Genomic DNA, 69,507 nt, shown 5'->3' with positions numbered 1-69,507 from the left:
GCTGGCCGGTCAGCGCCGCCCCTGTCTCGGTCTGACCGACAGGTGGGGGCCGTTGACCGTGGGGGCCCGCTCGTCAGCGCCCTGGATCAGATCCGGGTGCACAGCACCGGGTGCACCCAGTATTTTTGTCGTCTGACTTTTAAAAGGGATTTCAAAAATGATTTTTTTAGAATTCTATTTAAATGCTTTGGAAAATGTTTGTGTACTCCTTTTAGCTCCAAATCTGTTGGAACAAATTTTGCTAGGTTCCTCATCATCAGATCTACTTGGGAAAATTATTGCATGTCATTTTTGGGATACTTTTCCGTAGGATTTTATTTAATCATGTATATTGCTGATAACTTGAAAAATGTGTAGAAAAATCTATAGGCTTCAGAAAAATATGATTTCAAGTTTGTTAATCTTCTTATGTCATTTACTTCCTAGGAAAAATATGTTTCATGCATGTACTGTGGGAAAAGTTTTAGGTGTAGTTCAAGTACCTTTAATGGCTGATTTTTGTTATTTTTGCTAGAGAGCAAACTTTGTATAAAACATGCATGTGATAATTTTTGGACAGTCATTATATGCTATGAAGAACCTAGGAAAAATATTAATTCTGTTGTTTGACACTTTTCATAGTACAAAGTAATTTCATGCTCATTTTTATGCTATAGCTTGTCATTTTTGTGTAGGATAGTTTACTTATCCAAATGCCATGAAATTTTTATGGTAGTTTGTTTAGGATAGTATTATGCTACTGTAATTTTGTCAGATTTTTAGGAGCATCAGAAATATATGTTGCTATTCAAACCTATTATTAATTAGGGTTTAAGCAAGTGTTGCTTTAAGTGTGATTAAGAAATTAGTAAAGCTTTGGTGTATCTTTGAAGCATTTCATAAGATATGTTAACTTACCATATTAGTAGTAGAAGAGAATGCAGTAGATGACATGTGCTTGTAGTATAGTTTCTTGGATGATGTTGACTACCTTGCATTTAAACATATCCATTGCATTTATCTCCTTCGATGCACCGTTTGCATAATCACTTACGCGCATTGCATCATACAGGATCACAAACCGAGAACCCAGTCGTCATACCCGAGGAGCCCGAGGAGCAGCTCGAGGTGCAGCCGCAGGAAGTGCCAGAAGCCGACGAGGAGGACATTGAGGAACTCCCGGAGTGCCCTGATCACCGTCCGAGCTCCTTCGAGAGAGGCAAGCCCCGGAGCATTTTCTCCTGGTTTGTAATCATTTAATTAAATGCTTTACTTTAATTGATGCATTACGTTCAGGAGTTGTTTGTAACCGTTGCTGCATTATACCTTGTTTACCTTTGTTATACTATATCCTTGTTACCCTGGTATCCGCAGTCGAGTCATTGCTTAGCTGGCTTAGACCGGTAGAAGTCAGGTGATTTCCTGTCACCTGCGAGCTATAGGTGGTTACCTAGGTCTGCTTGGATGACTATGAAGTCATGGTATAACTAAGTGTTAAATGAAATTGAGACCGGACGGAGACTTGCAGAGTTTCGGACTGTAGTATTTTCCGTCTGTGTCGATTAAGGACCGACCGTTGTTGGGCCTCGAGTCATGTTGAACGCATGCCTTACATTTAGCTGGCCGGATAAAGTACCTTCCGACCGCGAAGCTGGGAGATTTTTCGGGCCGAGTAGATTGCCCGCAACGCACTATGCCGGAGCAGGTGTGGTAGGACACGGGGGTGGGATGATAAGACCAAAGTGCAGTCGGTCGGCCCCCGGGTACATGTGGTTCCTGGCAAACTCGAGATACCTGGAAAGTTGACTCGGTGATCAATATCTCACTTTAGCGGGTGAGTGAGGTTTGTGTAAGGAATAAATCACCAGCTGGTTAGGAATCGATTCGAATCACCATCGCTCCTGGATAGTGAGCACTTGACTTGAGTTACTTCATCGTAGTAATTGTTTATGGAACACTTGGACAGTTATAATGAATATGACAGTATGGAAGTTATTTAATGATCGTTGGTTATCATTATCTGCTTAATCACATGTTTACTCTAGTATAGGTGCAAATCTAGTCGATAGGTTAATAATAATTAACTTGACAAAAATGCTTTTCTAAAGGTTCTCGAAATGCTAAAAATGCTTCTTTTTGCAAATGAGTCAGCTACCCTACTATAAAGCCCTTCATAATCCTTGGTGTCATTTATTTTTGGTTATGTCGGGTAAGTTTAGCTGAGTACCTTCTCGTACTCAGGGTTTTATTCCCACTTGTTGCAGATGGGCAGATGTATTACGGCTACTGTATCAACTGCCTTTATCCTGCGATGGGTGATGCTTAGGACCATGGGCATGGTTATTCCTTACGTCTTGTCTGATGCTTTTGTTGGAGATGATCATTCGCTGGCACTATATTTAAACTCTGCGTCAGTGTGTGTGGTTTGAACAAATGACTTCCGCTACTTTTATTCGAACTGGTTTTGTAATAACTATATTGAAACTCTGATGTATCTGAGATCGCGAACTTTTATGTAATTTGTGATGGTGACCGCTAAACTTATTACGATCTTGGCTGGAATGGAAGTTGGTTTGAAATCCTTCGTGATTTCACGGACTACCGGGTTATACGGGCTTAAGTTTGCTAAATCGTCTGCTCTGGCGGATGATTTTCTTACTTAATTTCATATAATTGGTCGGTTCTGTTACAGCTGGTATCAGAGCGTGGTTTAGCGTGTTACTGTTCACAAGTGTATTTAAAACAAAAAGGCATTTGAAAAACGTGATTTTAAAACTATAAAGTGTGCCAGTGATCATATCCGTTATGCCCAGTTAAGGACTTTAGGTGGCTTAATTAAATACTGACTGGGGTTCTTGCATCATATTTCTCTTTCGTCGCTCATACGGCATGCTATTGTATGAGTGCCACTTGTTTGAGTGGTAATGTATGGATCATTTGCCTCTACGCCTCGGTAAGTGTGAGTTGTGAGAGCATGATTGGATACACCACCGATCTAGGGTGAATGCTTATATGATGCTGGAGTAATTACATATTCTACGCATGTTTTACAAAGGTATCTCATGTATGGGTCTTCCGTCTGTTGAGACGATGCCGTCAATAGGACGATGGTTCGGGTAGTTACTACCGTTGTACACGTATCTGGGGATTCGTGTAGAGCGTGTAGATAAAACTTTACTGCTTTTATGCATTCATTGGAAATTTGGGCTAAAATGAATCTTCTGCAGGTACATAACAACGCTATCGTGTAGAACGTATTAGCTACGTATTGAGAGATCGTTGTATGCCACCGAATTCGTCGTTAGAAATTATTTATTTCCTAAGTTTGTGAGAACGTACGACACGTACATACATCATGTTACTTGTGCATCTCAATCATCTCATGCATTCCTCCCCTTATAAATTGATTATCTCATTTTGATAAAAGTTGTATCACCAAAAATATGTTTTCCCCGAGGTAATAAGAGAACTTTTGCTACAGATGGCCCGCATGAAGCAGACCGCCCGTAAGTCCACCGGAGGAAGAGCACCTCGACGTCCGTTGGCCCTGAGGGAGCACCGCACCATGGACACCTTCTTGAGCGAGTTTGGCATGCCGACCTTGCTTTGGAGAGTGCTCCATGATGTGGGGTACCCAGAGGGTCAAGAGCCGGTGTACTCATGGAATGAGAGCCAGTTAGCAGAGGATGGACTTGCAGTGGTGGAGATCACGGTTCCTACTCTCGGTGATGCTCCAGATTGGGATGGTTGGCATTTGGAGTTTGAGGGTCGCACTCCAGCTGAGGGTGCAGAGGGAGCAGCCTTCCGTGTCATCAGGGACATTATGAGCAGATTTCCCAGTGAGCTTGCAGCAGCTCTAGCTGGCACTTTTCCTAGGGATGATCCTCGTGATGCCATTTGGGTTCAGCCTCAGGGAAGCGCATTGGTCAGAGGTCCAGCTGAAGGATAGGCTAGCGACAACCAGGCAATGAGTGCTATGTTTGCCGCCATCAGAGCGTATGAGGGTCTCGAGAGTACCTACTGGACTTTGACTGGCTTGCGTAGTGAGGATAAGCTCAAAGGGAAGAAGTAGAAGAAGAGACAGGCATGAGCTATAGCTAGCTTGCAGGAGTAGTTGGCTGATATGAACTTATAGCGAGATCAAGCGGTTGAGAGAGGTGATAGAGCTATGCAGCGAGTGCATACGTTGACTCAAGCCAACAACAATACAGACCGCATGATTGGACAGCTGGTTCAGGAAAGGAATGAAGCCTGGAATGCAAGAAACCTTCTCCTGCAGAGGGTCGATGAGCTAGAGGAATACAACGGCTACTTGCACGAGGAGTTTCACGCGCTCTACAATGGGGTTGGCCCATATGCTCCACCAGTCGCCGCTGGCATGGACATTGACAACAACAACGAGGACGAGCCTGCAGTTTCACCTGGGGGCAATGGTGACGTCTCTGATCCTGATGAGGGCCCCGAGGAGTAGGCTAGTTGCCTTGCGCTAGTATCTAGGTCGCGTCGCGATGGCATTTCTTTTGTTGGCATGTAATCTATCGTATGTTGCTTCGAACGTATGAGACTTGGCATGTGGTTGGAACTTGATTTTCGAATGCGATATCTGAACGCATAAAAAGTCCAGTGTATGTATGCTGGCAATGTGATTGTATGGACACGATGTTTGCCGTTGAAGTAATTCGATTAAGTGCTGTTGTTTTAATTGGGATGCGATTGTTGTGCCTCTATTTTATTATATGAGTTTATTCTCTCCAGTAAATTCAGTACGGCATAAATTTTTCCTTCACTCGCAATTATTACAGCTTCACTCAATCGTTACTTGTTGCTGAAATATGCAGATGACAAACACTCACCGAACCACGTATGAGGCCGCTGAGCATGGTGCCAACGGTGCGGGGACTGGCGGTGGTGGTGGTGGTGGAAACCATGGCAACAACAATGAACCTCCCCATGAACCGCATTTACCACCTCCTCCCCCGTTTACCCCCGAGATGTTCCTCGCACAGCTGCTCGGGAGTCAGCGCAACGCGGAACAATCCTAGAAGAACATGGAGGATCTTCTTTGAACCATCGCCAACAACGTTCAACGTGGTAACAATCAAGGTGGTGGCATGGGAGTGAACCAATATAGTAGCTTCAAAGATTTCATGGACACCAGGCCACCAGTATTCAAGGAAGCAACAGAGCCACTCGATGCTGAGGAATAGATCAACACGATGGAAGATAAATTCTATGTGTTGAGGATGACTGAGGTTCTAAAAATGGAGTATGCTGCACTTCAATTGCAAGGACCGGTGGGAATGTGGTGGAAGCACCATCGTACTACCTTCCCTCCAAATGCTTAGATTTCTTGGAGAGAGTTTGCTGAGGCCTTCCGTGGAGCCTATATTCCACCAGGGCTGACCGAGATGAAGTTGGGAGAGTTTCTGGCATTGAACCAGGGCACCAAAACCGTGATGCAATACCTGCATGCCTTCAACAACTTGTGTCGCTATGCTCCCAACATGGTTGACACAGATGCTAAAAGGATAGCCAGTTTTAAGAGGGGTCTCAATCCAAAAATGATGAAGCATGTTGGTACCAACAACCGCGTTAGATTCAATGACTTCATCAGCGACTGTCTGAAGCAGGAGAAGAATAACAACGCCAGCACCACAGCCAAGACACGCAAGAGAGCCTTTGAAGGTGGGTCGTCTCAAGCTAGAGCCCCTATGGGAGGTCATCCCCCATATCGCCCATCGGCACCTGGCGCTAGGTTTCAGCCACCTCAGCCAAGAAGTCAGAATTTCCGTGGACCTCAAAAGCCGTACAAGATGGCAGTACAGCCCAACAAAGCAGCCGCAACTACGGTACAAGGCAGTTCCAAGGGAGCTGTGGGATCTGTTGGGACAGTGAGAGGACCCTGTTATAACTGTGATCAGCCCGGTCATTTCTCGAGGTTTTGTCCATACCCGCCCAAGAAGAAGCAGCAGACTTATAATGCTAGAGTGCATAGTACGACAGTGGATGAAATTCCAGAGGGAGAGCCCGTCACTGCTGGTAAGTTTCCTGTCAACGAAAACCCTACAGTTGTTCTATTTGATTCTGGATCATCGCATTCTTTTATGAGTCAAGCATTTGCACAGAAACATGGACAATGATGCACAGAATTAGGTTATGGGTACCGTATAAGCTCAGCAGGGGCTGATGTTTTGACCAACCAGATGGTTCGAGGGGCAACCCTTGAATTAGGTAGCAGGAAGTTCTGAGCGAACTTGATAATTATGCCTGGGTTAGTCTTGGATGTCATTATAGGGATGAATTGGATGAAGGATTGGGGAGCAGTCATAGATACTGGAAGTCAAGTACTTACCCTTAAGGATCCCCTGGGTGAGGGTACTTTCCAAGTACCATTGCCTCAGAGAACAGATCTGATAAGTGTTACATGTGCTACGGCAGTCATTCCTATTCATCAGATTCTGGTAGTGTGTGAATTTCTAGATGTATTCCCGGATGAGCTACCTGGTCTTCCGCCAGATAGGGAGATTGAGTTTGGAATTGAGTTAGTCCCCGGAACGGCTCCGATTTCAAGGAGGCCCTATCGGATGCCTCCAGATGAGTTAGCTGAGCTGAAGAAGCAATTAGAAGATTTATCAAAAAAGAGGTTTATTCGGCCAAGCAAGTCTGAATGGGGATGTTCCGCTTTGTTTGTGAAGAAGAAGAAAGAGGGCACATTGAGAATGTGTGTAGATTATAGGCCACTCAATGCTGTGACCATCAAGAATAAATATCCCTTGCCACATATTGATGTTCTGTTTGACCAATTATCCAAGGCCAAGGTGTTCTCAAAAATAGATTTGAGATCCGGTTATCATCAGATCAAGATTAGGCCACAGGATATACCAAAAACTGCATTTTCCACCAGATACGGGTTGTATGAGTATCTTGTCATGTCTTTTGGCTTGACAAATGCTCCTACATACTTTATGTTTTTGATGAATATAGTTTTCATGCCAGAATTGGATAAGTTTGTGGTAGTGTTCATCGATGACATTCTGGTGTACTCCGAGAATGAGAAAGATCACGAAGAGCATCTGAGAACTGTCTTGACTAGACTTAGAGACCATCAGTTGTATGCTAAGTTTAGCAAATGCGAATTCTGGTTGAAGGAAGTTCCTTTCCTTGGTCACATTCTGTCAGAGAATGGAGTTTTAGTCGATCCAAGTAAGGTGCAAGAAGTTATGAATTGGAAAGCACCGACCATAGTTCCTGAGATTAGAAGTTTCTTAGGACTAGCCAGTTATTACCATCGCTTTATACCAGATTTCTCGAAGCTCGCTAAACCGATGACAAGCCTCCTACAGAAGGATCACAAGTTTGTGTGGACAGAGGAGTGTGAAGCAGCTTTCCACACTTTGCGGAAACTATTGACCACTGCTCCTATTCTAGCACAACCAGATATCGAGAAACCATTTGATGTGTTTTGCGACGCATCGAAGACTGGATTGGGTTGTGTTCTTATGCAAGAAAGGAGAGTCATAGCTTATGCATCACGTCAATTGAGAAAGCACGAGGTCAACTATCCAACACATGATCTTGAATTTGCTGCAGTTGTGCACGCCCTAAAAATTTGGAGACATTATCTACTTGGTAATATGTGCAATATTTTCACGGATCACAAGAGTCTTAAGTATATCTTTACCCAACCAGAGCTAAACATGAGACAGCGCAGATGGTTGGAATTGATAAAGGATTACAACTTGAATGTGCAATATCATCCTGGTAAAGCCAATGTAGTGGCAGATGCTTTGAGCAGAAAGTCACATTATTTAAATGTGCAGCCATTACTTGAAGATGGGTTCGATCTAATGCATCCTGCTGTGTTACATAGTATTCAGATTAGTTGCTCTTTGGAGAGTAAGATAATAGAAGGCCAGAAAACTGACAAGGGAATATTCCATATCAAAGAGAAAATAAAAGAAAAGCCGTCTCAACACTTTAAAGTGGATGAACAGGGCGTGTTGTGGTTTGACAACCGTCTTGTGGTTCCCAAGGATCGAGAGCTTAGGAATAAACTCATGGATGAAGCTCACCTTTCTAAGCTATCTATCCATCCCGGAAGTAGTAAGATGTATCAAGAACTAAGATCTCGCTATTGGTGGACCAAAATGAAGAAAGAAATTACAGCATATGTTGTCAAATATGACACATGTTGTCGAGTGAAAGCAATTCACATGAAACCTGTCGGTATGTTGCAACCCTTGTCCGTTCCTAGTTGGAAGTGGGACGATATAAGTATGGATTTTATCATGGGTTTGCCCACTACTCAAAAAGGACATGATTCGATTTGGGTAATTGTGGATCGTCTTACCAAGACCGCTCATTTCTTGCCTGTCAAAACAGATTATCGACCACCTCAATATGCCAAGAAGTATATCGCAGAAATTGTGAGGTTGCATGGTATACCAAAGACCATAGTATCTGATAGAGGCTCACAGTTCATGGCCCACTTTTGGGAACATTTACACAAAGGCTTAGGAACTAGTTTGATTCGCAGTACCGCTTATCATCCTCAGACAGATGGTCAGACTGAACGAGTAAATGCTGTTTTGGAGGATATGTTAAGAGCCTGTGTATTGTCTTCCAAGGGATCATGGGAGTCATGGTTACCGTTAGCTGAGTTCTCTTATAATAATAGTTATCAAGAAAGCATCAAGATGGCCCCATTCGAAGCTTTATATGGCAGAAAATGTAGAACACCATTGAATTGGATCGAGCCTGGTGATAGAAGGTATTATGGCATTGACTTTGTAGAAGAAACCGAGAAGAAAGTTCATATTATTCAGCAGAATATGAAAGCGGCCCAATCACATCAGAAAAGCTATGCAGACAGAAGAAGGAGACCCCTTATGTTTGAAGTTGGTGACTATGTTTATCTGAAAGTCACGCCAATGAAGAAGAAAAGGTTTGGAATCCGAAGAAAGCTTGCCGCGAGATTCGTAGGACCATACAAGATCTTGGAACAAAGAGGTCCGGTAGCCTACAAGTTAGAGTTACCTGAAACAATGAGTACCGTTTTCCTAGTTTTCCATGTATCACATCTCAAGAAATGTTTGCGTGTTCCGGAGGAAAGAATAGGTATTTGACTCAAATCAGATTTGGTGTATCATGAACAACCAGTCCGAGTGTTAGACACGAAGGAACGTGCTACTCGGAATAGTGTGGTGAAAACATACAAGATACAGTGGGATCATCATGATGAGGGAGATGCAACTTGGGAAACAGGAGAGTATCTACAAAAAGCTTATAAAGAATTTTATAACAAATGGTTCGTAACCCAAATCTTGGGACGAGATTTTTATAAGGGGGGAGGGCTATAACACCCCGGTGTTAAGCCTACATTTAGGCACTGCAAATCATGCATAGCATGCATCATAAAGCATATTAATCATACAAGCCTAATCATGTAAATAACAACTGAAACACTGTTTTGAAACATATGAAACATGCTCGTGAAACATGAATGTTGCATATACTTGTTTAGAATTGTGTTTGCCCGAATTTCTTGCTAGATTAGTAAAACATGGTTGGCTACTATTGTAAATCATCTAGCAATGTTTAGTTCAATTTTTGGAGCAAGGTTTGTATTCAAATTAATTCAAAATTTGGCTTCAAAAATAAATTCCCAAAAATTAGGGTTTTGAGTTAAACATGGACTTTGATTTTTCAATTCAAAATCTAGAAAGAATTTGGCTTTGGTCATAAAAGCAAAGTTGTAGAAAATTAAATTCTAATCAACTTTCATTTTTGGTACATTTGCAAAAGATGTCATTTTCTTGCTCAAAATAATATTTGAAAGCTGGCATTTAAAAATTTCTTGAAAATATAAATGAAAAAGGGTTTTTCTCATTCGCGGGCCGCCGCCTCGCTTTCGGCCCAGCCGCACAGGCGGCCCGGCCTGCCTCCGCGCCGCGCCTTTGCTCCCGCAGCGCTTCGCCCTGGCCCAGCAGCCGCCTCGTCGGCCCAGGCCCACGCCGCGCCTCCCGCTCGCCCGCACTCGCGCGCCTGCGTCCTAACGCCGGCAGAAGCCGACCATCGCGTGGCGCCACCCGTCGCCGGGCTCCTGACCACGCGGCCACGCGCCGTGGCCGTCCTGGCACTGCTGGCCATGACTTGAATCCCCACGCGCCCACCGCATTCCAGCGCTCCTCACTTCTCCTCTCCTGCGCTGCCTCTCTGCCTCTCACCACGCGCCCGCAATAGCCACCGCGCGCCGTGCCTCGCCGGAGCTCGCTTGCCCAGCCGTCCTAGCTCGCCATTGAACCCTCCATCTCGCCCGTATCTCCGACTCATCATCGCGCACCTCGTGCTCGCCTCAGTAAGCCGTGAGAAGCTCCCTCTTCCTGGGAATCTCTCGCCGGAGTTGGGGCCGAGCTCACCGGAGCGCTCCGCTCCGTGGACCTCGCCCTCCGTCCTTTTTCTAGCTACCTTTTCGCGTGCACGACCACCGCACGAGCTCGGTGAAGCTCCCGCACCACCTTTCGCGCCCCTTCCTGGCCGGAGATGTCCGGCCGTCGGGAGCAGCGCCGCCGCTCCGCCATGCGCGCCATCGAGCCCTATCCCGAGCTCCTCCTGTGCCTTCTCTTGGTGCACCGTGTTCGCCTCGTCGCGGGTGAGCTACTGGTGGTGACCACACCGCCGGCTGGCTCGCCATCGGCAAGAGCTGGCCGGTCAGCGCCGCCCCTGTCTCGGTCTGACCGACAGGTGGGGGCCGTTGACCGTGGGGGGCCGCTCGTCAGCGCCCTGGATCGGATCCGGGTGCACAGCACCGGGTGCACCCAGTATTTTTGTCGTCTGACTTTTAAAAGGGATTTCAAAAATGATTTTTTCAGAATTCTATTTGAATGCTTTGGAAAATGTTTGTGTACTCCTTTTAGCTCCAAATCTGTTGGAACAAATTTTGCTAGGTTCTTCATCATCAGATCTACTTGGGAAAATTATTGCATGTCATTTTTGGGATACTTTTTCGTAGGATTTTATTTAATCATGTATATTGCTGATAACTTGAAAAATGTGTAGAAAAATCTATAGGCTTCAGAAAAATATGATTTCAAGTTTGTTAATCTTCTTATGTCATTTACTTCCTAGGAAAAATATGTTTCATGCATGTACTGTGGGAAATGTTTTAGGTGTAGTTCAAGTACCTTTAATGGCTGATTTTTGTTATTTTTGCTAGAGAGCAAACTTTGTATAAAACATGTATGTGATAATTTTTGGATAGTCATTATATGCTATGAAGAACCTAGGAAAAATATTAATTCTGTTGTTTGACACTTTTCATAGTACAAAGTAATTTCATGCTCATTTTTATGCTATAGCTTGTCATTTTTGTGTAGGATAGTTTACTTATCCAAATGCCATGAAATTTTTATGGTAGTTTGTTTAGGATAGTATTATGCTACTGTAATTTTCTCAGATTTTTAGGAGCATCAAAATATATGTTTCTATTCAAACCTATTATTAATTAGGGTTTAAGCAAGTGTTGCTTTAAGTGTGATTAAGAAATTAGTAAAGCTTTGGTGTATCTTTGAAGCATTTCATAAGATATGTTGACTTAACATATTAGTAGTAGAAGAGAATGCAGTAGATGACATGTGCTTGTAGTATAGTTTCTTGGATGATGTTGACTACCTTGCATTTAAACATATCCATTGCATTCATCTCCTTCGATGCACCGTTTGCATAATCACTTACACGCATTGCATCATACAGGATCGCAAACCGAGAACCCAGTCGTCATACCCGAGGAGCCTGAGGAGCAGCTCGAGGTGCAGCCGCAGGAAGTGCCAGAAGCCGACGAGGAGGACGTTGAGGAACTCCCGGAGTGCCCCGATCACCGTCCGAGCTCCTTCGAGAGAGGCAAGCCCCGGAGCATTTTCTCCCGGTTTGCAATCATTTAATTAAATGCTTTACTTTAATTGATGCATTACGTTCAGGAGTTGTTTGCAACCGTTGCTGCATTATACCTTGTTTACCTTTGTTATACTATATCCTTGTTACCCTGGTATCCGCAGTCGAGTCATTGCTTAGCTGGCTTAGACCGGTAGAAGTCAGGTGATTTCCTGTCACCTGCGAGCTATAGGTGGTTACCTAGGTCTGCTTAGATGACTATGAAGTCATGGTATAACTAAGTGTTAAATGAAATTGAGACCAGACGGAGACTTGCAGAGTTTCGGACTGTAGTGTTTTCCGTCTGTGTCGATTAAGGACCGACCGTTGTTGGGCCTCGAGTCATGTTGAACGCATGCCTTACATTTAGCTGGCCGGATAAAGTACCTTCCGACCGCGAAGCTGGGAGATTTTTTAGGCCGAGTAGATTGCCCGCAACGCACTATGCCGGAGCAGGTGTGGTAGGACACGGGGGGCGGGATGATAAGACCAAAGTGCAGTCGGTCGGCCCCCGGGTACATGTGGTTCCTAGCAAACTCAAGATACCTGGAAAGTTGACTCGGTGATCAATATCTCACTTTAGCGGGTGAGTGAGGTTTGTGTAAGAAATAAATCACCAGCTGGTTAGGAATCGATTCGAATCGCCATCGCTCCTGGATAGTGAGCACTTGACTTGAGTTACTTCATCCTAGTAATTGTTTATGGAACACTTGGACAGTTATAATGAATATGACAGTATGGAAGTTATTTAATGATCGTTGGTTATCATTATCTGCTTAATCACATGTTTACTCTAGTATAGGTGCAAATCTAGTCGACAGGTTAATAATAATTAACTTGACAAAAATGCTTTTCTAAAGGTTCTTGAAATGCTAAAAATGCTTCTTTTTGCAAATGAGTCAGCTACCCTACTATAAAGCCCTTCATAATCTTTGGTGTCATTTATTTTTGGTTATGTCGGGTAAGTCTAGCTGAGTACCTTCTCGTACTCAGGGTTTTATTCCCACTTGTTGCAGATGGGCAGATGTATTACGGCTACTGTATCAACTGCCTTTATCCTGCGATGGGTGATGCTTAGGACCATGGGCATGGTCATTCCTTACGTCTCGTCTGATGCTTTTGTTGGAGATGATCATTCGCTGGCACTATATTTAAACTCCGCATGAGTGTGTGTGGTTTGAACAAATGACTTCCGCTACTTTTATTCGAACTGGTTTTGTAATAACTATGTTGAAACTCTGATGTATCTGAGATCGTGAACTTTTATGTAATTTGTGATGGTGACCGCTAAACTTATTACGATCTTGGCTGGAATGGAAGTTGGTTTGAAATCCTTCGTGATTTCACGGACTACCGGGTTATACGGGCTTAAGTTTGCTAAATCGTCTGCTCTGGCGGATGATTTTCTTACTTAATTTCGTATAATTGGTCCGTTCTGTTACAAAGACCATGGAAACTAACACCATCTGTGCATCCTCGGGCTGTCCAAAAAATGTGGACAATTCGAAACAGATACGGTTATTGATATGCAAAGATCTGCATATTTCTAACCGTATCTCTTTCGAACGGGAGACACCTAACTGGGTTACGTGGAGATACATGACCAGGACAAAGAAAGAGTGGTTATACCTTAGGTGGCGGTGAAGTCAGGCTAGCGGGGCCATGGTGGGTCGGTGCAGTGGCGAGGCGACGCGGTGCGGGCAGACCTGGGGACACCGGGGTACTCCGACTCGGCTCCTGCAAAAAGAAAGAAAGAAGCAAAATAACATCAACTCAAAAATTTGGCAGCATCTCCCCTGAACGGTGAGGTTTCCAAACCTGAAAGAAAACCACGGCACGATGGCCGACAACCACATATATATCAAGGAACCACATGCAGCTTAATTATCAACTACTACTACTCTAACTACTACAACTACTACTACCACTACTAATACCACTACTACAACTACTAATACCACTACTAATACCACTACTACAACTACTAACTACTACTAACACTAGTACAACTACTACTCTAACTAATGCAACTACTACTACACTAACTACCACTACCACTACTACAACTACTAACTACTACTACCACTACTACTACCACTACTACAACTACTAACTAGTACTACAACTACTAACTACTGACTACTACTACTACCACTAGTACTACTTAGACTACTACTACAACTACTAACTACTACTACCACTAATACTACTTAGTATACCTTGTTCCTCTCCGCGGTGAGGCCGAGGCCGAGGGCGAGGACAAGGCCGAGGGCGAGGCTGACGGTGAGGACGAGGGCGAGTCGAGGCGCGCGCGAGGGCGAGTCAGGGCGCGGGCGAGGACGAGCCCACGGGCGAGGACGAGGGCGAGTCAGGGCGCGGGCGAGGACGAGCCCGAGGGCGAGGACGAGGAGGGGCGCGGCCGGCGCTGGGGCGTGGCGTGGCTGGGGCTGGGCGGGCTTGGATGGGCTGGCCGGCCGTGGAGGGCACGACCAGCGGGCGCGGCCACCGCGGTGCGCGCGGCCGTGCGTGGCGGGGCTGGGGCGGGCCGGCGACCGCCACCGACGTGCGTGGGCAGACGTGGCGGGATGGGGCGGGTTGGCCGGGCTGCGGCGGCGGCAGCGCGCGCAGCCGGGCGTGGCGGGCTGGGGTGAGCCAGAGCGGGCTTGTGGGGTTGCGGCGGCGAGGGGGCTCGAGCAACGGCGAGGCTCGCGGTGGCGGCACACCGAGCTGGGCGGCGCTCCTCGCGGCGGCGGACGGCGTGAGTGTGTGCGTGAAGAGTGAGAGAGATAAGGCGCCGAAACGGTTAAGTGTCTGAAGCCACTTTGCCGAGAGCCAGATCTGGGAGGCTCTCGGCAAACCTTCCCCTTTGCCGAGAGCCCCCAGATCCGGCTCTCGGTAAAGTTATTTTTTTTATCAAATTTTGTTCGAATTTTTTAACTAGCTAACTGCACAAAAAAATATTAAAAAAATAAAATTTATTATTTGCCGAGAGTAGCTCTCGGCAAACTGAACAAAAAAAATGATATTTCTAAAAAAAATTAAATCTTTCCCGAGAGCAGCTCTCGGCAAACCTCTTCGCCGAGAGCTAGCTCTCGGCAAACCATTGATCTAGGCCAGGTAAAAAAACAAAATCTGCGCCGAGAGCGGGCCCAGTTGCTCTCGGCAAAGAGCCTTTGCCGAGAGCAATCCCCTGAAGTTCTCGGCAAATAATATCCAAAAAAAATTAATAAACAGCAAACGGCTCTGGAAAAATACGAAATTTTGCCGTGTTACAACTTATGCTCTCTAATGGCTATACAAAAAGTTTGGAACTCCAAAACTAATTCGACCGTGACATTGTTTGAAAATCCTAATGGATCCTTCTCAACTTTATGAAACTTATTCGGAGATGTCTCAGATTGTAAGAATCATACGCAACCACTTGTGCGAAACATTTTCAATTTTTTACCACAGCCTCCAAGTGTGATACCATGACTTCATTGCAAATATCACAATTTTCCGACTTCGTTTCCTTTTTTAAGAATTTTTAAATCGTTGGGCGACATATGTTCGTGGTCTTCGATTCGTAAAATAAAAGGTGAAAAAAACGTCAACAAGATGTTATTTGCCCTCAATAATGCATAAATAGCATGGATATCATTTTCTACTTAATTTTTTTCCAGTGTTTAAATCGATCGCTGTTCAAATTTAATCGATTAAAAAAACTCCTTGAAATGCAATTAATTAATTATATATAGCAAATAATTACAAAAATACACAAAATTTTAATATTGAGTACAACCTGTAGTATGTCTATAGAGAAAAAAGTTTGGAGCATATGAAAGAAAAAATAATTTAATTGGAAAGAGTTAGGAGAAGAGAAACACATGCACATGAAATATAGAAACCACATTTGCCGAGAGCCTGGGAGAGGCTCTCGGCAAATATTTGTCGAGAGCGGTGCTCGGCAAAGAGTTTTGCCGAGAGCAGTAACGGAGGGGCTCTCGGCAAAGCGGTGACGCCGTCAGGGCAGGTCACGGCTATGGGCCCGCGACAATGTTTTGCCGAGAGCCTGATTTTGCCGAGAACGCGACCTACGGCAAAGGACCGTTTTGCTGACGGGCATTTTTTGTCGAGCGCGGCTCTCGGCAAAACAGCCCACTTCGTCGAGAGCTGTTGCTTGCCGAGATGTAGGCCCATGGCAATCCTGTCACTTGCCGACGGCCGGTGTTTGCCGAGAGCCGCGCTCGGCAAACGTTTTCTTTGCCGAGAGCCCGCGTTTTTGCTCTCGGCAAAAATCTCGGATCTCGGCAAAGGACATTTTTCCGGTAGTGGCGAGCCCTAGGGTGGTCGCGCGGAACGACGGGATCGCGCCATGTAAGCTGTTGTTGCTCGCGTTGTTCGACATGTGGCTCGCCGTGTGGGCCCCGACACCGACGGGAACTGCCCCACCATGTTGTTGCTCGACACGTCGAGCGCCTGCAGCGGCAGCGCGCCCATGGGCGGCGGCATGTCCGGCAACGAAGACCTGGTGGTGCCTGGCACCTGTAGGGTGTTTTCTATAAAATTTTATCTGGTCAACAGTTACATGAAAGGGTTTGGACATAGGGTGCACGATTTAAAAAGTTCAGGGGTGCATATTTTAGATTTAAGAGTTTATCGACCTAAGTGGTATAGAACCATAAGTTTAAGGGCCGTCAGTGTATTTAACTCAAATCAAAATGGCATTTTTATCCAAAAAAAAAAGGTCACATACTTTTCACTTGCCAGTGGGTCCAGTAAAGGTAAAGAGGCGGTAAGAGACTAAAGCCCCCTTTGGCACGGCTCATCCAAAACGGCTTCACCGGTGAAGCTAGAAAAACTGGGTTTTTTCGACTTCTAGTTCATTTTAACCCCAACTTATAAAACGGCTTCACACTACAGTGCCTCGATTTACGTAAAATAGATAAAGCCGAAGCCGACATAAGCCGTGGCAAAGATGCCCCCGAAGAGGAGACCACACACCAGAAGCTAGTGCTTGACCATCTTCTCCATGTCTCACGCGCCCGTCCAAGAGAGCCCGGTTCACATGCGCTTGTTCGCTTCCGCCTCATCGCCCCGTCTCCTCTCTCCTCCTGTCTCCAATCTGGCCTCCATTGCGGCTGTCCCCTCTTCGATTATTCCGAGCTCGCCGAGCCCATGGCCGCAATGGCGAGCAGCAGCCCCATGGCGATGATGGCTCCGGCTGCCGTGCTCCTGGCGGCGCTGGTGCTGCTGATGCTCAGTGGCGCGGAGGCCAAGTTCCTGGCCAACAACATCACCGTCGTTGGCTCCGTGTACTGCGACGCCTGCTCCAACAATACCTTCTCCAAGCATAGCTTCTTCTTGAAAGGTGAGTGCAGATGCTATCAGTTATACAGTTTCTGTATTGCCATTAACGGCCTTGATCGTTGCCTCATCCTGCATTGTTTTTTTTCTCCCCAGTAATGGTGGTATTTTTTTAAACAAAAAGATGCTGCATTGCGGCAGAAGACTGCTTAGCTCTGAAATGTGCTAGAGACACTTTTTTCTTACATCAGGTTGTTCATTACATGCTGTTCTCTGCAGTAGATTTACAAGTTCTTACATTGGCACGTTTTAGGAGGATCAGTATCTTTTTCCTGCCGTCCTTTTTTTTTGTTCATTTTTACTTTTTTTTAATAAGCAACAAGAAACTGATACGCAAGTGTGCTGAGTTGCTCAGGTGTTACAGTGCTCTTTAGTTCTCAGCATTGCCACAAGAAGGTTTTAAAAATTTTTGTATGTGCTGAGGAGGTAATAAACATTTTGCATCCATCTGCTATGTGGCTAATCAGGACTAAACTCTTCTTCAGCTTATTGAAAAACATGCTAAGGCACGGTCGCGAAAAAAAAATGTGGCTAATCAGGACAAACTAGGTTTGACAAATATGGGCATATGACTTGTTCTTTGGTTTGGCTCATTTCTGCCTCCACTCCCATAAGGCCATAACCCGCAATTGTAGTTTATAGCTTTTGGGTTGTTGGCTCATCCGCTGTAACCAAAGTTCCCTCTAAGAGCAAGTATAATAGCAGGCTGTAAGCCGACTAAATGATGAGGTGGAGGAGAGAGAAAAGGAGAGAGAGGAGAAGCGGGCTGTAAGCTTACAGTCGGCTTGAGCACAAGAACCAAGAAAATCTGTAAGAGAGACAAGTGGGCCATGTATTAACTGTAAAGAGCCAACTACTATATGAGTGGGCTAAGAGAAGGCTGCAAAAAACCTTACCGCCAGCAAGCCAGCTGTATTATTAGCCTTGCTCTAAGGCCCACTTGAAGATTGGCATACGTGTCTCACACACAAATTGTCAGTTTCCCAAATGACTTCAGTATCCTCGAGGAGCTCATTTGCCATTGCGATGTACTACAAGTAGAACTTGAGATCGAATTCACTTTTTTTTCAGTGACAAGCTCCATCGTTCTTCATTGCTTAATTACTTCATCTATTCTGAACAGCATTTATTCCCCCAAATTCATTATGCACTGTAATTTATAGGTACTAATACACTAATATTGCCTCGAGCTGAAATGTGCCTCAGTGAGTAATTGGGTGTCATATCAGTCGGCATGAAGTAGAGACCTTCAGAATTCAGACATTCAGTACATTTGTGCATATGAATAGTCATCAAAGTATTGCATGCCTATGACCAGAAATTCTGCAATAGATTGCCAACGCCTCACCTCAGATTACAGAAGCCCAGCTGGTGCCATCTATGACTTTCATCTTTACATTGTACTAAGGGGGTGTTTGGTTGCTCTTCCTAATCTTTAGTCACGGTCCCATCGGATGTTTGGACACATGCATAGAGTATTAAATATAGACTAATTACGAAACTAATTGCATAGTTTGCGATCAATTTACGAGACGAATCTTTTAAACCTAATTAGTCCATGATTTGACACTGTGGTGCTACAGTAACCATGTGCTAATGACGGGTTAATTAGGCTTAATAAATTCGTCTCATAGAGTACTAACGGATTCTGTAATTTGTTTTTTTTTATTAGTATCCAAACACCCTATGCAACACCATCACGTGACACCTCCTAAATTTTAGTCACTGGATCCAAACACCCCTAAGGGCATGTAATCAAATTATTTACTGTTAGACTCTATATATAGCTTCATGGACAGTTTTGTGTCTGATATGAACACATTTTCTTAAATAATACATTAATACTTCTACAGCAACGTATTTTCCCCCAAATATTTACATATAAACTCTAATAAATCTTTTTTAAAAGGAAAACAGTAGAATCAGTAGTGAATTTTACATTTTGTGGCGTGTTCAAAACGACACTTTTTCAGTTTCTCTGCTCAGAGGGAGTGCCGAACTGCCGATATTCTACTGTTTCCATCCCTGACAAATGGTGCGTGCAGGAGCCAGGGTGCTGATCAAGTGCAGCTTCAAGGTGAACTCGACGTCTTCGGAACTCGGAAGAGCTGTCCCTGGAAGCGGAGCGCACCACCGACCAGCACGGCGTGTACAAGCTGGACGTGCCCGCCGTGGACGGCTTCGAGTGCCGCGAGGGCCACGAGGTCCGGTCGGCGTGCCGCGCCACGCTCGTCCGGAGCTCCTCCGCCGCCTGCAACGTCCCGGGCCTCGGGGGCTCCACGCAGCACATCGCGCTCCGCTCCCGGGCCACCAGCGCCTGCTTCCTCAACCTCAACGCGCTCAACTTCCGCCACGCCAAACGGGACGGCGCGCTCTGCCACGGCCACGGGGACGGGGACGGGGGCGACGCGTTCGGCTCCTCGCTTTTCTTCTGGCCGCCGTTCCGGGTCCCGGGCGGCGGCGCCGGCGGGACGTGTCGTTCCCGTGGTCGTTCCCGGTGCCGGAGTGGCTCGTGCCGTTCCTGCGGCCACCGTTCTTGCCATTCCCGCTCTACGAGCCGGCGCCGTCGCCACCGCCGCCGTTCTACCGCTTCCCGCCTTCCCAAGAAGCGGCCTCTCGGCCTTGAAATCCATGAGCTTAAGAAGCTTGTCAAGATATGGTATTTTAGCCTTTCTTGCCAAAACTGATGCCAGTACTGGTGCTGCTCTGTAGTTCAGTGTGCTCATGAACTGATGAACATGTGGTCTGATATTTTAGTGGCAAACTGGCAATGGTTACTTGTTACCAGTGACGAAGTCAGAAAAAATTTAGCAGGGGCTGAACAAAAAAAATAGAAATTTTTTTATCTTCTCTTTATCTTAGCCCCTTCTACCTAATACATATATGTATAAAATTTTAAGAGATGGTTTAGGGGGCTCCACATGCCCAGGATCGATGGGGTGGGGGGGGGGGGGGGGGGGGGGGGGGGGGCTAGAGCCCCCTAGCCCCACCGTTGGCTTCGTCACTGCTTGTTAGATCGTCTTCTGAAGGTTCAGCCAAAAATGCCATATGGTTTACCTTTCCGTGCAGTAAGATTAAATTTCCAATGAATTGATCCACGTATCTTCTATCTCAATATTACTAATTGCAAGCCACTTAGAGCATGTACAACAATTAGTTTATAGTCAAGCTAATTAATATTTTTGATGATGCGGAAGAGAGAAGGAAAGAGAGAGAAGAGAGCTTGGCTCTCATGCAAGTACGAAACTGAGCACAGATGTAAGACATTGCACTATATAATAATAAAAAACCCTTTTGTAGTATCTCAAAAAAATCCTTTTGTAATACGTTAGCTACAATCAGCGTTGGGCGGGCATGAGCAGATTTGAAAACCTTGCAAAGCCTGTCTTGTAATCAAAACAATTTCTATCATAATACACGCGCAAGTCTTTTGCGTGATCGAGAAAAAAATAGAAGATAATTGTTGTATAACTTGGCTCTAATAACTTGACTTATAGTCAAGCACTTGGCTCTATTATTGACCTTGCTCTAAGATGCCAGTCTCAGTGGAGAGTTTTATCACATAGTTACCAAGATTGTCACATTAGCTTTTCTATTGGTAACCGTGCAAATTTGTTGATGTGTCATTGTATTAAATGAGAATGAAACTCTTTAGAAAACCCCATGGTGACTGGCCTCCTTGTTAATTTCATGAGTCATGAACTCATGGTAGAACTCTAGAAGTTATCTCGAATCTCGAAAAGGTAAAACATGTCATTGTTTGTAGTAATAGCCATTATTATTAAATCTAATTTACTTCTAAATTTTCCACTTTTGCATTTGCAATCATGAAAAGTAACCTAAATTGACCCTCTAAACCTTCATAAAAATTACTCGCATTTGCCATGAAAATTATCCTAAATAAGCCCTAAAATTTGCTACATTTTTTGTCAGTTTTAATAATAACCTAAAGTAACCCCATATCTGAAGCAAAATTATCTCTTTGCCATTATGAAAAATAAATGAAGTAATTTAAATCCCTTATTTGACTCTAAGTTACTCATCTTTGCTATTTTCAATAGTAATATGAAATAACCCATAAATATGCATGTAACTTACTCTCCATATTCCATTGTTAACCCCCCCCCCCCCCTAAAATATCCATGTTAAATTTTACTAACATCTAATTGCGGAGATCTAAGTGTAGCTCTATTGGTTAGGTCTCTTATGTTGGGATCTGCCCATCTGGTTTGAGTCTTCAATTATAGGTCATCATAGTTACTCTAATTATTCTTTTGGTGATAGACAATGTATCCATTTACAACGAGGTATTGAGGTGCTTCGCTAATCTTATGACTTGCCAACACAATTTCTCATAGGCGTTCATATCATGTGGGCAGTGGGCGCGAGCGTGCATGTATCTATGGGGCCACTCCTCTATCATAGGAGTTGTACCGATGCATTAATAGAGGTGTGTGTGTTCTACTTACGTCTCAAAATAAATTAACTTCTAGAGTTGTGCTAAATCAAACTATTTTAAGTCTAATAACATTATAGAAAAAACACAAATATTTATAGCATCAAATTAGTATAACTATATATGATGGAATATATTGCCATAGTATATTTATTTGGTGTCATAGACGATGTTACTCTTTCCTAAAAAGTTTAATCAAACTTAAGATAGTTTGACTTTAGATGATTATAGGAATTGGTTTATTTTGGGATGGAGGTAGTATATGCATATGAACACTTGTGTTTGCACGTTTTTAAAAGAAATAGCCAACGACAGAAAATAACATGTAAGTTGATAGTATTTTGATAGAAACAGTGTACATATTTGAATTGATAATTTAGTTTGAAGCACTATATCTTTAAGAAAGATACATGGCTACTATCAAAGTTTATCATTCTTTTATAGAGGACTTTCATTATCTTAGGGGATGAAAATCGGATGTGGACAGTACATATTATCTAATTTCAAATAATTAAAAAAAATCAAATTCAGAATATCCATATCTGATTGAAAATGGAAACCAAGATATCTGGATTAGTTTTAAGGATTTTAAAACAAATATGACATCTAAGAATTAGAAATGTTAAGTTTGTATATTTGTATTCATTAAACCCAATATTTGATTATGATATTAGCTTTACAATTGGATAAAACATTGAATTCATATTTGTTTTATTCATTTACATAAATGCTAAAAAATATAATTCAAAAGTAGAAAAAGTAAAGTTATATATTTATTCATTGACATCTTGTTAAAATCTTAACACACTAATTGCTCCATATAATGATTTTAATGTTTTCATTGACATCAATTGTAAGATAACATTAAACAATGCTTGTTTAACAAATGGGTTTTGATATATATTCGCTCATAAATAAATAAAGACCGCTCTTTTTAGCTCTAGAAGTGGAAAAGAAACAAAATTTATCATGGAACGTTTAGGATATGTTTGAATTCTGATTCTGAGGAATTGAGCGAAGATCTCATTTGTATTAGTCTTTGAGGACATTTGAATTTGTTTTGCAACATATATTTAAATTTTTGAAAGTGCAAATCCAATTCATATAAGATCCATTTCCATTGTACGAGCTGAAACAGCCGTTCATACCATTATAGTCAGACTGCAAGAGACGGTATGAAATAAGAGGTAGTATAACAGATGGTTAAGTTTCAACTTAATAGATAGAAAAAACTTTGTTACAAATTGGGGTGACCAAAGTTTGAATTGATAAAGTAACAACAAATGAGATGTGATAAGAAATGGCATAGCTCAAGCAAAGGTACGAAACTGAGCACAGATGTAAGACATTGTACTATATAATAATAAAAAACCCTTTTGTAGTATCTCAAAAAAATCCTTTTGTAATACGTTAGCTACAATCAGCGTTGGGTGGGCATGAGCAGATTTGAAAACCTTGCAAAGCCTGTCTTGTAATCAAAACAATTTCTATCATAATACACGCGCAAGTCTTTTGCGTGATCGAGAAAAAATAGAAGATAATTGTTGTATAACTTGGCTCTAATAACTTGACTTATAGTCAAGCACTTGGCTCTATTATTGACCTTGCTCTAAGATGCCAGTCTCAGTGGAGAGTTTTATCACATAGTTACCAAGATTGTCACATTAGCTTTTCTGTTGGTAACCATGCAAATTTGTTGATGTGTCATTGTATTAAATGAGAATGAAACTCTTTAGAAAACCCCATGGAGACTGGCCTCCTTGTTAATTTCATGAGTCATGAACTCATGGTAGAACTCTAGAAGTTATCTCGAATCTCGAAAAGGTAAAACATGTCATTGTTTGTAGTAATAGCCATTATTATTAAATCTAATTTACTTCTAAATTTTCCACTTTTGCATTTGCAATCATGAAAAGTAACCTAAACTAACCCTCTAAACCTTCATAAAAATTACTCGCATTTGCCATGAAAATTATCCTAAATAAGCCCTAAATTTGCTACATTTTTTGTCAGTTTTAATAATAACCTAAAGTAACCCCATATCTGAAGCAAAATTATCTCTTTGCCATTATGAAAAATAAATGAAGTAATTTAAACCCCTTATTTGACTCTAAGTTACTCATCTTTGCTATTTTCAATAGTAATATGAAATAACCCATAAATATGCATGTAACTTACTCTCCATATTCCATTGTTAACCCCCCCCCCCCCCCTAAATATCCATGTTAAATTTTACTAACATCTAATTGCGGAGATCTAAGTGTAGCTCTATTGGTTAGGTCTCTTATGTTGGGATCTGCTCATCTGGTTTGAGTCTTCAATTATAGGTCATCATAGTTACTCTAATTATTCTTTTGGTGATAGACAATGTATCCATTTACAACGAGGTATTGAGGTGCTTCGCTAATCTTATGACTTGCCAACACAATTTCTCATAGGCGTTCATATCATGTGGGCAGTGGGCGCGAGCGTGCATGTATCTATGGGGCCACTCCTCATACGCTCGCGCCCACTGCCAACACAATTTTTGAAAGTGCAAATCCAATTCATATAAGATCCATTTCCATTGTACGAGCTGAAACAACCGTTCATACCATTATAGTCAGACTACAAGAGACGGTATGAAATAAGAGGTAGTATAACAGATGGTTAAGTTTCAACTTAATAGATAGAAAAAACTTTGTTACAAATTGGGGTGACCAAAGTTTGAATTGATAAAGTAACAACAAATGAGATGCGATAAGAAATGGCATAGCTCAAGCAAAGGTTTGAAGTAAGCATATACTGAGCAGGGGCGAAGGTAAGTAATGTGTAGGGGTTGCCAATGCACCACCCAAAAAAATGTAAAAGCAATGAGATTATTTAAAATTTCACCGTATATGCACCCCAAAAGACATGTGTATGCACTCACAATACAAGTGTACCACCCTCTAATTTGCTAGCTCTAGCTTCACCACTAATACTGAATGCACAGTTACACACGAAGGTGCAATGAAAAAGGGAAAACTATGAATAGGTCGGCAAACATATATGGAAAATTCAAAAGAAAGATCGATTATTTAATATTTATGCTTGACAATACTCAACATGAACAAGGTGTCAACCGTCAAAGGGCCATCCTATATGCTCACAACCTATATCTATCCTGTTTGGAGTTCATGCTGGAGGCGTGCGGCCGTTGGGTGTACACATAATAAAGTGGGGTATACGCCGTATGATTGGCGTGGATTCTGCAATGGAGTTATGGAACTACAAAAGTCTGGTTCATTGCCGTGCCAAAAGCAGGCGTTACCCAATGCGCATGTGACACGGAGTAGGTACAGGTGTCCGTTGTAACCGATTGCTGAACATGAAGTTCATCTCTTCTCTTTTCTCCCGGACTCGAACATGGTACGTACTTGTTATAAAAAAGGGTATGTACGGCACGAATATGATGCTGCGGTCAAAGTGCAGTCTTTCCTGTGGGAATGAGAGTGCATGACTGCCAAACAGACTGAAGGGGCTTCAAGAATCATGCTTGCATTTTGGTTCCAGGTGTTGAACGCTGTAGAGTGTGTTGTCACGAAGCCCGTGGACTGAATGAAACCAATAAAACAAATCTGCAAGAAGCTGACGTTTTTGGAGCGTTGTTGCATTGGTGAAGATCAGAGAAGACAGACGTTGCTAATTAAGCTAAACAACCCTTGTGGTTGGGGCGTTCGACACCTAACTAAGGTGTTTGGATCCCGTGTAGGAGGTGTCATGTGAGGGTGTCGCATAAAGTGTTTGGATACTAATAAAAAAATAAATTACAGAATTCGTTAGTACTCCACGAGACGAATTTATTAAGACTAATTAACTTATCATTAGCATATGGTTACTGTAGCACCATATTGTCAAATCATGGACTAATTAGGCTTAAAAGATTCATCTCGTAAATTAGTCGTAAACTGTGCAATTAGTTTCATAATTAGTCTATATTTAATACTACATACATGTGTCAAACATCCGATGCGACAGCGACTAAAGCTTAGCCGAGGAACCAAACACCCTCTAATTGCAATCATCCACACAGCGTCAGAGAGGGTCAACCTGCAGCTAAATCTACTGCATTATTGCGCTGACGGCATGAACTGGCCCCTCTCGAGAGTCGGCCATGCTTGATGTCATGACTCATGCGTGCATGGATGATGGATTATCTCCGGCCCCGGCTCCTGCTAGTGCACATGTTTACCCTTCGAAACTGCCAAACCGTACCCAAACAATTGTACTATATGCACGTACTCCTACGCGCTACAAGTTGAAGTGTGCAATTATTCTATATACGCAATTATTGTGTACTAAACAACTATAGAGCCTCTTGATCAAGACCTTTCTCTAGGTTCAATAAAAAAAACATCCTCTCTCTCTATATATATGTATATATATAGAGATCACACACCCCCACCCCTGCTCATTCTTGACCCTGAGCTTGATTTCACCTTTTGCTAGCCGTAGCAGCGTACCTTTGCTAAAGTAGCCAAGTGCCCGAGTCTTGTGCTTGACTTGACCTGCCCATGGCTGAGAAGAAGCTCACGGGCACGGCCATGGCGGAGAAAGGAAGGAAGCCGGCGGGGCTCATCATGAAGACGCTGGACCGGTGCCGCAGCAGCGCGCGGAGGAGCAAGCCGGCGCCGCCGCCGGAGGGGTGCTTCACGGTGTGCGTCGGCGCGGGGCGGCAGCGCTTCGTGGTCCGGACGGAGTGCGTGAACCACCCGCTGTTCCGGGCGCTGCTGGAGGAGGCCGAGGAGGCGTTCGGGTACGCGGCCGCTGGCCCGCTCGCGCTGCCGTGCGACGCCGACGCCTTCGTGCGGGTGATGGAGCAGATCGAGGAGGAGGAGGACGCTGCTGGCCAGGCGGCGGCCGTGGCGAGGTGCGGCCTTGTCAGGGGCCACTCCGCGTACCGGCTGCTCGTCCCCGCACGGCCTCTCCTCGTCGGCCGGTCATAGTAGCCTCCTGGGAGGTCAGGTGACGATGGTGCTCGATCTGTCACGCCGATCTGCACCGGAGATGAGTAGTCGTGTGTACTGAATACTGATATGAATCGTGTGCAAAATCATGTACGTAGATGCCAACCGCCACAGGTGGTTCGTGCGTCGTAGTAGTTGATGAGTTCTTGAGCTCTAGTTTTTGTTGAGGATATTCTTATTGTCAGACAGACAGATTGTCGTGTGCTTTAGTAATCTAGACGTGTTGATGGCAATTGGCATATTGGTGTATATATGATGTATGTTGCCCTCACATGATGTAATTGCAGTTTTCCCTTCTCTAGAATCAAGAATGTAGCTCTTATAAAGTTTTATTAATCAGCTAGTGACAAATTCATTTCGATGAAGAATTTATTCACCATGAGGATCGGAACATATTGAACATTCCAAGAGTCTAGAGTTTCTGTGGTTCACTTTTCTAATTTGCTACCAGATTTTACAAGTAGAAATGCTACGTCCTGTAGAGCAAGGCTACAGTACTGTTATCAATTTGTCAAATCAAAGGATTATGTCTCATCGTCTTAAAAGGAGTCAATATTAAACATTGCATTACCTTGAACGACTTTATTTATTTATTTACAGAGAGAATGAATTCAAGCTGTATACTACATTCTTGGTGTTTCCGCCGAGGAAAATTGGAATGATAAAAGGCCTCCCGGAATATATTCAAGACGTAGTTGGTTGGAAGCCCAGGGCCGGCGAGGCAGGTTTCCCAGACCGTTGATTTCAATGGCCTAGTGGCCAGGATTATTACCTGGTAGGTGACCTGCCTGCCAGGTAGCAAACTAAACATGTCCTTAGTGACACAGCGTTTTTATTGTTCACAGCACCTCCGGATGATTTGTAGAATACTTGTAAAGTTACAACTCCAGAGCTTGCTTGTTCCAAGCAGCTTCATTTGATTTTACCTGATTTGGTTACTTCATTCTGATAAGTCCTAGATGCCCCATTTCTTGTTTTCTTTGATTCTTGTTACATCCTTAATAACAGCAAAATATTAGAGCATCAGTTCATCATGTTTACAAAAAAAACTACAAATAAAAATGGCAATATGAGAGAAGAGAACCACAGAAGCTATACTCTCTTTACTCGCAAAAAAATGGGAATATGAACTGATTATTCTTCACAAAATTTACATCCATTCTGAGTATTATAACCTGTACCTAATCAGTTATACCGTACCATATTGACATAATTAGATAAAACATAGGTGGCACTCTTTGAACATCCAAAGACAAACATAGAATAGTCATTTTGGTAAATTGTCTTCATTGTCTTTAATACATGTAATACAACATAGTTTGTCAATTTTCTAGCTCAATTAATCTCACAGCATGGAAAAACTAGAGGCATTAAGTTTACAGATGTAAAAAAAAAGTATTATCTCTGCAATTGTAACTTGTAAGAGACAAGTTTTGACTACAAGACATGAGAATAATATTGCAGATATGGACCTTGATACAGTATTGCTTCATCATTGTCAAATCTAAATAAATTCTGTTTAAATTATTACCCATCAGCCTTTGGAACACTTGGACCGCCAATGAGATAGCATCAACTTAAAATCTGAGGAGATGCTCCCTTCCTCATTTTTAATATTGAATCCTCTGGAGTCAAAAGGTTGGATGCTTGGAGACACCTTGTTTTGTTAGCTATATAGCTCCATCAAAAAGCTGAAGGAAGACTATGTAAAAGAGCTTTTGGTACCAACATAGGGCATAATTCAGCCTGTGATTACCTCAGCAGCTTCACAACACAAAGGGCAAATCTTGCAAAACGTTTTCGGAAGAGAAAGCAATCAGAAACAGGGTAGTTTGAAAGATGAAACATGCAGAATGAAATAATGTTTTTTTTTTGCGAATACACAGAATGAAATAATATTGCTTCTAAGTTACAACTCTAATGGAGTAAAAATACATAAATGTCTATGAAGTTTTTTGGCGAACTACCTGTGAATGTAGTAATTGAACCACAAAGTCAACATACATAAGCCTGAAGGAGATTAAGGTTAACAGAGCCGTTTAGGCCACAAGTGCAGTTTTGCAGACAAGTAGACAACACTCGGTGAACTTTTGACAAACACAACTAGGACTAGAAGCTCCCTGCAATACAGAAATTTAATACATTCAATGGTGAAATATAAATAAATAAAGTTTTGCAGCTTCAAGCATTGGACAGGGGTGTTTGTAACTATTCAAAAAGCAAAAAGAGAGAGTAAAAAAGCCTTCAAGTGAATGTGGTAGGGCAACAGGTTTAAGAGCCTATTCTTGTTTTATATTGCCAACATGTTTACAGCCTCAATTCGCAGGCACAACTAATAATCTCCTAAAATGTCAATCACTTATACTCGAAAGAATATGTCGATTCTACCCAAGAAGTATGAGCAGATCGTGAGTTACAACCAAACCTCTAGGATTTCATTTAGCGCCATGTTCGCTTGAACTACTTATCAGCCATGCTAAAGTGTTTTTCTCTCACAATAAAACAGCATCAACCAGCTTATCAGCCGTAGAAACCGTCAGTCAAGAAGACGTGGGTCTCCCTCTCCAGTTTTCGAACCCTCACCAGAAAAATAGGGATGCAGTTCCAGATGGGAAAGAGGGAACATAGGGTAAACTTCACCTAAATGCAATTAAGCTTACTATACACGCCGGAGAGTCTCCCTCCTCTCTCCGAAATCCGGTCTCTGGGCTCGTCGAAAGGGAATTTGAAAAGTGCCAAGCAAATGGGCTCAAACAGAAACCACCGATATAACAAACGGCCCAGACCATGGAGGCCCACCTACCTTTCTCTCGTGGCGCGGCCCAAGTGGCATCGCCTAAACCCTAATCCCGGCACCGGACGGCCGAGACCGTCCCGCTTGCTTCTTCACCTCGCATCTGACGGCCAGGCTGCGTCCAGCTCGGCGCGAGTCATCCTTTATAGAACCACCTCTCAGCCACCAAGCGCCAGTCGCCGCCTCCTCCCCCTCCCTCGCGTCGCCGTCGTCTCCCGTTCGGAACGCCAAGCTCCCCTACGGCGAAATGGTGCGTGCGGTCTCGCCCCCGATCTCCCTCTTGCGCTTTTGGATTCCCACTGATCCACTCTCTTCTATTTGAAAAAAAAACTGGGATTTTCGGGATATTTTTGGTTATGTTTCAATCTTGTTTCGTGGATCTTGGGGGCACATGCTTATGATGCTTATGTTCTTGTAATTTTGGGATTGTAATTTTCTGATGTTAACTTGCTGAAAATCTGCGTATGATTCGTGTAATGTGCTAAGAGTTCGACTTACAAATCTGCAGGCCCCGAAGCGAGGTGGCAGGGCGCCGGTGCCGGCCAAGAAGAAGACGGTATGTATTGCGCTTTCCCGTGTTCTTGCACGAGATGTGTGCGGCGCCATGGTTGGAATGCGTGGTCTGACTGTGTTGGGTTTGGCTGGGTGCAGGATAAAGTTGTGAACCCTCTGTTCGAGAAGAGGCCGAAGCAGTTCGGCATCGGCGGCGCGTTGCCGCCCAAGAAGGACCTGCACCGGTTCGTCAAGTGGCCCAAGGTCGTGCGCATCCAGCGCCAGCGCCGCATCCTCAAGCAGCGCCTCAAGGTGCCACCGGCGCTCAACCAGTTCACCCGCACCCTCGACAAGAACCTCGGTATGAACACCACTCACCCCTCTTGTTTACTGAGTGCTAGGTTGCTAGCATCGGACATAGGAAGTTCAATGCAAGGAACAGTAGAAGTATAACCTTTTAAAGGAGTCTTGATTTGATGCGGAAAACTTGTTCTATGTCAGTTGCACAGTGGATTAATACCGAACTGTATTGATGTAGACAACTATGCATCTTAAGCTACTGTTGTCTTGCATATTTCGACCATATTGTGTTAGGGTTACCATTTATATGTTTGGCTACGTTAATTAGGGCAGGAGGCTTTCCATGAGTCTATTAGGATCTGGCCTCTAGTGTTGCATTGGGCCATAAGAATGTTCAGTCGCCAGTAGCCTGTCTAGTCATGCCTCTGGTATTCACCTGTAAACTTGTCGGAACATCTACTAAAATTAGTGGATACCATATCACCTATCAGGGAATCAGTAGACACTGAATGCTTCATGTGTTCTGGTTTAAGTTTACTGCCAGCTATGTTTGAACTATGCTGTTCCTGGAATTATGCCTTATCTCTTTAATTTCTATAATGGTATAAGCTATTATCCATTTGTCAGACTATATATTTTGGGGTTTGAAATTTATGATGTGAAATGTTTGCAGCTACCAACTTGTTTAAGATGCTTCTCAAGTACCGGCCTGAAGACAAGGCTGCCAAGAAGGAGAGGCTTCTGAAGAGGGCTCAGGCTGAGAGTGAAGGAAAAACTGTTGAGGCCAAGAAACCAATCGTTGTTAAGTATGGCCTTAACCATGTGACTTACCTCATTGAGCAGGTATGGACTTCGGCACTTCTTTATTTCACTTGTATTACTTGGTATAGTCAAGGTATCCAACAATTTCGTGGCAACAAACAATGTTATTGACTGAATGTATGAATTTCTGCAGAACAAGGCTCAGCTTGTTGTCATTGCTCATGATGTTGATCCGATTGAACTGGTTGTGTGGCTTCCAGCCCTGTGCAGGAAGATGGAGGTCCCTTACTGCATTGTTAAAGGAAAGGCTCGCCTTGGCTCGGTATGTTTTATGCCTGTGCTGTTTTGAACTTGCTAAATCTATCGAGGCATCTGAAATAATAAGGCTCACTCTATGGTATATACAGATTGTTCACAAGAAGACTGCATCAGTCTTGTGTCTGACCACTGTCAAGAACGAGGACAAGCTTGAGTTCAGCAAGATCTTGGAGGCTATTAAGGTGTGAAAATATGACATATATTGCAGTATATTCTTGATACCATGTAGTTATGCATCCCCTGATGAGCTGATTCTGAAAATGTACCCTGCAGGCCAACTTCAACGACAAATTCGATGAGGTGAGGAAGAAGTGGGGAGGTGGCATCATGGGCTCCAAGTCGCAGGCCAAGACCAAGGCCAGGGAAAAGCTGCTTGCCAAGGAGGCTGCGCAGCGGATGACCTAGATTATCCACCGGCCCTGTAGGTTGACTCGGAAGAACTGAGTAGCATTGTGCACTCGTATTGTGGTTTTCTGAATCAAGTTTCATATGTTTCTGTCCACCGGACTGTGTTTAGAAACTTTGTGCAAGACAGAGTTTACAGTGTTTATGCGATGTCTCACCAAGTATATCATTTGCGCCCCAGGCAGCCTTGCTTTTATTTGCCTAAGAACAACTCCAATAGTCTCCGTATATCTTTATATATTGATAGAGAGAGATTTTGGTGAAAAAATGGCCTATAACAGCTTCTTTAATTAGATTTTAAAATATTGCCATCTTTTTATGGCTGTTTGGAAGCAAATGACTTTTCAAATGAGGATTTAGAGTGAGTTTAATAAAGACATGCTCTAAGCATTGAAGTCTTTTCTTTTCTGATGTTGTGGCATCCCGCATTCGTGCTGTTATGCTGGTGATAGCGTTCTCAACTTCCCATGGTATTGCCTCTGCAAAATCTTTTGTCGACAAACGAGTTCTTTTTTCATTTTTAGCTTCTGTAATTGCATTGGAGGTAACATTGATCTTTATTCTTTATATAAACTGGTAATAATAACGAATGGTGAAAGAACCAGTAACTAGACAATGGACCTGGCCGTTTTGGATTGCTGGGCTGGTCTGTCTCCCGTTGCCCGATAGCCTCGATACCCATCACTCTCACTACTCTCACTTTTCGGAAAGGCCGTGTTCGTTTGAATTTATCAGCCGACTTATCAGCCGAGCTATAGTATTTTTCTTTTCCAGCAAAAACAGCTGCTTTGATACCGGCCAAACAGGCCGGTTCCGTGCGCTGTAAACCCGCAAAACCGCTTGATTCCAGTGAAGCTCCGCGGAGGAGACGGGCAAAGCTTGTGTTCTCCCGGACCGCGTCCAAGGCCAGCTCTCGACGCGCCTCCTCCCAGATCCGCCCATCCTCTTCAGCCGGACCTCTCGCGCTGCAGGCTTCGTCGTCTTCCTCTGTCCGTCCGGTAGGGAGAGTGGGAGTGTCTGTTCTGTTCTGCAGAATCTTTATCTTGCCAATTTAGTACACGGTCTCTTTACCTGCGGGTAGTTACAATTATAATTAGGCACGGTCTAATTTGATTGCATTGTGATTGTGCCAGTGAGACAATGGGGGCGACGAGCCTCGGATTGGATGCCTTCTTGCTAGTCATCTGCCTCGTGCCTTTCTTGCACAATGCCGCGGCTATCCGCTTCGTGATCGACAGGGAGGAGTGCTTCTCCCATAATGTCGACTACCAAGGGGATACGGTCCACGTATCCTTCGTTGTCATCAAGGCGAACACGCCGTGGCATTATACCCAGGACGGCGTCGATCTTGTGGTATGGCATCTCTTCCACCCTTCTCTCTCTACCGTACCCAGCAGCTTTAGAAACTGTGGTAAAAGTTTGCCTGCTTTCGGGCTTACAGTTATGTCAGTTGTTTGACAGTTAGTTAAAACATTCAGCATAATAAATCAGAAATAACAAGGTGGGCACAGAATGTATTTGAAATCCTATCATCCATTCGGTGTCACAACTCACAAGTTCAACTTACTAGCTCAACTCATTTGCTTCTTAGTTGTAACCAGATTTTACTTTTGCAGTGAGTAGTCAAGCTCTAGCATTAGATTTTATTACTCTTTTCAGGAAGCAACCTTCTATTTTTAAGGTTGGAATCAGTTAACCGGTTGGGATTGGTTGGTTACCAGTTATTGTACTCATCCTTTTTTCCTCAGAGTAGAGTAGTTAGGATTGATTTCCATCAAATTAGTAGTTTGTTTTGTATGTTAGCCGATGTATATCTAATTAGTTAAGCAGAATGGACAGAGATCTCATCTGATTGGTGTATGCTGAGGCGTCCCTGATTTAATATTATTAAGCACGAACGCATGATGCATTCAGATAAATTGTTTTGGTGTTTCATATGTGTTAATTCATTACCTTTTCATTCAGATTACTTTATACGGAGTAATACAGAAGCAATTCATTACCTTTTCTGTTAAGTAAGCAATTTATCATTATTGGCCACATCCACAACAAAGCTGATTCGATCTTGATTTATGGCAGGTTAAAAATCCTACAGGTGATCAAATCTATGATTCTCGTGACAAGACTAGTGATAAGTTTGAATTCATAGTTCAAAAGAGAGGCGTTCATCGCTTCTGCTTCACTAATAAGTCACCGTATCATGAAACTGTGGACTTCGATGTGCATGTTGGCCATTTTTCATATTTCGAACAGTATGCTAAAGATGGTATGGCTTGAGTTTCCGTATCCTTCTTTTAAGTTGTGTAGCAAGCAAAATGTTTGGTGATCCCAATCCTTGTGCAAAAAATGCAGAGCATTTTGGTCCTTTATTTGAACAAATCGCGAAGTTGGATGAAGCCCTCTATAACATTCAGTTCGAACAGCATTGGCTTGAGGACCAAACAGACCGCCAAGCAATATGTAAGCCACTCTTGTCACGCTCTCTTGTCGAAATACTAACGAGTTATAATATGTTATCCTTTCTATCGCCCTTTTCAAATACGTACATAGTCAATGCCTCATCAGAAAAGGATTTAGCGTCTGATTGGTTGACTACCAAAATTTGCCATGCCCAAGATTTGGCAAGAAAAAGTTACCAAAACTAGGGCAAAAATATTTGCCATGAATTTGGCATGCAAATTGTGAGGTATTGGCAAATTTTGGTACCAAACCAAATGACTGCCAAAATTTTGGCTTGCCTAAGTTTTGGCAACCAAATTTTGGCTACCAACCAATCAGGCTCTTAGTTCCTAAAAGGGACTCTTGATCGTTTACCCTGATCAACATGTTCAGCCTGCAATTCAAGCATAAGCAGTCCCCTGAGCATAAGGTTGCACATCCATGTTCAGCTAGAGTTGCTGCATATTAACAAATTGGGGAGGCATATCTAGTTTGCAATTTTGAGAACCCTAATGTATTCTTGTTCTCCACTAATAAGCTCCATGGGAACATGAGAATGCATGCCCAATCCTTTTGTGTAAACCTCACGTTTGGTCAGAGCTCTTCCGGTGCATAGTATTTGTTTCCATGACTTATGAGCTACCAGTTCCCAATTGGGCCTGTTCGCCTGGTATTAAAGCTGGCTGATAAGCCGGCTGAAGCTGATTTGTTGTGAGAGAAAAATACTGTAGATTCTAGCTGATAAGCCGGCTGATAAGTTCAAACCTAAACGTGCAATGTCTTCCTTCCATATCATGATGCAGTAAACGAGAACATGAGCAGGAGGACAGTTCACAAGGCACTCTTTGAATCAGCTGGCCTTGTTGCAGCCAGCGTTGTGCAGGTCTACCTCATGCGCCGCCTCTTCGAGCGTAAGCTGGGGAGTTCTAGGGTCTAATTCTGTGGTAGTAGCTCTCCTTTTCCTCGTTAACAAAACGGTTCTCTGAACTGCATTGTATAGTTGCGAGATTCAGTACATCCTGTATGCGTGTTGATAAATACTTTGTTCCAGAAATTTGTAATCCAATTGTTGACACAATATTATATCCTAGAAATGTTTTTATTGCACAATTCAACCTCGTGTGACAAGTAACAAACTACTATCATATCATCTCTAAATATGTTTGTACCTATGTATCGTGGTGGCTTTTTTTCCCCCTTCTGATTTCTGAATCTGAAAAATAGAAATGTGTGGACTGTCTGAAAGGAGCACTGCTCCTATCCAAAACTGCTAGCTTCTCTGGCGCAGCCTTCATCATTATATTTATTTGACTGCCTGTAGTTAGGAGAGCTCGGATGATACCAAATCCAAGGAGGTAATGCAACACTGGTTCTGGAGAAAGATTTCATATTTTTTTTTATACATATATGTACCATAAAGTAAACAGCAGCCGGAGGCTGGAGCTGGAGCTGATAAAGTGAGGAAAGCTTACTAGAGCCGAGCTCGAAGTTCAAACCAGGCTCGCTGGAGTTCGGCTCGTTGACAGCCCAGCGGCTCAACCGGTCAGCCCTATCCCAGTTCCGTGTCCTGACCCTGACCTCCGGTCTCCGGGCACCGGCGCAGCGGCACCGCACAGGCTCTCTCCGACTCTCCGCCCTCGCCATGGCCACGACCGCGGCGGCCGCCTGGCTCCCGTCGACCGCCTCCCGCCGGAGAGTCTTAGCCTCTCCGTTCCCTCCGTTGGTGGCCCCTATCTGCATCCACATGCCGAGGCGGGCGCCGCCTCCTAGTACCATCCCCCACAAGCCGCGCCTCGTCGTCGCCTCCGCGCAGTTCGATTTCTCCAGAGGTACCGTACCTCACGTATTTTCTCTTCTCTTGTTGCTGTGACTCGCGAGGACGACTTGGATGCCATTATTTTCTTTCAGCAGGCGGAGTATTATTCGTAACTGCAAAATTAGCTCTTACCAAACTTTTTTTTTTTAAGTTTGACTAACTTTATAGAAAAGAGTAACAACATTTATGACATAAAATTAGCACTTTTTAAAAATACATTCTATGGTAAATTTAGTTATACTAATTTGATACCATAAATCTTAACTTTTTTTTTTCTAGAAATTTAGTTAAAGTTTAAAAAGTTTGACTTAGGAAAACTCTAGGAATCTATTTATTCACGGACAAAGGGAGTAGTATATATATCTGAAGCAATTTATTTATTCAACCTGGCAGCATCACTTGTGTGACTGTGTCTGCGTGTCGTTACAACTAATCCATAGATTGTGGTCGCAACTTGCATATCTTGAAATCGGCAGAGGGATTACTGGATCTTCTGAAGTCACAAGCAATCATCGATGCATTGTCAGCTGATGTATGCTGCAGGGTTCTGTGATTCCGTTCCATATGCATGCACTAAGATGACACTAATTGTGCTAGTATTGCGTTAGGTTGTCAGGTTAAGGGCCATTGACAGTCAACACCTCATGCCAGCAAAATGTTCGTTGGTTTGTTATTTCTAGCTTTTCTAGCACATCAAACACACAACAATCTGATTCTGGTACAATACTAAAACTCCCCTTCCCCACCCCTTCTCACCTCTCAGGATGCACTGCTGCTCCTGCACTCAGTTTTCAGGGTTCAGGACCAAGCATCAAGTATGAGCTGCAAACTGTAAAGAATGCTAAACTAAAATGCCACCATTTACATATACAGAATATTGTCTTGCCTGCTGACTCATCGTTGATTTTGTCCCTGATGAAATTATCTGTATACTTGTAAACTGTCCTCATGTTGGGTCACATATATATTTCTATGGATGCCTCTGTAGTCTTTATTGTCCTTCTAGGACTAGGAGCATGATATGCTGACTGGTATTTTTTAAAGTAATGAAATATATGTAAAATCTTATTCTGCTATTCTCTTAACACTACATATATGATAACAGCTGTTCAAACAGCATGGAGGGTCGGTAACGATGCCGTGGAGGCAGGAAGTAATCTTGTCCCAGTATGTACTCCTTGGCCATTCATATCGCTTAAGCTATCGTCCTCTTAGCTCTGAAGAAAATGTTTTTTTCCTGAAGCTTTGATCTCAAGAAAATATTCTGACAACAAGAAACTCTACTTCTGATTTTTCTTTAAGATTTGAAATTGGACTGATTATCCCCCTCTTATGTGTGACAGGGTTCAGTTCCACGACCAATTGCTAGGATAGGTGTTGCCTTTGCTGCTGTGGCAGTCGCCCTTTTCCTTGTTAAATCCGTTGTGTCCACTGCATTATTTGTTCTGGTAAGCAATCACAACATTTGTGGTATGATTCTCCTGCCATTGATGATCAATGTGCTGTGTTCAATAATGAATGACCTTTAGTCATGTAGTAGCTGTAATCACTTACTTGACAAATAGCAAATGTACCCTGCACTTCCAGTAACTGACATATTTACGAGAGCTAAAGGCCATCCATTTGACATTCCAGTCTTCTGTGGTTCAGTTTTGATGGTACTTGATACCACCAAATGATGATTCTTGTGGTCGCAGGCAATGATGGGCCTCATATATCTCGGTTTCCTGGCTATGAACCCAAAGGAGGCCTCCGGCTCTAGGTTGGATGAAGCAATGGGCGACCCATCGGAAGACCCTGTCGAAGAAGCCCGAAGGATAATGGAGAAATACAAGTAATGAACCTGCGCAAAGGTGTTGTACTCTCAGAGGTATGATTTGTCTGTAGAGTTTCCTTGCGATAGGGATGGATGGGTGGTTTTAGCACACTACACTCAGTGATTTGATACATGTAAACATATATAGTTGCACGGTTGAAATCGGTCCTTGGGACCAAATGAATTCTGCGAATCAACATGAGGCTAGCAACAATTTCATTCTTATATTATGTAGTAATAATTATTCAAGCTTTATTCATCACGGAGACTTACTAAGCCTTATTATATATGTATATATATATAATTTGTGATCTGAGAGCTGCACATTTATAGTTGTAGACTCCATAATATGTAGCCAAGCTCAGTTACAATATAAGGTACAATGCCAGGCTTTTCCAACGCTCCAGTAGTAGTAATTGGGCCTTCTTGGCCTTCAACTTTCCTTCAGTTCAGACGGACGGGCCTGTCGAACACCCAGCTGATGTTGACGGATTGGGTCTCCTTTTGGGCTGCGCGGTCGTGGGCCAGCTCCTCCATCCTGCGGATCTTGCGCGGCAGCCCGCACACGTAGTCTTGCGCGCGCCGCCCCTCTCCGGACAGCCCCCCGAGCTCCGCCACCTTCCACCTGCGCACGAAGTGCTCCATCATGTCACCGTAGTCCGCCGCCGTGTACACCCCCGCGCTCTGCGCCGCCGCCGAGAAGTGATCGAAGAGGTTGTCGTCGCGGCCGTCAGTCATGCGCTCGCCGGGCATGGTGACCTTGGCTCCCATCACGGCCGCGAGCGCCCGCACCACGCCATCCGGGTCGGCTTCCAAGGACCTGGCGACCACCCTCGTGTAGGCGACCTCGTGGCGCTTCTCGTCGGCGGCGATGACCCCGCAGAGCTTGGCGAGGCAGGCGTCTCCGTGGAGCGCGGCGCGCTTGGCGGTGTGGGCATGGGAGACGAAGGTGGCGCGCTCCTGGAAGGCGCCGTAGATGAAGCCGTGGTAGGGGCAGGAGGGCTCCAGCATGCTCATGCCGCGGCGGAGGAGGTGGTGCACCGTCCTCTCCACCTGGCGCATGTCCACGCGGCCGCACAGGTAGAGGTACCGGTTGAGCAGGTCGCCGTGGCGGTTCTCCTCGGCGGTCCAGCCGCGCAGCCAGCGAGCCCAGCCGTGGTCGTCGCAGCCGGTGGTATCGTTGGCGCCTTCCGCCGCGCCGACCCGGTTTCCCATGGTCATGTACGTGGGCAGCCCCTCCTCCGTGATCATGTTGCCCACGAGGCACACGAGGAGCTCGTCGGGCACGCCGGCCGCGCGGGCCTGGAGCTCCGCCACCTGGCTCCGCTGCTCCTCGGCGGCGGCAGCGAAGGTGGGAAGGAGATCGGAGGGCTGCCATGCCTCGTCCACGGGAGTGAGCAGCGACAGCATCTGGTCCTCCACCCACCCGTCCTGCTCCAGGCGCCGCAGCAGCTCCACGCTCTGCAGCCGCGGCTGCTCATCATCACAAAAGGCGGGCGCCGTTGCCGTCGCTGCCCTTAGGGCACGGCCGCGACCGGGGAGGTGTGCCGACGAAGCAGAGCGCTTCTTGTTGACCAGCGGCATCGCGCTCGCCGTCCTCTTGCTGCTGGTGGTGCTGCTGAAGCAAAGCTTCACCGGCGGCACGGGTGATGATGCCCATGATGGCAGTGCCAGCATCGTCGCGAGCCCCGGCATGTCTGTCTAGCTCGCTCTTTGCTGCTGCTGCTAGCAGATGGATACATACAGAGAGATATATACGAGGGTGGAGGTGCTGAACCCGAACACCGAGAGGTGTACACGTGCCCCCCCGCGTCCCAAGAGATGAGTAGTACTACTGGTGCTGGCTCAGTGAATTGCATGTGCACGCCGTTGCACTACTTGTACGTGCGCTGCACACGGAATTACTGCACCGTATTGATGCAACGCACGTTACGTGTTCTTGGGCTCCATCAGTACGTACAGCGCTGCACACGATACACAGATATCTCAAGTGAAAGTGAATGCTCGAATCTCCTGCGTCCCAGCCGGCCATGTGCCTAGATTAGTCATTTTGGAGTTTCATTGGGCGAATTGAAAGTGATGGAACGGCAAAATGGATCGAAGCAATGGACTGATCCGCCGTTGCAAGTACAATCAGTTAGTGACACACATAGTAGTACAGTACTGCGTGTTCAATTGGATCACGAATACAAGGGCTCACGTTGAAGTAGTGTAGGCTCCGACTGATCCAGCTACCACCATATATATATATATATATATATATATATATATATATATATATATATATATATATATATATATATATATATATATATATATATATATATATATATATAGGGAGAGGCTATTCAGCAGCCGGCTACAAAATAAGTTATTCTGTAGCCACCTCTATTTACCATAATTTTATATACTAATTTACCATAATGTCAATACATATTTACGATAGTTGGGTTACTATAACACATGGGAATATTTACCATAACGTTATAGTAAACCACTTAGTAAGGAGTTACTGTAAATCTCGTAAATTAACATAGTAAATATCGTAACATAGTAAATTAACATAGCCAGCCATAGAATAACTTATTCTGTAGCCACTTTGAGTTACGATAATTACTATATTAATTTACAGTAACTCCTTACTAAGTGGTTTACTATAACGTTATGGTAAATATTCTCATGTGTTATAGTAACCCAACTATTGTAAATATGTATTGACATTATGGTAAATTAGTATATAAAATTATGGTAAATAGAGGTGGCTACAGAATAACTTATTTTGTAGCCGGCTGCTGAATAGCCTCTCCCTATATATATATATATATATATATATATATATATATATATATATATATATATATATATATATATATATATATATATATCCTTGCATTACTGCATTGAGTTCACACATTCATACATGCATGTGACCGGAATTAAATTAACGGAATGAATAATAGTGGTTGCTGTAGTGCTGATCGATGAATCACACACGCATCCCTTCAAAAGAAATATCGCGCACGGCATGTGATGTATAAGTAGACGCGTTAGCTTAGCTAGCTTGATTAGCTGCCGGAAAGCTTGCGTACGGATCGCCGTTGTCGCCCAGTTTGTCGTTGCCAGGGCGAGAAAACACGATCTGCAAATATGATATCCATTTGTATTCATGTCTACTGCTGGTATAAATCCATGAACAGACGTAGTCACCACTGAAAACGGGGTCTTTGTCCAGTGCAAACTGCTTTGCCGATTGTCACAAATCGGACACTCGACGAAGACCTTCTTTGTCGAGTGCCGCACTGTCGATGTTTCACCACCGATAGCCTGCCACAGGGGTACCCGGGGCAGTATGTTCGGGCTTCGGCGTATGCTGAACTCGATGGTTAACGCAAGAGACAGTCGATTTATCCTGGTTCAGGCCCTCGATCGTAGATCGAGTAATAACCTTACGTCCAGTTGGCGTTAGCCTTTGCGTTGGATTGATTGTGATATGTTGTGTTGTACAATTGTCGTCCTTTTCTCTCAGGAGCCCTGCCCTCCTTTATATAGTCAGGAGGTCAAGTCCTAGTCGGTTTACAATGAGATTTTCTAGTAGGATTACTTAATAGTTCTACTACTAAGATTATATGGGAAGAATCCTAGTTGGACTAGATCTTCTCTCTCTTGCGGGGTATCCTGTGGGTCCCGCATCGACAAGTCCCCGAGCACTTCATGGTTGAGCTCTGAAAGTCTCGCTTTGCTCCTTCAAGTCTTGTTGAGTAGGAATAAAATGTCATCCGAGTGCTTTCTGGAGTGAAACCTTGTAGTGCTTTTTGGGATCTTCGAGTGGTGAGTGCTTTTTGAAGAAAAAGTACATCCATCTGGTTGTAGCCCCCGAGCCTCTTGCTATTTGGAACAAGGAGCTGGAGGATCTTGTCTTGAAGTTGCTCTGATTGTTCGTTGAAGTTTTATCAAAAAGAACTCGAATATGGCTCGTTCCGGGTTCTTTTTGTCGTAATGTCTTGAAGTGGTCTGTGTTGAGAAAGTCTTTTGGTGACGTGCGCTTTTTCGAAGAAAAAGTGCACTCACTGAGTATAGCCCCCGAGCCTCTTGCTATTTGGAACAAAAAGTTGGAGGGTCTTGATCCTTTATGTTGTTTGAAAATTTGTGTTCTGAAGTAGTCCCCGAGACTTGAATTATGTCATCATCCTAGTAGTTTTGCGGCATCTTTCCGAAGCGGCCCTTTAGTCTTGGATTAAACCATCATCCGAGTAGTTTCGCGGCATGCAGCCTCCGAGCTTATGTCTGGGTTCTTTTTGGGTGGGTGCAATTTTTTATAAAAATTGCACTCACTGAGTGTAGCCCCTGAGCCTCTTGTTTTTGCTTGCAAAAGTTGGAGGGTCCAGATTCTTGTCTTCAAAAAATTCTAGGGCTATGTATCCTGCAGCCCCGTGCTTTCTCTGAGTTCTTCTCTTTAGAAAAGAAGTCGGATGAAGAGTCTTGATGTGTCGTCGTCGTTGTAGTCTTGAGTTTCTTGTATTCTTGGTCCTTTGTCTTTGGTTTCGAGCCTCCGAGAGTAGTTGAAATGAAGGCCGAGCTCCCTAGCTTAGTGTTGATTAAGCTATGATGCTGGTCGAGCCCCCGAGCGTACATCCATGTTGTTTTGTTCAGGAAGAACTCGGATGCGAGGTCTTGGCATATTCTTTGATAGTCTGCTGTTGTCAGATGTAGTTGTATGGTGGTGGTTGAGTGTAAATGCCTTTTGTTCACGGGTTGTACTGTGCTGGTATATTCTTCCGAATATGCCCGTCTTCGAGTACTGTTTCCTCTCGCCTGAGTCATCCATTATTGAGTCCTGTCTTTTCACTGTGTCCTTTGTTAGGCTTATTTTGTTGGTACTCCTAGTCCATGTGCGCCACTCCTTTGGTCTATAAATACTGTCCTGGAGTGCTTGTTTTCATCCATTGGATATTCTGTTGAAACCTTCGTGACCATGAACATAGTAGTTTGTGAAGTAGAGCAGCCCCCGGGCATATTTTGTAGTTTCTATGTGTCTTATCGTAGCTGGAGAAAGTCTTGTGATAGGGATTAGAGGTAGGCTAATCCCGCGACAGCATTGTGCCAGGATGTACGTGGCGGTAGTTGGAGGAAATCTTGTGATGTGGGCTTCGTTCATCGGGTAGTTCTGGGTTGATCCTCGTCGCCTGTCCTGAGACTATCCGGTGTAGATCAATATCATATCCAGCATCACATCGGTCTTGGGTAGACAGATGCCCGCCGGCCTTCTCTGCTCCATGTTGTCTTGTCGTGCTGCCGATTTCCGCCTTGGATGCATTGCGTCCGTCCTTTGAAGAAAACAGTGTAGCTGATAGCGGTTTGTCCTTCCGAGTAGCAATTTGGGACATGTAGTCGTTCCAGAGCCTAGCCGTGTTCGTGTTCCTCTTTGCTACTTTGCTTTTCGTGGTGCCGAGTTCGTTGGGTCTTGTAAGATTTGTAATCTTCTACTTTTGAAGTCGCTTGTAATGTAACGAATCTTGTCTTCTGAGTTGTCTTTTACTTTTCTGCTGTGATCCCTGTCGTTCATGAGATTACCTAATTTCTTTCTTCAATAACTGGGTTCCTTTGTTCCTTGCAAGGTAGCCCTTTCTTTCTTCTTGGTTTGACGAGTTGTTCTTGTAGCGATCTGATAACCCTGCCGTGGTGCTGGATGGATAAGTCTGAAATCTGCCCGTTGGTTTGTACCGTTGTGTGGATTCGTGCCCTCCGTCGTTTTAGCTGTGTCGGTAAAAGGACCATTGCATTCTCACACTGTGTTTTAACGGGCCTAGTGGGCCGTTTTTATTACTAAAAAATCTATTTAAAGACCTTTCATCTTCCTTTCCTTTGCTGCTCAGCTCCTGCCTTTAAACCCTAGCTTTCAGAAATCCGCCGCCGTCATCGTCGCTGTCACCCGAGCACCACCATCCTAGCTTCATCTTCCCCAGTGCCTTTTTGCTTCCGCTAGTTCATGGGAAAGAAGAAAACCGCAAGCAAGTCTCAGGCGACCTTCATGGACGAGGAGTCATCCCTTTCTTTGATCGAAAACCAGGAGTTCGTGGCCATGAGGGTTGCTCAGAAGGTTTGGCCGGCTCCAACAACAAGCGAAGACCAGCTGCGCGAGCTCATTAGCGACAGCTTGATCCAAAGCAAAGTCATCGCTGAATGGAGAGTTCCAGGCGAGCATCGGGTTCTAGCTCCGGGTCCTGGTGAGATTGTCCTCTTCGTTTCCTTTGTCCGCGCCGGGCTTTGCCTTCCTGCTTCCGCCTTCCTTCATCAGTTTCTTAGTTATTTTGGGGTTAGTCTGAACCATCTAACTCCCAATGTCGTTCTCCATCTTTCTGTTTTCGTTCATCTTTGTGAAGCTTTCCTTGGAATCCCTCCTTCTCTATCTCTTTTTCGCTTTTTCTTTCATCTAAAACCTCAACCCCGCCGTGAAGAAACCAGTGTTCTTGGCGATTGCGGGATTCAGTTTTGCCAGGGCCTCAAGATTAAGTTTTTTGACTATGACCTAGTCGATTTTGTAAAAGATTGGCGTGCCGAGTGGTTTTACGCTGCCAATTTGATCCCTTCCCTCGTCGTCCACTCTAGATCTGGTCCTATGGTGAATGACCGATGGGACAAGAAGCTTGAGTCACCTGCTGAGATTCAAGTGATCCAGCCACTCCTTGATAGGATTAGCATGCTGAAACAGCAGGGTTTGATCGGCTTCGATATTGTTTCGAGCTTTCTTCGTCACCGGGTTCAGCCTTTGAAAGAGCGGGAGCATCTTGGCTTTGAGTATTCTAGGGCCGAGGATCCTTCACGCATGGTCCCAGCTCTTGAGCTGACCGGTGAGGAGGTACTCGAGCATCTCCAGAAGATGCTGAAAGGAGTGAGCGTCATTCCTCCTGCTATCTCTGAGTTCTCAGCCAACAATCCACCCCCAGCTGTGAGTTGTCTATCTTTTTGTTTGAGTACTTTATGTACTCTTGCTGCATCCATTTTTGCTTAGCTTTTCCTTGTCTTGCTGTTTTATCCTTTTTCGCAGGAGCTTGGGTGAAACTTTGTTGACCCAATCCCCCTTGATGTTCTCCCTGCCGTGGCAGAGACTGGGGATCGTCTAGCTAGAACTTCTGCAATTAGTAAGTCCCAAATCTCTACAGCCCTTCCTGGGGTTTCTTCCGGATTTGTTGATGTATATGAAGAATATGTTCCTCGTCTAGTCCCTCGCGGTCCTCGCAGTGTCCCGAAGAGGGGGCAAACGGATGGGTCTTCATCTGGCCTGCCTGTCTCCAAGAAGCCTCGCAAACCAAGTACTCCCTCAGGTACTCCAGTTGTTGCTAGCATGCTCTTAGGTGAGCACATTTAATACTCTTTGTTCCTTTGTTTTCCTGTTTTTCTCTTGAACCAAGTACTTTTTATTCTTTTTTCAGCAAGTGCTCTGGTTTCCTTGGCTGAGGGAGAGGAGGATGACGAAGTACCCCTCATCATGCGGTAGTGAGTTGTTTTTCATATTCCTGTTGCATTGAATCTCTCTTCTTTGTTTTAACTTTTAGTCTCGAACCTTTTGAAGTAATCGAATGTCGCGTATGAGTTCTTTTGGGGCTCCTGTGCCGACTTCTTCTAAAGCTCCGGTGTCGAGTTCTTTGGTGGCCCCTGTATCGAGCTCTATCGCTCCTCTAGTGCAGAGTTCTTTCACGGCTCTAGCCCCGGCTTCTTCTGCGGCTCCGTTGTCAGTTACCCCGCTCCTGTCGCCGGGTGGCGGGGACATTTTCGCCGTCGTGGTTCCCCCTGTGAGGCCTTCTTTTGGCTTCGCGAAGAAGAAAGTGGTCGGGTGAGTAGATTCTGGCTTTTATCTTTTTTTGCTTCTATCTTCCTTCTTCTGGTTCTTATCGGTGCTTCCTTTTATCACTTTTTAGTGTTTCGTCTTCTCTTGTTTCTTCATCGACTTCTTCTCTGCCTCTTGCCGTGCCAACGAGTTCCGAGCCTCAGGACTCACAATATTCTGTTGATGAAGTTGCTGCGGGGGCTTTGGAGCTACCTGGCGAAGTTGCGGACTTGGCCGCTCCGGAGGTGACTGTGGCCGTCATGCCGGGTCCTTCTGAGGGTTTGACTCCGGCTTCCCTGGAGGTTGCTTTGGTTGCTCCTTCTTCTCCCTAGCCGGCCTCTCCTTCCCCTTCTCTTGTTTCCGGCGGTCCCTCTTTTTCTAGTGACGTGGTGCAACAGTTCGACGCCACCCATCGGTTATCGGAGCTGACCACAGCCTGGGGGAGCTTGTCGACCCTCGTGACTTCTTTTGGTGAAAAGCTCCAGGTAGGTTTTAGTGCCACTCCTTTTTTGCGTGCTTGTTTTTCTTCTGTCCTTACGCCTTGTTTCTCTTTGCCTCTTTTTGCTCAGTCTTTTTCTCGTGATCATTCTGGCTTCTTTTTCTCATCTGAAAATGAGAGAAAGTTGTCTTCTGAGGTGGACACTCTGAAAGCCAATCTCGACCTTCTCCGGGCTGAGTTGGAGATAGAGCGTCAAATGCACCAAAAGGAGGAGAAGATCCTTCATGCCCGGGTAGTGGAGACAGAGAAGCAGAGAGATGCCGCGGTGGAGTCTGCGAAGAATGAATGCAAAGGTGCCGTGGGTTCTGCCTGTTTCTTCTTGTATTTTGACTTCTTTTTTCACTGACTTGTTCTTGGGTGTCTTGTCTAGTTCTTCGAGTTGAGAAGCAGAAGCTCTCGGAGAGTATCGATGAAATGAAGGCTCTTGTCCGCTCCAGTCATAACAAGGCTGAGGAGGTAATTACTCGTGCTGAGGAAGAACTCGCCCTTGCTAAGCTGATTAGGCATGGAGCTGATAGAGATCTTGTGCAGGCCCAAAAAACTATTGAAGGCTTGTTTGGGAAACTAGCGACGGCTACTGAAAATTGGAACATTTTGTGGAAATCTTTTCGTTCAGTAGCTGATGTTCTCCGGACTCTAGCGGATGACGGGCAATCTTGGGCTCAGTTCATTCCTCAGATTCTGACTCGTTTCCAAGAGTTCGTGAAGAAGTGCGCTCAAGTATGTACCAAGAATGTGCTGGCCCAGGTCCAGGTCCTTGCTCTAGAGGCGCCTCTATCCAAGATAGCGGAGGAAGCTGATAGCCAAGAATACCTTGATGCTGTTGAGAGGATGGAGTCTGAGGTCGAAGGTTTAGCCAGTAGGGTTGTAGACAGTCTTAACATTGATATTTCCCTTCCTGATGACAATGCCTGATCCAATTGATCAGCCTCTTGTAATATTACACTCCTCTTAAAATGAAGATTCTTTATTCTCGTTGATGTATTCTTTGCCCGGGTGTGGTCGGATTTACTTGACTTGCTGAGTACTTTGTCCTGTTTTTATCTCTGCTCAACTCTGTGTGTTATCCTGACGAAATCCCTCGATTTGTCGAGTACTTTTCTCTTCTTCCTCTTTTGTGATCCGCCGAGTACCTTGTCCGCGCTTGGCAAACTTCGGCAGACTTGTTAGGTGTAGATCTTTACGTTGACAACCTTTCGTCTGCGCTATGTAAAACGACTTGGCATTGAATGTTGCCTTGACAAACTTCGGCATCCGAGTGCTTTCTTGAGTGGCGCTTGTGCTTTTCTGAGGAAAAGAGTATTCCTATCTAGATGTAGAGTATTCCTATCTGGATGTAGCCCCCGAGCCTCTTGCTTTTCGAAATGAAGAGCTGGAGGGTCTTTTTAAGCTTAATTTCGGTCGACTAGTTTTGGTTGTTAGTTTTTAGCTACCCTCATCGGCGGGTTCAAGCGTCTTTTCAGCTATCTTGCTCTCGGCCGGGATGCTCAGGCATGTTTTCAGCCATCTTGCTTTTTGTTTTGGGTGTTAGCTTTTAGCTACCCTCATCGACGGGCTCAAGCGTCTTTTCAGCTATTTTGCTCTCGGCCGGGATGCTCAGACATGTTTTCAGCCATTTTGCTTTTTGTTTTGGGTGTTAGCTTTTAGCTACCCTCATCGGCGGGCTCAAGCGTCGTTTTAGCTATTTTGCTCTCGGCCGGGATGCTCAGGCATGTTTTCAGTCATTTTGCTTTTTGTTTCGGGTGTTAGCTTTTAGCTACCCTCATCGGCGGGCTCAAGCGTCTTTTCAGCTATTTTGCTCTCGGCCGGGATGCTCAGGCATGTTTTCAGCCATTTTGTTTTTTGTTTCGGGTGTTAGCTTTTAGCTACCCTCATCGGCAGGCTCAAGCGTCTTTTCAGCTATTTTGCTCGCGGCCGGGATGCTCAGGCATGTTTTCAGCCATTTTGCTTTTTGTTTCGGGTGTTAGCTTTTAGCTACCCTCATCGGCGGGCTCAAGCATCTTTTCAGCTATTTTGCTCTCGGCCGGGATGCTTAAGCATGTTTTCAGCCATTTTGCTTTTTGTTTCAGGTGTTAGCTTTTAGCTACCCTCATCGGAGAGCTCAAGCGTCTTTTCAGCTATTTTGCTCTCGGCCGGGATGCTCAGGCATATTTTCAGCCATTTTGCTTTTTGTTTCGTTACAACAACTCGTTGAAAGTCATGACAAAAGATGTTGTGGATGAATATCATCTTTATTGATCATGAATATAAACTAATACATATGTTGTCGAAGAATATTGTCCTTCGTCGATTGTGAACGTTGGTCCCTTGTGACTTGCATATCCATTTTCTCTTGAGTTGTTTTTACGCGTAGAATCTTCTTAGCTGGCTGATGTGCCATGTATTGCTGATTTCTCTTCCATCTTCGGTTATTAACTTGTATGTGCCTGGTCCGGTGACTTTTGTGACAATGAACAGACCTTCCCATGGACTGAGTAGCTTATGTCGTCCATCAGTCTTTTGTATCCTTCTTAGCACTAAGTCTTCGACTTGTAATGATCGAGGATGGGTACTCTTGTTGTAGTGTCGTCTTAAACCTTGTAGGTATCTGGCTGATTGGAGGGTAGCGTTTATTCTGACTTCTTCTGAGCTGTCGAGTTCTAATCTTCTTGTGTGTTCTGCTTCTCCTTCATCGTATTGTTCTATCTTTGGTGATGTTCAGATCAAGTCGGCAGGTAGTACGGCCTCTATCCCGTAAACTAGGAAGAAGGGTGAGTAGCCTGTTGCTCTGCTCATTTGAGTTCGTAGCCCCCATACTGCTTTAGGCAATTCTTCAATCCACTTGGCTCCATAGTCCACTAGTTCTTCGTATAATCTTGGTTTTAATCTGGCTAGTATGAGTCCATTAGCCCTTTCTACTTGTCCGTTGGCTTCTGGATGTGCAACAGACGCATAGTCTATACTGAAACCACAATCTTGTGCCTAGCTTTTGAATTCTGTAGCCGTGAAGGGGGAACCTAGATCTGTGATGATTCGATTAGGCATCCCGAAGTGGTGTATAATGTCTTGGATGAACTCGACTGCTTTTGCTGTGCTGTATTTTGCGAGTGGTTTGTATTCGATCCACTTGGTGAACTTGTCGATTGCTACAAAGATGTACTCGAAGCCGCCTTTTGCTTTCTTCAGAGGTCCTACTTGATCCAGCCCCTAGCAGGAAAAAGGCCAAGCAGGTGGGATGTAGATAAGATTGTGAGCTGGCACATGGGCTTGTCTTGCAAACATTTGGTAGCCTTTGCATTTTCTGACAAGTTCTTCTGCGTCTTTCAAAGCGGTTGGCCAGTAGAATCCGGTGTGAAATGCTTTGCCAACTAGTGTTCTTGAAGCGACATGATTTCCACAGCAACCTAAGTGTATTTCGTCTAGGATCTCTTTTCCTTCTTCAAATGAGACACATTTTAGGAGTACTCCTGATGATGCTGCTCTTCTGTAAAGTCTATCTCCTACTAGAACGTAGTTTTTGCTTCTACGAACAACTTGGGTGGCTTCTGCTTTATCTGCTGGTAATTTATTTTCTTTGATGTAGTCGATGAAAACTTGGCTCCATAAAGTGTTGATTACCAAGATCTGAACGCCTTTAGCCTAAATTTCATGGGTTGTTTCATCGGGTTGTTTGATAGAGGGAACTGATAGCTCTTCTATGAATACGCCGGGTGGAACCTTCGCTCTATCTGATCCGAGCTTGGCGAGGACGTCTGCTGCAATGTTGGAATCGCGCAGGACATGTAGAATTTCTAATCCTTGAAAATGTTTTTCAAGTTTCCGTATTTCAGCACAGTAAGCACTCATGTTTTCTTTGGTGCAATCCCAATCTTTGTTGACTTGGTTGATGACTACTGCTGAATCGCCGTATACGAGTAATCTCTTTATTCCGAGAGTAATTGCCACTTGTAACCCGTGGATGAGGGCTTCATATTCTGCTTCGTTATTTGTAGCTTGCCATAATATCTGAAGGATGTACTTGAGTTGTTTTCCTTCTGGAGAAATGAGGAGAACGCCTGCACCAGCCCTGCCTAGTTTGAGTGATCCATCAAAGTACATCTTCCAGTGGTCAAGGATTGTATCTGATAAAGGCTGTTGAATCTCTGTCCACTCGGCCACAAAATCGGCGAGGGCTTGAGATTTGATTGCTTTCCACGGGGTGAAATCGATGTTAAGAGCTATGATTTCGACTGCCCACTTGGATATGCGCCCCGTGGCATCTTTATTATGTAGGATGTCTCCGAGTGGAAAATCTGTCACCACGGTAATCTTGTGGCTTTCGAAATAGTGGCGAAGCTTGCGTGAGGTGATGAGTAGAGCGTAGAGTAGTTTTTGTACATGCGGGTACCGGATTTTGGATTCTGATGGTACTTTGCTGATGTAGTATACGGGACATTGCACTTTATACACGCGCCCTTGTTCTTCTCTTTCTATGACTATTGCCGTGCTGATTACGGTAGAAGTCGCCGCAATATATAGCATCATATCTTCGTCTTTCTTTGAAGGTGTCAGGACAGGCGACGAGGTGAGGTATTCTTTAAGTTTTTTGAAAGCTTCGTCGGCCTCTATTGTCCACTCGAACTTGTCTGTCTTCTTTAGTAGTTTAAAGAAAGGTAACCCCTTTTTGCCGAGTCTTGATATGAAACGGTTGAGGGCCACCATGCATCCTGTTAGTTTCTGCACATCTTTGATACTTCTAGGTGGGCCTATTTCTGTTATAGCTTGAATTTGCTTGGTGCTGGCTTCGATCCCGCGCTGACTGACCAAAAATCCGAGTAGTTGTCCTGAGGGAACTCCAAATACACATTTGTTTGGGTTCAATTTCCATCTCCATCTCTTCAAGTTTTCGAAGGTTTGCTTTAAATCTTCAATCAGAGTGTCTGGGTTCTTTGTTTTCACCACTACATCGTCCACGTATGCCTCCACATTTTCACCGATTTGATTCCCAAGGCAAGTTTGGATAGCTCTTTGGTACGTGGCGCCAGCGTTCTTTAGTCCAAACGACATGGTCTTGTAGCAGTAGGCACCAAATGGGGTGATGAAAGATGTCTTGCTCTGGTCTTGTTCTTTTAGTGCGATCTGGTGATACCCTGAATAGCAATCGAGAAAAGATAATAGTATAGATCCTGCTGTTGAGTCAACTATCTGGTCAATGCGTGGTAGCCCAAACGGATCTTTTGGGCAATGTTTGTTGAGATCTATGTAGTCGACGCACATGCGCCACTCGTCCGTGTTTTTCTTCTGCACAAGGACCAGGTTTGCTAGCCAGTCTGGATGAAGGATTTCCCTAATGAATCCGGCTACCATCAGTTTTGTTATTTCCTTTTTAATTACTGCCTTTTTGTCGGGTGAGAATCATCATAGCCGTTGCTTTACAGGCTTGGAGCTTTCATTAACATCAGTTCTGTACTTAGCCAACTCCCTTGGGACTCCTGGCATGTCGGCCAGCTTCCAAGCGAAGATATCTTTGTTGTCCCAAAGAAAGTTGGTGAGCGCGAGTTCCTATTTTGCTGAGAGGTGAGCACTGATGGTTGCTGTCTTAGAGGTATAGCCTGTGCCTAAGTCGATTTGCTTGACATCAGCTTCTTTTGGTGGTGCGATGATGCTGGGCTTTTTAGCCGGTATTTCTAATTCTTCCTGGCTTGTCTCTGCAGCGATTGCGGCTATTTCTTTTCTTCCATTGTCGGCTTGTGCTTTAGCTGCAATTTGGATCGCCTGAACGTCGCAGTCAAAAGCACGCTTCAAATCGCTTCGAAGAGAAAGGATACCGTTGGGTCCTGGCATCTTAAGCAGTAAGTACGGATAATGTGGTATTGCCATGAATTTGGCCAGTGTTGGGCGTCCGAGGATTGCATGATATGACGAATCGAAGTCAGCGACCTCAAATTTGATAAACTCTGTTCGGTAGTTTGAAGGAGTTCCAAAAGTAACGGGTAAAGTAATTTGTCTGAGTGGCATGGCTACTTTGCCGGGTACTATTCCGTAAAAAGGTGTGCTTGTTGGCGTGATCATCCTAGCGAGTTGTAGTCCTATTTTCCTTAGAGTTTCTGAAAAGATGATGTTGTGTCCAGCTCCCCCATCGATTAGTACTTTGGTGACGGTCATACCAGCAATAGTTGGATCTAGAACCAGTGGATAATGGCCTGTGTTTCCCACGCTAGTCCATTGGTCTTCTCTGGTAAATTGGATAGGATACTGTGACCAATTGAGATATCTTGGTGTAGCCAGTTCTGCTGTCATAATGGTCCGTAGTGCTAGTTTTTTTTATGTTTGCTTCTGCAATCCGGAGCCCCTGAGAAGATCACTGCTACCGTTCCCCTAGGTTTTTGGAATCCTTTGTCCTCGTGGTTGTCTTCATCTCTTTTCTGATTGTTCTCTTTGGTGTTTTCCTTACTATCTTTTCTTGTGTATCGATCATTGAAAGTGTAGCAATTTCTGATGGTGTGTCTCCCATTAGGGTGCAATGGGCAACGTATGTTTTCAATGTCATCATATCTTCTGGGTTTGGAAAACTTCTTTGATTTGTCGACCATTGCCATAGTATTATCTGGTCTACGTTTTCTTTCTTGATGTCTGCTATTTTGGTGATTTTGCTTGTCCGAGTTGTCCTGGTTGCTTCTGTCCGGGAACCTCTCTCGTGTTTTTTCTTCTACAGTAATCATCTTTTCTATTGTTCGTTTAAATTCTTCATTGTTTCTCGGATTTTCTCTGCAGAAGTCTTGAAATTGCCACCTAGCCATGATTCCGTGAGAGAAAGCTTCAATTACTTCTCGTTCAGTTATGTCATGCACTTGAGCTCGTAGTTCGCCGAATCGTCGATAGTAATTTCTGAGACTTTCACCTCCCTTTTGCTTGAGTCCTTTTAGTTCTGCATGAGTGATTGGGTGTGTAATGATTCCAGCAAAATTCTCACAAAAAGCTCTTTGGAAATCCTCCCAATTTCTAATAGATCCTGGATTCAGTTTGTCGAACACTTGGAGGGGCATGGCTTCTAGTGCCATGGGAAAGAACAGGGTTTTGATATCGTCGTCTCCTCCAGCTAGTTCAATTGATTGTGAATATATTCTGAGCCATTGCCTTGGTTCAGTTTTGCCATCATACTTGGAGTGGTTAGATGGTTTGAATTTGTGAGGTAATTGTACCAATGCAAGCCTATTCGTGAAACAGGGGAATCTGTTGTGTGTCCTGGTTTCTTTGAATTCGGATTCGGCACCTTCTTCTGGCCAACTGTCGTTTTAATGGGAATAATCTTGCGAGGTTGTCTGGGTAGGCACTCTACTCCTGGTCTTCCTTGGTTGTTCAAATCGGTGGCCTTGATTATGTTCCTTCCTACTTCCTCCGTCATGGCTTCCACCCGGCCCAAGTCTTTCGAAAGCAGATTTCCTTTAATTTTGATCTTCTTGCTTGTGGGTTGTTGATCTAGCGGGTAGTCTTGATCGAGCTCTCTCTTCATGCGTTCTTGGGATCGTCGATCGGAGCAAGTCCTGGAGCTGTTCATACTTCTCACCGGGATGTGAAGTTGCTCCGAGTTCTTCTAATGCTTCTCGAATCTTATCGTAAGCCGTATTTGCCGTGCGTCTTCCTTCGACTTCTCGTTGCGATTTTCTTTTGTCGTACTCAACCAACTCTGACTCATATCTGATCCAAGCTTCCCTACGCTGCCTAGCACGGTGTTGGCGCCCTTGCTTCAACTTGTTTTTTCTTTCTCTAGCTTGTTTCTGACTCTCAGTTTCTCCATCGTAGCCCTAGGCAAAGGGTGATATGTTGGATTCTGATTCATCTGATGACCTGACATCGGGTGCTTCTGGGGGGTTTAATGGTGACCGAGGACATCGAACCATGAGCACTTTCCGTGCGTGAGCCATTCTGTTATTGGTGTTAGTTTTCATACTGTCGGAGTCGCTGATAACTTTAGTAGATGCCTCGATGTCGTAGATCGAGTCTCCTTCTTGGTAAGGTAGAATAGCTGTTGTTGTTGTGCCGACTAGTTGGGTTCCGCTATCTTCAGGAACGGAACCTGGCCAGTGGATGATACAGTCTTGCGATATTATTGTTAGCACGAGACCCTCCTGGGCTCCTGTCAGTGGTATCCCAAGCATTGGTTTGAAAGACCTTTCGATCTGTCCCTGATAGGATTTTGCCGTGTTGTTGAGCCCAAATGGAAAAGAACTTGACTTTTTGAAAGAACTCTGAGGGTAATCCAAGTTGTTTTGGGTTGTGCTCTAGAATCCTGCCAAAAAAGAACTCAGTTTCTTGAAAGCACTCGAATAAGACTTCATCTTGGACACGGAGCTTGAATTCGAGTCGGATGCGCGTAGCCGTGAAATCTTATTTGAATTGGATATTATGAGCTACGCGAATCTTCTGGTGAGCTGATCCGTCGTAGTTGTCGAAATAGGAAATTCTTCATGCTGATCCGGATCTTTGAGGAGATGGCTTTGGAGCCTGCCGTAGTTGTCCGCCTCGCAGATCCATGAGCCGAAGATGAAAGTTGATCCCGTCGGAAAGATCATGTTATCGAGGTCCATCGAGCTTTCGGATGCAAAGTCGCCGAAAGCCCCTACCTGGCGCGACAGCTGTCGATGTTTCACCATCGATAGCCTGCCACGGGGGTACCCGGGGCAGTATGTTCGGGCTTCGACGTATGCTGAACTCGATGGTTAACGTAAGAGACAGTCGATTTATCCTGGTTCAGGCCCTCGATCGTAGATCGAGTAATAACCTTACGTCCAGTTGGCGTTAGCCTTTGCGTTGGATTGATTGTGATATGTTGTGTTGTACAATTGGCATCCTCTTCTCTTAGGAGCCCTGCCCTCCTTTATATAGTCAGGAGGTCAGAGTCCTAGTCGGTTTACAATGAGATTTTCTAGTAGGATTACTTAATAATTCTACTACTAAGATTACATGGGAAGAATCCTAGTTGGACTAGATCTTCTCTCTCTTGTGAGGTATCCTGTGGGTCCCGCATCGACACGCACTCGGTAAAGAATTACACTCGACAAAGAATTCTTTGCCGAGTGCCGGGCACTCGACAAAAAAGGGCACTCGGCATAGGCTGCCCCATGTAACGGTGTTCGGCCACGTCCTTCTTTGCCGAGTGCCTGCTGTTAGGCACTCGGCAAAGATTTTTTTTAAAAATACTTTGCCGAGTGCCTCTGACACGGTGCTCGGCAAAGATTCAATATTTTTTTTGAAATGTCTTTGCCGAGTGCCTAACAGCTTAGGCACTCGACAAAGGGAGGAATTAAAAAAATTACATTTTTTTTAAATACCTTTGCCGAGTGCTCCCGTGAAGGCACTTGGCAAAGAGGAAATTTCTAAAAAAAAAATCAAAAATCCTCTTTGCCGAGCGTCTTATTCTTGGCACTCGGCAAAGACTCCCTTTGCCGAGTGCCATGCCCAGCGATCGGCAAAGTTTTTTTTTTGCCTCCAAATTTTTTGTGCAGCCCTTTTAAAGTATCAGGAACTCCTAGTTAGAATTTGGGGATTTTTTATGGCTTTTTGATATATTTAGTTACTTTATTTTGTTTACTTGAATTTTTTTGAAAAATATAAATTTGAACTGCACGTGGTACGAATAATAGAATTTAATGATTCAAAAAATGATAGTCATGTTACTGAGTGTAGTGTGAGGCCGTATCCAGGAACGGACCCAAAATTTTGGACATCTTGTTCACGAAACATGACCGCGAACTTACGTGCGAAGTGTTTTTAAATTCTATAAAAAGCAAACGATGTCCGAAAATCATGAAACTTGTTGAGATGTCGTGATATCGTATGTGGAGGCTATGATAAAAATTTTAGAAGATTTCGTGTAAGTTGTCACGTACGATGCTTGCAAACCGAAGAATCTCCGAACAAGTTTCATGATTTCGTGAAGAGGCCGACAAGGTGGTAAGCATCGTACGTGACAACTTACGCGAAACCTTCTTAAATTTTTATCACAGCCTCCACATATGATATCATGACATCTTGACAAGTTTCATGATTTTTGGACTTTGTTTGCTTTTTATAGAATTTAAAAACAACTCGACCGCAAGTTCGTGGTCATGTTTCGTGAACAAGATGTTCGAAATTGGTGGTCTGGTCCTGGATACGGCCTCACATTATACTAAATAACATGAATATTATTTTTCATTTTTTTTCATTATTCGAATGACTAGCGGTTATAATTTGAATTATCCAAGAAAATTCAATTAAATAAAATAAATTAAAGAAATATAGAAAAAGTCTGAGAAATGTGCCACATTAGAACATGGAGTATCAGGTATTGTATGAGAACTGCAGAAAAAGTTTGGAGGTCAAAAGTGAAAAAAATATAGTTTGCCGAGTGTCAAAAAATGACACTCGGCAAATAACCGCTTTGCCGAGTGTCAAGACGTATGACAATCGGCAAAGAATTTTTTAAAAAAAATAAAAACCCTCTTTGTCGAGTGCCAGTCCGGGGACACTCGGCAAAGATTTTTTTAAAAAACCCTCTTTGCCGAGTGCTAGGCCAGGTGGCACTCGGCAAAGAATAAAAAAAAACTTTGCCGAGTGCCAGATCGGGGGCACTCGGCAAAGGGGGGATTTAACCTCCCGGCCCAGCCGGCCCACACACACCGCACACACGCACCCGCACCCGCCCGCACCCGCGCCAGCGCCGCCCGCCCACAAGCTCCTCCCCATGGTCTCCCTCCCGCTCCTCTCCTCCTCCACCCACGCCGCGCCGCTCCTCCTCCGCGCCAGCCGCTGCCTGCCGCTCGTGCCCCTCGTGGCCTCCTCCAACGCCGTCGAGTGGGTTGACAAGGAGGAGGAGGAAGAGGAGGCCGGAGAGGCCTTCGACGAGGAGGCTGGGGAGGTTGAGGAGGAGGTGCTGGCCTCTGGCGACGAGGTTGAGGGGGAGTACGCCGCAGTTGAGCCGCCCGAGGAGGCCAAGGTCTACGTTGGGAACCTCCCCTACGACATCGACAGCGAGGGACTCGCGCAGCTCTTCGACCAGGCCGGCGTCGTTGAGGTCGCCGAGGTGAGCCGGACGCGCCTCACCCCCTAAATTTCCTAACTTTGTGTATGTCACTGGACTTGAATCGCCGTTACACAAGACTCATCTCTAAGCCCTCTTTGAATGCTTTTTTTTCCTTCTGTTTTCTACATTTTTCTGATTCATGTAAAAATTCATTATAAATTTTGTAATTTTTTTTGCATTCCAAAGAGATTCGTAGCAGCATTGGTTTGCTACTGGATGTGGTGAGAATCTGTTCATCTAACTTAAGTTAGAGAAATTTGAGTTGTTGAATGGTTGGATCTAGATGGGTGATTACCTCTGTCATAAATTTAAGTTAGTAATTACTCCTGTGGTCCGAGTCCGATGATCTAGATGGGTGGATCGTGGATGTGATCTGGAAAGGGCATTTGAGTAGCTGGCACCGCGTGCTGTGGCCGCACTAGGACAACATTTGGCACATCGCATGCAGGGGCGGATCCAACGGTGGGGCGGGAGGGGGCTCGAGCCCCCCCTACCCATACCGAAGCAGTATAACCTCCTGTGGAGCTCCCATGAATTTTTAGGCAAAGTTGTATAGTGTAGGGGGGCTGAGACGATCGAGCAGCAGTGTTGTTCAGCCCCCCTGAAATATTTCCTGGATCCGCCGCTGATCGCATGCCGTTGACATTTTGAGGCATGGGCAACATTACCTGTCCACCTATTTTCAGCACAAACTGATGCTCCAAGATCCATCCTCAAAAGGACAAAAAGTTTTAGTTCCAGCACCTGACAAAATGTTTATATGTGACAGAAAAAAATGGTGGACGAACTGCATGTAACTCAACCAGTTAGTTTTCCTATGGTGATCTCTATTTATCCGGGTTCAAGCTTTTTATTTGACATAGATACTCGCATTTTTAAGATTTAACAACACCCACTCAGATTTAAATTCTCATTTTAGTATGTAACTGTAAGCTCATGTGCCGATGTCGCAAATAAAAGTATTCTTACTGCATGCCCGCTCGTTCAGTTGGACGATCTTTTTTTTTTATTTATGACAGAAGTAAACCTGACTTCTATAGAAAGCGAAGTGTGTACAAAGTTCATTCAGTTGGACGATCAAACTCCAGATTTATTTACCGATTACATAGCAACTTGTCTCTGTGCTTGTTATATCATTAATTCAAATCACTAATATTAGATGATATGCCATTCTATATATATTTAATTTCATTCTCATGCGCATGCGCTGATGATGCGCGCGCAAATCAGAGTCTTGTATTCCATTCCGATCCATGTGTGGTTGGGTTGGGTTGCTTGCTTCGACTGCATGCATGCTTTAAGGTACGTCTTCATTTTGCCTCAAGACAGAGATTATATTCAGACCAACAAATCATGCTTTGAAGCGAAGTCCTTCTTCACACCAAATCCGAGGCCAAACCTTAAAGCTAGCTCTGGCATCAGACATCATCCATCTGATAAATAATGCAACAGCAGCTGCTCCAACCTGCAGGGGCGTGACCTCAAGGACGCATCCCGTCCAGACCCTGGCAGCCTGAACCAAGCATCCATGTGCTGGAAAAACAACAATATGCAGATAAATAATTATCAGCATCATATGTGTACTGCAGGAAGAAATCAATCTAGAAACCAGATAGCTGATCCAAAAATACAATCAAACAAGGTGGTGCAGCTACAACTTTGCTACAGCATGTAGTAGCCAGAACCCTTCGCAGTAGTGAACACTGCAAATACTACATCTATGCAACAACAATGCAACAGGATGCAAATATTCCTTAGCAGACTTGTAAGGGAATGAAATTATTTAGAAATTTTTGTGTTCAGCTTCAACTTTCAGTAACAGAACTTAGAAATTTATGTGTTCAGCTTCCACTTTCAGCTTCCAAATTTTGCATAGCTGCCTTTCAAGGTACTTCTCTGTCTCTAATTTTTCTTATCTTTCTTGCTATTTGCAATAGCAGCCTTATTTAAATGTGAGATTTGAATGCAAAATAGAAGCAGTAAAAACACACAACATGTTTTGGAGGGGCTACAGCAGGAATAGCAGAGTAGAGCACACAACCAGAGGCCTGCATAAAAGAGCAACCAGACCAGCAACTATCAACAGCCCAGAAGTTGCATAAATTGAAATTAAATAGTTCGAATGTACTGTTATTTTTTTCCGTTTACTAATTTTCGATATGAAAAACTGAAATGTAAGAAGTCCACTAGACAAGATTCACTAACCCATAGACAAGATTATTCAACAGCTGTTTTGAGAGGCAGCCAGCTGTGGCTAGCTAGGACCTAGAGGACTCCTGGCCACTGAAAATAGGCTATGGCTAGCATCTGTGAAAACAGAACACAAGGAACAATTAAATTGATAAACTGAACATATCTTAGATAAGGCAGAACAAGGAATTAAGCAGAAGAGAGATGTGCATCCTCCTGCAGTCTGCTCTCACCACCACCATTGATCATCCTTCAGTTGAGCAGCAGCTAGCACTTGTACGTAGCCTGTCTTTGTTCTGCTGCTAGTCCTGGCGTGCGGGAATGCACGCGAAGATGGCAACAAGCGTTCTCACGTGGACATCTAGGATCAATACATCACATTGTCGTGATTTCTTATGAACATCTCAATGTGATGCAGTTCAGACGTGACAGGGATTGCCCCATTAACTTCTTCTTTTTTCCTCCAAAGCAAACATGATCTAATCAGGACCTAAACACCGCATCCACGGCGTTGTTGGTGGCAAAGTCCTCGTCCAAGAGCTACTCGATCGAGTTACGTAAAACATGTTTGCCCTACCCCTACGAAAGTTGCCTAGTCTTGTCACCTTTGCTGCATCCAAACCACAGTCAATCAAAATCGGACGCATAAGATTATTGCTTGCATCAGACAACTTTCTCATTTCTTTTAGTTTGTGATGATGAGCTGAAAACTTAAAAAAAAAAACTTGACTAACTATTTGTTTTTCTAAATAAATGACAACTGGTGCCTGTCCATGGCGTTTTTAAAGAAGAGCGAGCCAGCAAGCATGCCAGTCACGTACAGCATTCACTTACATGGAACAGAATATACAATGTTATCATCACCAGTCGTCATGCTGGAAAATATGCATACTAGATTCAGTCGCGTTCAGTACTAGATTCGGTACGTTGTAGTTAGATTTCGATCTATGGAGTGATACGAATGCTACATATATAAGTTCTAGTCAAAACTGCTATCTATCGAAATACTATGGATCAACTCAGGAATTATTCCCATGAATCTCAGCATTTGCACACTACAAAAAGATGGTGGGCGGTGGGAGAAGGAGGAGGAGCAGCCGTAGGAGGGAGCCGTCGCCTGCTGCCCCGTCGCGTGAGGAGGAGGAGCAGGTGCCCCAGGAGGACGCCGAGGAGGCGCAGGAGGACGACGAGGAGGAGGAGGAGCAAGTGCCCCAGGAGGGTTCCGCTTCCTCCGACTCCTCTTCGAGTGTTTACTTGCGAGGTCCCGCGAGCCTCCCACAGGTTCCGCTTCCTCACCAACGCCCAGTGATTCGCCCCGAAGGACAAAAGTAAGTAACTTTATATGTTATCACCACTACTTCATATGATATGATAAAAAAAACTAATAATTTTTCTTAATCATTTGTGCAGGAACTGGGTGGTTGTGTCGGGTGGTAGCGCACGGCTAGTCAACGGCATCCTAGGTCTTCTATGCAGGCAACACTTCCCCGGCATTGTCACATACGCATCGAAGACGGAGCCGGCCTACTCGTTTGACCACTACGCCCTCGCCCTCGATGCGGAGTACCCCAACAAGGCGGCGCGGGTGACGGCAGAGTTTTGGGTAAGTCTCCCTCACACAACATTGCTCAATACGTCGCATTCATTGGACTTTTCTTGAAATAATGAATGGATACATCGATTTTGTATGCAGACTTATTACAGATGCGAGGAGGGATTTGAGGCCAGGGCGGAGCAGGTGACTACCAAAGCCTGTAAAAAACTCGTCACCGACATGCATCACGAGGTGCGCATCCAGGCCATCGTAACCTACTACGGGTCGAAGCTTGGAGAGAGGAAAACCAAGAAAGACGCAAGAGAGATGCAACTGACCCGGGAGCAGTACCTTGAGGTAAAGAAGAACATCAATATTGATTCGTTTTGAGATTAAATTGGTTTAATTTGATCTTCTTATATGTCCAATACTTGATGACGTGTAGATGATTCCCTGGTGGTGCCAAGCATATTCCGAGTGATGGGCGATGATGGTGGAGAGGTGGTTCACGGAGGAGTACCTCAAGATGCACAGGGATGCCCGGGACCGTCGTTTGCAAGTGCAAGGTCCAGCACACCATCAAGGCAGCCGCAACCTCGCCGGATACAAACAAGCATGGGTATGCGAATTTATTTATCTATTGTGACGCTCAGTTCTGCCTGATTTCTAATCATCGTGTTGTCTTTCTCGCAGTCGGCGTCACATAGTGGTCAGGCTTGCTTGGACTTTTAGGCATGGTGTATGGCCCACAAGGGCAAGGCGACGCCCGACGTCTCCTTCAACCTGGAGGACCCGCCCGAGGCATACATGAACCCGAGCGTCCACTCCCGCATCAGTGAGTACACTGAGGTGGCGATGTTGCTCCATGGGCCAGACCACGATCCGAGCACCCAGGACTTCGATGGAGGGGCCGTCATGAGGGCGGGGCAAGGCAAGAAGCATGGGCGGTTCTGGTTTGGCGACGGCGTCATCGACACGGCCTCTACTCCCTCTCTCTCCCAGATCCGAGCACGGAGCACGAGCGAGAGCCCGGCCATTCGCACACGGCCGACCGCTGCACAGCACCGGATCGACGCACTCGAGGTTATTCCTGTTTTACTCGTCATACATTGATCTTTACACACCTTAATTAGCTTTGCATTACTGAAACATTGGAGTGAAATATTGCAGGCCCGGCTGGAACAAGAAATGAGGCAACGTCAGGAGCTAGAGGCCGGGCAGCAGAGGATGGCGGCCCAGCTGGAGGCCGAGCGGGCCGAGCGGCAAGCCCAGACGCAGAGGCTGACGGACATTACGGAGTTCCTACAAGGGCTTGGGCAACGTGTGGGCTTCTCTCTGCCAGCTGGGCTGTTGGTTCCACCTCCGCATCCTACAGCTGCAGCTACTCCTATGAGTATGAAAGTTTTTTACTTTCGTTTGTGCTTTGCTTGTATGGCCTCTACCTTCCTAGATTAGCTATCCAAATAATCTTGTCTCACATGCAATCTTTTCTCCTTTGTGCAGTCTCTATCTGACGGTGGTTCGAATAATCCACCTCATGCACCTCCGAATGATGGAGCTGGGCCTTCACCACAGTCGTAGTGGCCGAGATGAGTGCACGTTGTATTTTTTTCATTTGTTGTTCACTTGGTGATGGACTTGTGATATACTTGTGATGCACTTGTAGACTTTGATGGACTTGTGGATTTATTTGGATGGACTTGAGCACTTATTATTATATATGTGATATATATTATGATGGATGTGATATGTGCGGATGAATGTGTGGATGGATGAGATATATATGTGATGGATGAGATATATATGTGATATATGTTTGTATGAATTTATTTATCATGATGGAATGTAAAAAAAAAATTAAAAATTACCGTTTTTGGTCACTTTGCCGAGTGTTGCACTCAGCAAAGGACCCTGTTGCTGAGTGCCATGGCCACAGCACTCGGCAAAGCTGGAAAAATGGGCGCTCGGAAAACCATTTTTCCAGCTTTGCCGAGTGCCATGACCATGGTACTCGACAAAGATTTTTAAAAAAAAAATTCAAACTTTGCCGAGTGCCGACCAGAGGGCACTCGGCAAAGATTTTTTTTTAAAAAAAAATTCAAACTTTGCCGAGCGCCGGCCAGGGGGCACTCGGCAAAGAATTTTTAGAAAAAAAATAAAACATCTTTGCCAAGGGCCAGATAGAGGGCACTCGGCAAAGAATTTTTTTAAAAAAAAATAAAAAATCTTTGCCGAGTGCCTGTAGGGTTGGCACTCTGCAAAGCGACCGTCAACGGGCCGGCACCGTGACGGTCGCTTTTCTTTGCCGAGTGCCCGATAAAAGACACTCGGCAAAGAGGGATTTGCCGATCAATTTTTTGCCGTGTGTTCTTTGCCAAGTGCCGCACTCGGCAAAGGCTTTGCCGAGTGCAATTTGGCCTTTGCCGAGTGCCTCAGGCACTCAGCAAAGAACCTGAATCCAGTAGTGAGTTGTACGCGTACATACCTGGTAATTCCCAAGTGTCCGTGACTTGAAACCAGCGGCGCAATATATGAAGTAGTATTCCCATATACGGATGAATTTCTCATCGAAGCCCAGGGCCAAAATTGCACTGCACCAGGATCAGAGCAACATTTATAATCTGGTTAATATCAATATGTCAATAATCATATATACCGTGCTAGAATGAATAACACATTGTATTCTTTTTCAGCATCATATATATATTAAGACAAGGAGAAATACATGTATGCTATATGGCAGCAGCATCAGCCTGCACTGGTAGCTAGTAGCGAGTTATATTGTGTCATGAAGTTGTCCCTCCACTGTATCAGCGTTGGGTAGTAATGGTACCCAGTGTTTTCAAGGTGCCCGATGCTGCACTCCAACATATTGGATCATCATATACTATAGTTAATCAGAAGGGATCGAGCGATAGATGATTGGCGATGTCGTGTACCAGAGCCTTGATGCTGCAGACATGGCAGACGTGATCCGTGCCAACGAAGGGAGGCAACCCCCGGGGAAGATGTATTCTTTGATGAAGTCCGAGCTGCGCCTGTATTCCTCGTACCGTTCTTCTGGGATTGAGATGAACTACATCCGTGCAAGTTAGTCGATCACAAACCATGCAGTTGAGTCTACGGCGATGCATATAGAAAGCTCATTATGTGTATAGAATATAGATACCTGCAGGACAAATATGCCATCTTGAGCCAAAAGGGACTCGCAGCAGCCGAAGAAATCGTCCATGTATTCGTGCCCAACACCTTCGATCATCTCGCTGAACCATCAACACATTTTCATGCATGCATCAGCTCCCTTGTTATATATTTCAGTCATATATATCAGGAAACTAAATCAAGCTGCTATGTTACTTATAGCAGTCTCCACACTGCAAGAAATCAATCAAGTCTATATATACAGCTAGTAGTACTAAGTACTAACCAAGAGATGATCCTGTCGTATTTGCGGCGTGTTGGTATTTGACGGTAATCACACAACATGAAGCTTATGTGATCCTGCCATGCATAACCAATGTCAACATTTTTTAAAAGAAAAAAAAAACTCAACTAAGATAATCATTAGCAGAACAAAAGGGGTACTGATTCACACTAACCTCTAAGCCAGCTTCTTTCACTTTTCTCTGTGCATATTTCAGTTGCTCCACTGATAATGTGATCCCAGTGTATTTGCAACCAGTTTGCTTCACCAATTGGATTGCTAAGCTGCCCCAGCCACAACTAATCTCAAGAACGTGGTGATCTCGCTCCACTTTAGCCTACAATCGATTTGGCATGAAGCACATTGGTGATCCATCTAATCATAATACACATGTATGCATGAATATATATGTGAGTATTTACTATCAGACCAGTATTAACTAAATTGGTACTTTCAGCATGTAGTATACTGATGATCCAACAGATCAGACATGCGTGAATATATATGATATTATTTATTATCAGACCAATATTAACTAAATTGATAGTTTCGGTATGTTGTACCTTGTGGATTAGGAGGCAAACTTTCCGTAGCTGGGGCTGCCTCTAAGTTTTCATCCTCCGTCTACCATATAATGCATGCACATATCAAGAATCAGTACTTGATGGTACTAGAGTACTTTGTTTACAGGCTGGAAGACCAAGTTAGAGACGAGTGGCACTAGTTTCTCTCTCTCTCGAACACACGAGTGGCACTAGCTAGTTGATCACAACACAAACCTTGAAGATGGCGCAAGAGTAAGTCATTGATGGATCCAGGAAAAGCGAGAAGAATTCATTACTCTGCATGAACATAAGAAGAAAAGTAATGAATGTGAACGGAGAAACAAAATTGTCAGTCAACCCAGAGAAAAGCAAATGACTTTGTGCTAATTTTTGGAGGCATTATGAATGAGGAAAATATTTTATAGGTAGTGTAAACATAGAGGGGAGCCTAAAGCAGAATGAGAAGTGCTAGCATTACTGACCAGATCATAGTGTTGAGAGATGTTTTGACGTGTTTGTGTGACAGAATTTTTCCTTGATATGTGACGCAGGAAGTATTTAGCGGAGGCAACCCCAGCAGTCAATAGCAGGGGTGTCCACCAACCCCTGACGACCATGTATGTCTTTCAGTGTTTTGAATGTCCTTGATGCAAGCCATGTATGTATTACTAAATGTTAACTGATGGAGTGACTTACCTTGGTATGCCCCGTAGAACCAAATTCCCCTCTTTCCTTGAATGTGATGAAGCTCAAGAGAAGCCTTTGCGGCAGCCACAGATGGGACAGGGTGGCTAGTGTACCATTTAAGCAAGACGTGGTCTGGGACATGAGGAGGATTCAGCATCACCAGAAAAGGCCTGCCTGTAGATTCTATGTTCTAGAAAATATTCCAATAAGGATCTATTAATCAAAGTATATAGTGCTATATACATAAATATATTAAGCAACAATACATTGCTAGTTGCTGCTATCCATGTTAAGGCAAGGTAACTACCTGAAGCAGATTTAGCCAGTAGGTTACACAAACCCCCTTGCTTGTCGTGCCCAGGAAGTTCCAGGAACTCCAAGCAGACAAACTCCGTGGCATCAGGCTTTTATCGGAATGGAGGTATATATCACTGCAGTGAAGGTGCAGATGGAGATCAGATCCAACCAAGCAAACCTGGATCTGTAGGCACATAGCATGCATTACCTGTAGACATACTGAAAAGCTCCTAGGATTCTCAATTCTTCGTGTGTTGCTTCAGCTCCTAGAATCTTTAGAGCATCAGGTGCGTGGACACCAAATATGATTTTGTCATACGTCTCCTCTGAACCATCAAACACTGTAACCCTGAAACCTGAGGCAAACAAAACAATACCGATCACTTGTTTTGGATTAGTTACCAGATGATAATCAGAAGAAATTCTGGATAGAGAGCTTGCATTGGCAGTACCTCCCTCAGAACTTGAAACAGATTTGATTTCGCAGCTGGTTTTAATTTGGCAATCCATACTTTCCAACTCCTCCCTTACCTGCTGGTGTGCACTATTTGAATTGATCAATCATCTTTTTTTTTCAATTTATTCTTCTAAGGGGGGTGAAGAGAGAAAAGGGACTACAGGACAGCACCTTGTGCACATAGGAGTGCGAACGACCCTTCACGGTGAGCCACTGGGGGCGACCAAACAACTGAAAGCACAGTTAAAACGCAAGAGAAAAAATTAGCATCCATAGCAGAAAATTAGTCAGCCTAATTAACAAGCTTGCTCACCTGAAGAAGATGATGGTTACGGCAGAATGAGAGCACAAAGAAAGCAGAGAATCCCAACACTCCCTGCGATGGACATGACCATATACACGCACAGATCGGGATCTGCAGCAAAGCAAATATGCCATTTTAATTTGCTGCAAACTTATAACATATCAGTTGAAACTGATACAAATAAAGAACAGAGAAGGAGTACAAGGTAAGCCTCTTGGAAGAACTGAGAATATCAATGAGACTGAATGAATTGCCGGAGAGTCTCATTCCGGTCCATATCAGGGTTGTTTTCATGGTCCTCCAAGTACCTGCAAAAACAAGCATCAGTTCTGGGTTATTATATATTAGTTGTAAGTAAACGATGCAGTGGCACCAATGTTAATGCTAGTTATTCAGAATGAGATCGAGATGTATTATCACTTGAGAGCATCGTTCTTGAACTTGAGCATCTCATGAATCATGCGCCAGAAACTAGGGTTGAGTGCATTGCTTTTCTGTGCTAAGAGGCCTGAGATGCCATTGCGGCTGCCCCACTCGCATCTGCTGGCGCTGGTCCCCAATTGCGTGCTCACTGAGAAGGACATGTCGGATATCTCCATCTCCACCCCGAGCCCTTCAAACCATTCCAGCATGTTTGGGTATGTAACCTGACATTTAGTGCATTGATACGTCACAAGTTCTATGGTATACGAATGAAACAATATTTGCAACAAGTAAATTTAAATGGTGCACCAATTTGTCGTAATTGGTGCACCAATGGCCAAATTTGAAAATCATGGCAAATCCACAAATTTCTCACTTACTGGTAAAACTAATAGAAAACTATACACTTAAGTTATCATTCCACTTATCTGCACATCTTGCCAACTGCCAAGTTGATCAAGGAGCTCTACCCTGTCACTTTCCTATGGATCATAATGAGGTGTTCTAACATTGTAGCACCGAACAATGTTGTGTTTGCCATGTGGGCAGGACACACTCTGATGTGAGGTTGGTTAGGGCTGTGTGCATTATAAACATAGGCTATCTGACTAATGTGCTCACCGCACATCACGACGTGCATTGCCTTACAATGCCACTGACATGCAGGCCACCCTATGTTAGTTTTGTTTCCTGATCATGCAAGTCAATTGTTCTGCGAGGTAGATACTGATGGATAAGTCTTATGTGTGGTTGGTCTTTGTGGGGCTGTGCTGCTCACACGGTCCTTGTGGCTGTTTTTCTGTTTTTAGGACAGCATCTTAGACTAGAGGACAGCATCTTAGAGGACAGCATCTTAGACTAGAGGACAGCATCTTAGCTAGGACAACATATTAGCATCTTAGACTAGCATCTTGGCATATGCTTGGCTGGCTAGCAGCCTATAAGTATGTAACCCCAACTCCTCAGGTTGGTATGGCATTTGTGTGAGTTTGTGTGAGAAATAGACAAGAAAATTGTCCCAACTCCTAGTGTCATCCTCTCTCGATGAGAGTAAGAATTCTCCTACTACCAAGAGTGAGAATTCAGCGACTAACAGATACATACTTCAAACATGCAATCATCTTTTTTGGTCGCACATAATACAGCCCAAGATTAGCCATATAATAATAACTAATGTGCACTGGTCATGCAAGTGTGACCTGTCAGTTCCTGTCAAATATGTCCACTGACCAAACAAGGTTGTAAAGTGTAGTTTTGCAGAGTAGAAACTTAAATGTAGTCTATTTTTCAGATAGTTTGCCAACAAGCAACTTGTTTTGCAGAAATTAAAGAATTGAGGATAGTACCGGTCACTATTGGCATAAATACGGACCAGGAGAGAGCAAAGCCAGAGTTCAAGCGACGAACTGAACTGCTGGTGGTCAGGCATAACCTCGAGGCTGAAGCTGACACTAACCGTGGTTGCTCAGCTCGTTGAGGATGGTCCAGATCTTGGTGCGGTTCTCCAAGCCTGTCTTCTCGACCTCCTTGGCAGTGGCAACGTCTACGAGGTCGAGCGCACGGCAGTCCACCTTGAGCTCATGGGGAGCACTTCGCCGACTCCTGCCTGTCCATGGGGCACTTCTCCATGGACGACCTGGCGGTCCACCACGCTGCACTCGAGCGCCATTGATCGCCGCGCAGAGAGGGTAGGAGTATGCGTGGGGTGTGCCTCACTGGCATTAAGACGAACGCCTGAGGTGCACGGGTATGGGGCGCGACGAAGACAAATGAACCGCACTGGCACGGGCGTGGAGTTGGATCCACCACCGGCGCCGGGTCGATTCCCAGTTTGTCGTGTACTTGGTTGGTCGTGTGGCTTGGCCGACCGCGGAGATCTGTCACCCTTCAGCAGAAGCCGTTGCTCTGTCTTCGACGCCGGATTGTTCCTTTGCGGCGGTTTGTGGCCTGGCTTGTTCTCACCCCGGTCGCGATCCGCTCTCCGTTCGCCGCCGCCCCGGATCTGTCTGTCCACCTCGCACCGCCGCCGGCTCTCCTCCTCGTCGGGCTCCGGTGCGCCTCCTCAACTTTGCTTTGTTGCCGAGCAGCTTACTAGCGTCCCTCTTCATCTCCTCGGACTGGGGGCGCCCTTGCTCTGGTGCGCGTCGGGAAAATGGGAATTTTGCCTACGGGGAGTGCGTTTCTTAGAATGCGTTCGTGGGCTTAGTCAGAATACCATTACGAAAGATATATTTTATGTTATTTTGTTATTTCATGTTTTTTTTTAACTTTGTAAATTTCTGAATTCATCTTTTTGATCAGGCGGCACCGTTTTACCCCTGTCTACGACTGGAGAAAGGAGCAGATGCAATCGAACAGAATCGAGCAGAGAGAGAAGTGTGGACGGTGGTGCTCCTCGCCACCGGGCACAGAGAGAGACGGTGGGAGACACATGGGCTTGAGCGGTGGAGCTGCTCACCG

General features: G+C 44.6%; 7 protein-coding genes, 1 long non-coding RNA gene and 2 pseudogenes across 8 annotated transcripts; 6 read left to right on the top strand and 4 right to left on the bottom strand.

Annotated features, from left to right (window-relative positions):
• Nucleotides 1-14,117: 14,117 nt before the first annotated feature.
• LOC136548808 (predicted GPI-anchored protein 58) lies at nt 14,118-16,398 on the bottom strand. Its single transcript, XM_066540195.1, has 2 exons — nt 16,339-16,398; nt 14,118-14,549 (listed from the first exon to the last, which is right to left on the bottom strand). Exons 1-2 carry the CDS (start codon nt 16,396-16,398, stop codon nt 14,118-14,120), a joined length of 492 nt encoding a protein of 163 aa, XP_066396292.1.
• Nucleotides 16,399-16,996: 598 nt separating this feature from the next.
• On the top strand, nt 16,997-19,999 carry LOC136552093 (protein DOWNSTREAM OF FLC-like; annotated as a pseudogene).
• Nucleotides 20,000-26,051: 6,052 nt separating this feature from the next.
• Nucleotides 26,052-26,978, top strand: LOC136552091 (indole-3-acetic acid-induced protein ARG7-like). The gene has a single exon (XM_066543639.1). The coding sequence runs from the start codon at nt 26,245-26,247 to the stop codon at nt 26,674-26,676; it is 432 nt and encodes a 143-aa protein (XP_066399736.1). The 5' UTR covers nt 26,052-26,244; the 3' UTR covers nt 26,677-26,978.
• A 419-nt stretch (nt 26,979-27,397) lies between these two features.
• Nucleotides 27,398-29,483, bottom strand: LOC136552092 (uncharacterized). The gene is made up of 3 exons (XR_010782753.1): nt 28,665-29,483; nt 28,229-28,483; nt 27,398-27,694 (listed from the first exon to the last, which is right to left on the bottom strand). It is a non-coding gene; the product is annotated as an uncharacterized lncRNA (long non-coding RNA).
• Nucleotides 29,484-29,636: 153 nt separating this feature from the next.
• On the top strand, nt 29,637-31,932 carry LOC136552090 (large ribosomal subunit protein eL8y). Its single transcript, XM_066543638.1, has 7 exons — nt 29,637-29,741; nt 30,000-30,047; nt 30,143-30,344; nt 30,957-31,126; nt 31,239-31,367; nt 31,453-31,545; nt 31,637-31,932. Exons 1-7 carry the CDS (start codon nt 29,739-29,741, stop codon nt 31,766-31,768), a joined length of 777 nt encoding a protein of 258 aa, XP_066399735.1. The 5' UTR covers nt 29,637-29,738; the 3' UTR covers nt 31,769-31,932.
• Nucleotides 31,933-32,624: 692 nt separating this feature from the next.
• Nucleotides 32,625-35,316, top strand: LOC136552089 (transmembrane emp24 domain-containing protein p24beta2-like). The gene is made up of 5 exons (XM_066543637.1): nt 32,625-32,766; nt 32,902-33,121; nt 33,848-34,034; nt 34,121-34,228; nt 35,011-35,316. The coding sequence occupies exons 2-5, from the start codon at nt 32,909-32,911 to the stop codon at nt 35,142-35,144; spliced, it is 642 nt and encodes a 213-aa protein (XP_066399734.1). The 5' UTR covers nt 32,625-32,766; nt 32,902-32,908; the 3' UTR covers nt 35,145-35,316.
• A 374-nt stretch (nt 35,317-35,690) lies between these two features.
• Nucleotides 35,691-38,098, top strand: LOC136549991 (uncharacterized). Its single transcript, XM_066541422.1, has 4 exons — nt 35,691-36,036; nt 37,129-37,190; nt 37,367-37,471; nt 37,721-38,098. Exons 1-4 carry the CDS (start codon nt 35,850-35,852, stop codon nt 37,859-37,861), a joined length of 495 nt encoding a protein of 164 aa, XP_066397519.1. The 5' UTR covers nt 35,691-35,849; the 3' UTR covers nt 37,862-38,098.
• Nucleotides 38,099-38,108: 10 nt separating this feature from the next.
• Nucleotides 38,109-39,646, bottom strand: LOC136549990 (acyl-[acyl-carrier-protein] desaturase 4, chloroplastic-like). The gene has a single exon (XM_066541421.1). It carries the CDS (start codon nt 39,532-39,534, stop codon nt 38,284-38,286), a length of 1,251 nt encoding a protein of 416 aa, XP_066397518.1. The 5' UTR covers nt 39,535-39,646; the 3' UTR covers nt 38,109-38,283.
• A 17,201-nt stretch (nt 39,647-56,847) lies between these two features.
• LOC136548807 (31 kDa ribonucleoprotein, chloroplastic-like) lies at nt 56,848-61,642 on the top strand. Its single transcript, XM_066540194.1, has 4 exons — nt 56,848-57,186; nt 59,548-59,652; nt 60,442-60,657; nt 61,604-61,642. Exons 1-4 carry the CDS (start codon nt 56,848-56,850, stop codon nt 61,640-61,642), a joined length of 699 nt encoding a protein of 232 aa, XP_066396291.1.
• A 1,725-nt stretch (nt 61,643-63,367) lies between these two features.
• LOC136548806 (uncharacterized) lies at nt 63,368-69,214 on the bottom strand (annotated as a pseudogene).
• Nucleotides 69,215-69,507: the final 293 nt, after the last annotated feature.

The sequence above is a fragment of the Miscanthus floridulus genome, chromosome 4 (assembly GCF_019320115.1).
Source record: "Miscanthus floridulus cultivar M001 chromosome 4, ASM1932011v1, whole genome shotgun sequence".
NCBI classification, from domain to species: Eukaryota; Viridiplantae; Streptophyta; class Magnoliopsida; order Poales; family Poaceae; genus Miscanthus; species Miscanthus floridulus.
The sequence above is the reverse complement of the archived record's forward strand: the minus strand, read 5'-3'. Positions and strand labels throughout refer to the sequence as shown.

Coding starts and splice junctions, on each gene's coding strand:
- LOC136548808 (XM_066540195.1), bottom strand. CDS start 16,398: ATGCCGCCGCCCATGGGCGCGCTGCCGCTGCAGGCGCTCGACGTGTCG. Junction 14,550..16,338: donor ACGTGTCGAGCAACAACATG/GTGGGGCAGTTC, acceptor GGCTCACCCCAG/CCCGCCACGCCCGGCTGCGC.
- LOC136552091 (XM_066543639.1), top strand. CDS start 26,245: ATGGCTGAGAAGAAGCTCACGGGCACGGCCATGGCGGAGAAAGGAAGG.
- LOC136552090 (XM_066543638.1), top strand. Junction 30,048..30,142: donor TGCCGGCCAAGAAGAAGACG/GTATGTATTGCG, acceptor GGCTGGGTGCAG/GATAAAGTTGTGAACCCTCT. Junction 31,546..31,636: donor AGATCTTGGAGGCTATTAAG/GTGTGAAAATAT, acceptor TGTACCCTGCAG/GCCAACTTCAACGACAAATT.
- LOC136552089 (XM_066543637.1), top strand. CDS start 32,909: ATGGGGGCGACGAGCCTCGGATTGGATGCCTTCTTGCTAGTCATCTGC. Junction 33,122..33,847: donor AGGACGGCGTCGATCTTGTG/GTATGGCATCTC, acceptor GATTTATGGCAG/GTTAAAAATCCTACAGGTGA. Junction 34,035..34,120: donor CGAACAGTATGCTAAAGATG/GTATGGCTTGAG, acceptor CAAAAAATGCAG/AGCATTTTGGTCCTTTATTT.
- LOC136549991 (XM_066541422.1), top strand. CDS start 35,850: ATGGCCACGACCGCGGCGGCCGCCTGGCTCCCGTCGACCGCCTCCCGC. Junction 37,191..37,366: donor CAGGAAGTAATCTTGTCCCA/GTATGTACTCCT, acceptor TATGTGTGACAG/GGTTCAGTTCCACGACCAAT. Junction 37,472..37,720: donor CCACTGCATTATTTGTTCTG/GTAAGCAATCAC, acceptor TTGTGGTCGCAG/GCAATGATGGGCCTCATATA.
- LOC136549990 (XM_066541421.1), bottom strand. CDS start 39,534: ATGCCGGGGCTCGCGACGATGCTGGCACTGCCATCATGGGCATCATCA.
- LOC136548807 (XM_066540194.1), top strand. CDS start 56,848: ATGGTCTCCCTCCCGCTCCTCTCCTCCTCCACCCACGCCGCGCCGCTC. Junction 59,653..60,441: donor TTGAGCAGCAGCTAGCACTT/GTACGTAGCCTG, acceptor CACTACAAAAAG/ATGGTGGGCGGTGGGAGAAG. Junction 60,658..61,603: donor GTCCCGCGAGCCTCCCACAG/GTTCCGCTTCCT, acceptor TCTTTCTCGCAG/TCGGCGTCACATAGTGGTCA.